Source organism: Odocoileus virginianus, chromosome X (assembly GCF_023699985.2).
Source record: "Odocoileus virginianus isolate 20LAN1187 ecotype Illinois chromosome X, Ovbor_1.2, whole genome shotgun sequence".
NCBI lineage: Eukaryota > Metazoa > Chordata > Mammalia > Artiodactyla > Cervidae > Odocoileus > Odocoileus virginianus.
In genome coordinates, this window is record NC_069708.1 from 2446004 (window position 1) to 2518092 (window position 72089).

Below are 72089 nucleotides of genomic sequence, written 5' to 3' on the forward strand. Positions count from 1 at the left end.
GAGGGGGAGAATTCCTTTGACTCGGTGGCAAGTGAACTTTGTAGGGCCTCTGCCACTAGCAGAGAATGCCAGTTTCGCTTTAACAGCTATAGATACAGCTACAGGTTTGCTGTTTGCCTGGCCATGTAAGGCTGCTGACTATCGCTGTACACTTAAGGCGCTTGACTGTCTGACAGCCATGTATGGCCATTCCCTAATTATAGCGAGTGACCAGGGTACCCATTTCACCAGAAAAGAAGTCCAGCACTGGGCACAGAGGCTGGGAATTCAATGGGTATTTCATGTCCCTTATCACTCACAGGCAGGGATCTGATTGAGCCATATAATGGTTTGTTAAAATAAGGCTTGCGGCTGTCTGTTGATTCCCCTCTCCTTGAGGGAGTGGACCCGACACACATGGGGGGTTTTACAGGTTCTCAATGAAAAACCACACAGGGGTGGAATCACCCTGGTGGAGGCTCTTCTGCATCATGCTGCTGCGCCAATACAACTGCAGGTGGTAACAACAGATATTCGCCTAAAGCCTGGCTATGGAACCCAAGGTAATATCCTGTTGCCAGCCCCAAAGGAGACTGCACAAGGACAGATGGTGGACTGGACTTGGCCACGGAAGATAAAAACACCCCACATGTGGTGGATAGCTTTCCTAGCCCCATGTGGGCAAGGGCTGCAACATGACTTTCAGGTTGTACCCTGGGTGACAAGCACCTGGTCCCCTCTTGTGCATGTCACCTGGCCAAGACCACAGGGAGCTGCCTCAGTGTTGAAAGGTGTATTTGTACTCTCCCTGAGGTCTCTCATGAGTTCTCCTCTTATGCTCCGTGTGGAGCCATAGGATGTGAGAAATCTATGATGTGCAATGCCTAACTGGAGACCCACTGCAAGAATGGTGGGCAGCCTGTCCAGTACCTGGCATTGGAGTTTGCTCTGTATTGGGTGTGTAGCCTGCACTCTAGTGGTTTGTTGTTGTAGCTTTCACTGTTGTTGTGGAATATGGGTACAAGCAGCAGCGGTGTGTGCCAGAAAGAAGCCACAGAGGGCCGAGCCTATGTAAACAGTGGGACAGAAGACCCTGAGGGGTGGGTTGTGGAGAAGCTAACTGACAACACAGAGTCAGTCAGGCTCTCCTGTCCCATTCTCTCACGGCCTCATACCTTACGTTCTGTCAACAACGATATTGCTGACCTTGGTAGCACTGGGCCTGCGCACCCACTTGGCCATGGGCCACTTTTGTCTGTCCTAGCATATCAGTAGTCTTAGAAGACTCCCTGCGGCGGCGGCTGCTGCCCAGAGAGAATAAACATGTCTGCAGTGCCCACAGCTCTTCAAGTCTTCTTCCATCTTCCCCGATCACGCCTTATCTACCCTGGGTTCAGTGAACAGTGTGAGCGGCAAGACAAGTACTTACCATGAACACAGGATTCCGAAAGTACTTTATATCCATGATTTTCTCCAACTCAAGACAATTTCTGTGAGGAGAGCATTATTATCCGCCATTGCTGGAATGAGAAAGCCGAGTCCGCAAGAATCACCAGGTTCCAGTGATTATAACCAGCCACCTGGGTTCTATCTTCTAAACCACACAGCTGCTGCTTCTTAACTTCAGGAATCCTGAGAAGCACCAGCTGAGAGTGACAGAGGTGAGTTTCAGCCCCTAGTTCAAACCACTTCGTATTTGGGGGACCTTTAGGAAGATGAGTCACCTGACTCTTCAGTCTCTCATCTGTAAAATGGGAAAAATAATGAATTTAAAAATTAGGGTGGAATGAAAAAGATTTATATATATAAATATATTAAAAATATATATTGGAATCACTTTGCTGTACACAGGAAACTAACACAATATTGTAAATCAACTATATTTCAATGAAAAACATTTTTTTAACTTAGGGAGGATGCAAAGGTTAAATGATTAAGTGCCTACTACATGCTGATTAATATTATTAATTTCCAGAAATGTACAGTACAAATACAAAAATAATTTACCAAAATGGAGCAGGGGCCATCCTATGAAGGAATAAATGTAGGAACACAAGGAATCAGTACAGTTCTGTTAATCGAGACTATAAGCCTTCCAGAAGCCAAAACAACATACCATACCACTCTCTTTCACCCAGAACAGATCCTATATCAGTTTCTTAGTGAAAACAGGGTTTTCAGAGTGGAGGAATTCAACTGGGGCCTTAAGTAGAGGAAACTATGGCAAATAGCAGAGTCCATAAAATGAGAGTCACAGAAAAGCCTGAAGTAAATATCAAAGGTTGTTCCTTGTAGCAATCCTAACTGAAAGATAAAGGCCTAACACAAACTGTAATTCTGAGGCAGCAGTTGAACACAGAACTAAGCTAATGCCGCTAAGGTGTTTTGAATCTGTGAGCACTGCAGTCAATATCAATGTGCTCAGTCTCATCTGACTCTGCGACCCCATGGACTGTAGCCAGCCAGGCTCCTCTGTCCACGGGATTTTCCAGGCAAGAATACTGGAGTGGCTTGTCATTTCCTTCTCCAGGGGATCTTCCAAAACCAGAGATCAACCAGTCTCTAGCGTCTCCTGAAATGGCAGGCAGGTTCTTTACCACTATGCTACCTGGGTGATTCTTGTTTTTCAGTCACTCAGTTGTGACTTTTTGCGACCCCATGGAGTGCAGCACATCAGGCTTCCCTGTCCTTTACCATCTCCTGGAGCTTACTCAAACTCATGTCCATCAAGCAGGTGATGCCATCCAACCATCTCATCCTCTGTTTTCCCCTTCTCCACTTGCCTTCAATCTTTCCCAGCATCAAGGTCTTTTCCAATGGGTTAACTCTTCGAATCAGGTAGCCAAAGTATTGGAACTTCAGCTTCAGCATAAGTCCTTCCAAAGAATATTCAGGACTGATTTCCTTTAGGATTGACTGGTTTGATTTCCTCGAAGTCCAAGAAACTATTAAGAGTGTTCTCCAACACCACAGCTAAAAAGCATCAATTCTTCGGCACTCAGCCTTCTTGTGAGTCCAAGTCTCACATTCATACATGACTACTGGAAAAACTATAGGTTTGACTAGATGGACCTTTGTTGGCAAAGTAATGTCTCTGCTTTTTAATATGCTGTCTAGGTTTGTCATAGCTTTTCTTTTAATTTTAGGGATTCAGTCAACATCTGCAGTAATTTTGGAACCCAAGAATACAAAGTCAGTCACTGTTTTCATTGTTTCCTCATCTATTTGCTATGAAGTGATGGAAATAGATGCCATGATCTTCTTTTTTTGAATGTTGGGTTTTAAGCCAGATTTTTCAATCTCCTCTTTCCCCTTCATCAAGATGCTCTTTAGTTCCTCTTTGCTTTATGCCATAAGGGTGGTGTCATCTGCATATCTGAGGTTACTGATGTTTCTCCTGGCAATCTTGATTCCAGCTTGTGCTTCATCCAGCCCAGCATTTTGCATGATGTACTCTTGCATATAAGTTAAATAAGCAGGGTGACATATACAGCCTTGATGTACTCCCTTCACAATTTGGAACCAGCCTGCTGTTCCATGTCCGGTTCTAACTGTTGCTTCTAGACCTGCATACAGGTTTTGCAGGAGGCAGGTCAGGTGGTCTGGTATTCCCATCTCTTTCAGAATTTTCCACAGTTTGTTGTGATCCACACAGTCAAAGGCTTTAGGGTAGTCAATGAAATAGATGCTTTTCTGGAATTCTCTTGCTTTTCTATAACCCAACAGATATTGGAAATTTGATATCTGCTTCCTCTGCCTTTTCTAAATCCAGCTTGGACATCTGGAAGTTCTTGGTCCTGTTGAAGCCTAGTTTGGAGAATTTTGAACATTACTTTGTTAGTGTGTGAAATGAGAGCAATTGTGCACCTCCTGCATTGGTAGGTGGATTCTTTGCCATTGACCCCTAGGGAATTCCAAATCACCTCGAGGATTTGCTAAAACTCAGATTTCAGAGCTGCACACGCAACGTTTCTGACTCAGTTGTCTCCAGTGGGGCTATAGAATTTGCATTTTAACAAGTCCTGGGGGAGGAAGATCCCCTGGAGAAGGAAATGGCAACTGACTCCAGTATTCTTGCCTATGAAATCCCATGGACAGAGATGCCTGGCAGGCTACAGTCCATGGGGTCACAAAAGTCTTGGAAATGACTAGGTGACTAAACAACAATAACGAGGTGATTTGGATGTTTGCTCACGTGTGACACGAGTGTGTAAGACCTGCAATATCTCTGAGAAGTGGTAGGAGCGTGTGTGCTTCAGTCATGTCTGACTCTGTGCAACCCTATGGACTGTAGCCCACCACTCGTAGCAGCGGTAAATTAAAATTTCAGCGCCTGTAATTCTGGCCGTCTCCCTAGACAAAGAAAATTGCCCTAAAGAAGAGTCTGGTTCTAAGAAATAGGGCCGCCCATTTTGCCTACCAAGATGTTAGCCACAAAATACACGTCTCTAAGTTTACTGGTCAAAGGAGCCTGCCAAATGCACTTGTGATAGTAATCACTTTCCGATTAGAATGTTTGCCAATGATAATGATTTTTTCTATTACAGTTAAAATTCAGTCCTTCTTCCCTACACCGTAAGTGTGGAGTCACTTTCTTCCAAAGACCACAGTATAGAAAGGGGTAGAAAGAGCAACTTTACAATGAGGAAACAAAAATGGCATTTTACCTCTGTGGTCTTCTCCCCAAGGATACACAACCTCAGTCTATCCCTAAGATAAATGTCAAACACATCCCAAGTAAGGGACATTCTACAAAACACCTGAATAGTATTCCTCAAAACTGTCAAAGTCATGAAAGACAAGAAAAGTTTGAGAACCTATCATAGTCTAGAGGAGATATGACAACACAATGTAATGTGATAAACCTGGGTGGGATCTAGGAACAGAAAAAGGATATCAGATAAAGAAGAGCAAATGAATCTGAATAAAGAATGGACTTCAGTTAATACTAATATATGAATACTGGTTCACCCATTGTGAGCAAAGTACCACACCAAGGTAAGCTGTTACAAAAGGGAAAACTGGTGTGGAATATTTGAGAACCCTTTGTACTATCATAATAATTTTTATGAAATCTGAAACTATTCAAAAATTAAAAGTTCATTTAAAATTTCAATTTTTCTTCTTGATAATAAGCAGATATCCGGACCATTTTCACATCAAGTTTTCTAATTAATAATGGAAATAGAATCCTCTTCTGTGCTTGTGTGCATTAGTCACTAAGCCATGTCCAACTCTTTGCCACCCCACAGACTATAGCCGGCCAGGTTTCTGTCCATGGAATTCTCCAGGCAAAAACCTGGAGTGGATAGCCATTACTTTCTCCAGGGGATCATCCTGACCTAGAGATCAAACTAGGGTCTCCTGCATTGCACGCGGACTCTTTACCATCAGAGGCTCCAGGGAAGCCACGCCCCACTCCCCCCATAACTTCCGTGCGACCCCCACCCCCACCCAACCACTGCATGCTCCCCGCTCCTGTCCTGCACGCCTCGCAAACCAACCACACACTCCTGCAAAGTTAATCAATCTGGTCCCTTCAGCCAATGGCAAATGGGTGGCAGATAGGACTTCATTTGTTCGAATGAAATAAACAAAAGCAGGCTCAATTAGGGGTGGCATGGCCAATGACTGTGGGGTCGCCCCTGTAAAGAGGGTCAGGCATCCCCACGCCGTTCTTTACTGCTCCCAGCCCAGCCATTCCCGTTCCTGTTTCGGCAGAGCGCTGGCTGCAGTCTGCGAGGAAAGAAGATGGCGGCAGCTGACGGCGATGACTCGCTCAACCCCATCTCGATCCTCATAGACGAGCTCCAGAACGACGATATTCAGCTTCGCATCGACAGCATCAAGAAGCTGCCCATCATCGCCTTGGCCCTTGGAGTCGAAAAGACCCGCAATGAGCTTCTGCCCTTCATTATAGACATCGTATACGATGAGGACGAGGTCCTCTTTGCCCTGGCGGAGGAGCTGGGCACCTTCACGCCTCTGGTCGGAGGTCCCGAGTATGCTCACTGCCTGCTGCCACCCCTAGAGTTGCTGGCCATGGTGGATGAGGCCATAGTGCGGGACAAGGCGGTGGACTCCCTGCGGGCCATCTCGCATGAGCACTCACCCTCCCATCTCGAGGACCACTTTGTGCCACTTGTGAAGCGACTGGGGGGTGGTGAGTTGGTCACCTCCCGCATCTCAGCCTGCCGCCTTTTCTCCGTCTGCTACCCTGGCGTGTCCATTGCTGTCAAGGCGGAACTTCGAAAGTGCTTTCGGGACCTGTGCTCAGATGACGACCTCTTGGTGCGGTGTGCAGCAGCCTCCAACCTGGGGGATTTCACCAAGGTGCTTGAGATGGACCATATCAAGAGTGAGATCATCCCCATATTCTCCAACCTGGCCTGTGACGAGCAGGATTCGGTGCGGCTGCTAATGGTGGAAGTGTGTGTGAACATTGCCCAGCTCCTGCCCCAGGAGGCCCTGGAGGCCCTGGTGATGATCACTCTGTGCCAGGCTGCTGAGGACACATCCTGGCGCGTCCGTTACATGGTGGCCAACAAGTTCACAGAGCTCCAGACAGCAGTGGGGCCTGAGGTCACCAAGACGGACCTGGTCCCTGCCTTCCAGAACCTGATCAAAGACTGTGAGCCCGAGGTGAGGGCCGCCGCCTCCCTCAAGCTCAAAGAATTCTGTGAAAATCTCTCCGCTGACTATCGGGAGAATGTGATCCTGACCGAGATCTTGCCTTGCAGCAAGGAGCTGGTCTCGGACACCAACCAGCATGTCAGGTCAGCCCTGGCCTCCGTCATCATGGGCCTCTCCCACATCCTGGCCAAAGATAACACCATCAAGCACCTCATGCCCGTCTTCCTGGCTCTGCTGAAGGATGAGTGCCCAGATGTGCGGCTGAACATCATCTCCAACCTCGATTGCGTGAAAGAGGTGATCGGCATCCAGCAGCTGTCCCAGTTCCTGCTCCCCAGCATCATGGAGCTTGCGGGGGATGCCAAGTGGCGGGTGCGTCTGGCCGTCGTTGAGTACATGCCTCTGCTGGCTGGACAGTTTGGGCTGGAGTTCTTTGATGCTCAGTTCCACTCCTTGTGCATGTCCTGGCTTGTGGATCATGTCTATGCCATCCGCGAGGCGGCCACCAACAACCTGAAGAAGCTGGTGGAGCAGTTTGGGAAGGAGTGGGCCCTTGCCACTGTCATCCCCAGGGTCCTGACCCTGTCTGAGGAACCCAATTACCTGCACCGCATGACTGTGCTCTTCTGCATCAGTGTGCTGTCTAAGGTCTGTGGGCAGGACATCACCACCAAGCACATGCTGCCCACAGTGCTGTATATGGCTGAGGACCCTGTTGCCAATGTCCGCTTCAACGTGGCCAAGTCCCTACAGAAGATCGGGTCCATCCTGGACAACAGCACGCTGCAGACCAAGGTCAAGCCCATCCTGGAGAAGCTGACCCAGGACCAGGACATGGATGTCAAGTACTTCGCCCAGGAGGCTCTGACTGTCCTGTCTCTCGCCTGATGCTGGAAGAGGAGCCAACGCCAGCCTCTGGTATTCACCCTCCCCTCTCCCCCGAGTCCCTCCCTTGGGGGGACAGTGCCCTGGGCTCTCACTCCCTGTGCATGGTCTGATCCCAGGCCCCTCCCCCAGCACAGTTCCTGGCCCCAGCCTGGGAATCCAACTTCTCACCGTCCACTCCCACGGGGTTGGGGGTGCCCGAGGTGGGACAGGGCAGAGACCTTAGGAGCAAGGGTTGTTCCTGCTGCGCTGGGGGTAGATGCAGGCATCTCAGGTTGCAGGCTTCTGCTGCTATAACGGGGACCCCTGCCCCATCGATTTCTCCACCTCTCTTCCTTCCCCCTCAGTTGGTTGTTTGTGTCAGTTGTGCCATTTTTATTTTATTCCTTTTACCCCCTTTTCACAGAGAAATAAAGGTCTAGAAATTTTTAAAAAACAATGAAAATAGATTCATGGGAAAATACATGTTTCCGCCAAAAAAAAGGTAGCTCTTTCTACAAATCACAAGGATTCTTACTGTTTTATTAACACCTTCCAATCTTCGTAATTTGCATCATTATTGTCCTAAAAAATAAGTGAAAAGATTGTCATGTTTTCATATTTTTCTCCCTTCTCTTTAGCTGGACATGAATATTCACCTTTTTCCTATTTGAGTTATTGCCTGTTTTCCCACATCAGCTTAAGTGAATAATATTGTAAGCCTCAATTAATTGTATCTTGAATCTGCAGATTCAATTTCCTTATCCTGGACCCTTTTATTTAATGAACCTAAATAATTCTATTAAACATGAGGCATTCAGCTTCCCTCTAATTATCTGGAGAACTCTGGGAGAGAACTGGGGCCACTTTGTTCCAGCTAACCTTAGACTGAGGTGGAAAGTCATCCTCCAGCTCTTTTTGATACTTTGTGGAAGCAGCTATAAAAGGGAACCAAACACCCAAGAATTTCACAAACATTTGGCAAAGTAAAATGTGAGTGGGGAATTCTATAGAGTCTATTAAATAAGAATCAAAAATAGAAGCCTTTTCTGCAGTGCTTGGCTCCAAATTAATTAATCTTTTTTCCCCTGCACCATGGAGCTGAAGGGAATTTAGTTCCTGGACCAGGGATCGAACTGCCGCCCTCAGCAATGAAAGCTCAAAGTCTTATCCACTGGACTGCTGGGGAATTCCTCCAAATTAATATTTTTTTAAAAAAGATTGATGTAAGAAGTGTGTTGTAAAATTATGTTACGAAGCTGATTTAAAGCAGGGAAATACCACTCTTAAGTATAAATTGAAGATTTTTAACATGGCATAACTGGTAAAAAGTAAAAAAAAAAAAAAAAGGACCAGCTTAGGTGGTTTAGGCCAGAAGAGACAGAACTAGACCCATCAAATTAAACCAGTTGCTTCCTCTTACCCACAAAAAGGCATTACTAAGTAAGATTCAGAAGTTCAGGTCTTTATGGAGAGTAGCATAACTTTAGAGTTCTGGTAAGGTCTCTGAGTAGCTAAGCAGATGAGCACATTTTTAAAATTATACTCCAGTTGGAAAGACTATCAGACTGATTTAGGAGACCTGGCTCTACCACTGGTAATGGTAGCTCAGCTGGTAAAGAATCCACCTGGAATGCAGGAGCCCTCATTTTGATTCCTGGGTCTGGAAGATTCCCCTGGAGAAGGGATAGGCTACCCACTCTAGTATTCTTGGGATTCCTTGGTGGCTCAGACGGTAAAGAATCTGCCTGAAATTTGAGAGACCTGGGATCAATCCCTGGGTTGGGCAGATACCCTCGAGAAGGAAATGGATACCCTCTCCAGTATTCTTGCCTATGAAATCCCATAGACAGAGATGCCTGGCAGGCTACAGTCCATGGGGTCACAAAAGTCTTGGAGATGACTAGGTGACTAAACAACAATAACGAGGTGATTTGGATGTTTGCTCACGTGTGACACGAGTGTGTAAGACCTGCAATATCTCTGAGAAGTGGTAGGAGCGTGTGTGCTTCAGTCATGTCTGACTCTGTGCAACCCTATGGACTGTAGCCCACCACTCGTAGCAGCGGTAAATTAAAATTTCAGCGCCTGTAATTCTGGCCGTCTCCCTAGACAAAGAAAATTGCCCTAAAGAAGAGTCTGGTTCTAAGAAATAGGGCCGCCCATTTTGCCTACCAAGATGTTAGCCACAAAATACACGTCTCTAAGTTTACTGGTCAAAGGAGCCTGCCAAATGCACTTATGATAGTAATCACTTTCCGATTAGAATGTTTGCCAATGATAATGATTTTTTCTATTACAGTTAAAATTCAGTCCTTCTTCCCTACACCGTAAGTGTGGAGTCACTTTCTTCCAAAGACCACAGTATAGAAAGGGGTAGAAAGAGCAACTTTACAATGAGGAAACAAAAATGGCATTTTACCTCTGTGGTCTTCTCCCCAAGGATACACAACCTCAGTCTATCCCTAAGATAAATGTCAAACACATCCCAAGTAAGGGACATTCTACAAAACACCTGATTGAATAGTATTCCTCAAAACTGTCAAAGTCATGAAAGACAAGAAAAGTTTGAGAACCTATCATAGTCTAGAGGAGATATGACAACACAATGTAATGTGATAAACCTGGGTGGGATCTAGGAACAGAAAAAGGATATCAGATAAAGAAGAGCAAATGAATCTGAATAAAGAATGGACTTCAGTTAATACTAATATATGAATACTGGTTCACCCATTGTGAGCAAAGTACCACACCAAGGTAAGCTGTTACAAAAGGGAAAACTGGTGTGGAATATTTGAGAACCCTTTGTACTATCATAATAATTTTTATGAAATCTGAAACTATTCAAAAATTAAAAGTTCATTTAAAATTCCAATCTTTCTTCTTGATAATAAGCAGATATCCGGACCATTTTCACATCAAGTTTTCTAATTAATAATGGAAATAGAATCCTCTTCTCCTATGCGTCTGTGCATTTAGTCACTAAGTCGGGATCAACTCTGCCACCTTATGGACTGTGCCTGACACCCCAGAGGCCAGGCTCCTCTGTCCATGGAATTCTCTAGGCAAGAATACTGGAGTGGATGGCCATTCAATTCTCCAGGGGATCATCCTGACCTAGCGATGAAACCACGGTCTCCTGCAATGCAGGCGGACTCTTTACTACAGAGGCTCCAGGAAAGCCCCGCCCCACTCCCCCACAACCTCTGTGCGTCCCCAACCCCCACCCCACCATTGCGTGCTCCCCCCTCCCATCCTGCACTCCTCCCAACTCCGCCCCAGGCTCCTGCAAAGTTAATCTGGTCCCTTCCGCCAATGGCAAATGGGTGGTAGGTGGGACTTGGTTTGTTTGGACAAATGAAACGAAACACAGGCTCAGCACAGCGTAGCGTGGCCAATGACTGTGGGGTCGCCCCTGTAAAGAGGGTCAGGCATCCCCACGCCGTTCTTTACTGCTCCCAGCCCAGCCATTCCCGTTCCTGTTTCGGCAGAGCGCTGGCTGCAGTCTGCGAGGAAAGAAGATGGCGGCAGCTGACGGCGATGACTCGCTCAACCCCATCTCGATCCTCATAGACGAGCTCCAGAACGACGATGTTCAGCTTCGCATCGACAGCATCAAGAAGCTGCCCATCATCGCCTTGGCCCTTGGAGTCGAAAAGACCCGCAATGAGCTTCTGCCCTTCATTATAGACATCGTGTACGATGAGGACGAGGTCCTCTTTGCCCTGGCGGAGGAGCTGGGCACCTTCACGCCTCTGGTCGGAGGTCCCGAGTATGCTCACTGCCTGCTGCCACCCCTAGAGTTGCTGGCCATGGTGGATGAGGCCATAGTGCGGGACAAGGCGGTGGACTCCCTGCGGGCCATCTCGCATGAGCACTCACCCTCCCATCTCGAGGACCACTTTGTGCCACTTGTGAAGCGACTGGGGGGTGGTGAGTTGGTCACCTCCCGCATCTCAGCCTGCCGCCTTTTCTCCGTCTGCTACCCTGGCGTGTCCATTGCTGTCAAGGCGGAACTTCGAAAGTGCTTTCGGGACCTGTGCTCAGATGACGACCTCTTGGTGCGGTGTGCAGCAGCCTCCAACCTGGGGGATTTCACCAAGGTGCTTGAGATGGACCACATCAAGAGTGAGATCATCCCCATATTCTCCAACCTGGCCTGTGACGAGCAGGATTCGGTGCGGCTGCTAATGGTGGAAGTGTGTGTGAACATTGCCCAGCTCCTGCCCCAGGAGGCCCTGGAGGCCCTGGTGATGATCACTCTGTGCCAGGCTGCTGAGGACACATCCTGGCGCGTCCGTTACATGGTGGCCAACAAGTTCACAGAGCTCCAGACAGCAGTGGGGCCTGAGGTCACCAAGACGGACCTGGTCCCTGCCTTCCAGAACCTGATCAAAGACTGTGAGCCCGAGGTGAGGGCCGCCGCCTCCCTCAAGCTCAAAGAATTCTGTGAAAATCTCTCCGCTGACTATCGGGAGAATGTGATCCTGACCGAGATCTTGCCTTGCAGCAAGGAGCTGGTCTCGGACACCAACCAGCATGTCAGGTCAGCCCTGGCCTCCATCATCATGGGCCTCTCCCACATCCTGGCCAAAGATAACACCATCAAGCACCTCATGCCCGTCTTCCTGGCTCTGCTGAAGGATGAGTGCCCAGATGTGCGGCTGAACATCATCTCCAACCTCGATTGCGTGAAAGAGGTGATCGGCATCCAGCAGCTGTCCCAGTTCCTGCTCCCCAGCATCATGGAGCTTGCGGGGGATGCCACGTGGCGGGTGCGTCTGGCCGTCGTTGAGTACATGCCTCTGCTGGCTGGACAGTTTGGGCTGGAGTTCTTTGATGCTCAGTTCCACTCCTTGTGCATGTCCTGGCTTGTGGATCATGTCTATGCCATCCGCGAGGCGGCCACCAACAACCTGAAGAAGCTGGTGGAGCAGTTTGGGAAGGAGTGGGCCCTTGCCACTGTCATCCCCAGGGTCCTGACCCTGTCTGAGGAACCCAATTACCTGCACCGCATGACTGTGCTCTTCTGCATCAGTGTGCTGTCTAAGGTCTGTGGGCAGGACATCACCACCAAACACATGCTGCCCACAGTGCTGTATATGGCTGAGGACCCTGTTGCCAATGTCCGCTTCAACGTGGCCAAGTCCCTACAGAAGATCGGGTCCATCCTGGACAACAGCACGCTGCAGACCAAGGTCAAGCCCATCCTGGAGAAGCTGACCCAGGACCAGGACATGGATGTCAAGTACTTCGCCCAGGAGGCTCTGACTGTCCTGTCTCTCACCTGATGCTGGAAGAGGAGCCAACGCCAGCCTCTGGTATTCACCCTCCCCTCTCCCCCGAGTCCCTCCCTTGGGGGGACAGTGCCCTGGGCTCTCACTCCCTGTGCATGGTCTGATCCCAGGCCCCTCCCCCAGCACAGTTCCTGGCCCCAGCCTGGGAATCCAACTTCTCACCGTCCACTCCCACGGGGTTGGGGGTGCCCGAGGTGGGACAGGGCAGAGACCTTAGGAGCAAGGGTTGTTCCTGCTGCGCTGGGGGTAGATGCAGGCATCTCAGGTTGCAGGCTTCTGCTGCTATAACGGGGACCCCTGCCCCATCGATTTCTCCACCTCTCTTCCTTCCCCCTCAGTTGGTTGTTTGTGTCAGTTGTGCCATTTTTATTTTATTCCTTTTACCCCCTTTTCACAGAGAAATAAAGGTCTAGAAATTTTTAAAAAACAATGAAAATAGATTCATGGGAAAATACATGTTTCCGCCAAAAAAAAGGTAGCTCTTTCTACAAATCACAAGGATTCTTACTGTTTTAACACCTTCCAATCTTCGTAATTTGCATCATTATTGTCCTAAAAAATAAGTGAAAAGATTGTCATGTTTTCATATTTTTCTCCCTTCTCTTTAGCTGGACATGAATATTCACCTTTTTCCTATTTGAGTTATTGCCTGTTTTCCCACATCAGCTTAAGTGAATAATATTGTAAGCCTCAATTAATTGTATCTTGAATCTGTAGATTCAATTTCCTTATCCTGGACCCTTTTATTTAATGAACCTAAATAATTCTATTAAACATGAGGCATTCAGCTTCCCTCTAATTATCTGGAGAACCCTGGGAGAGAACTGGGGCCACTTTGTTCCAGCTAACCTTAGACTGAGGTGGAAAGTCATCCTCCAGCTCTTTTTGATACTTTGTGGAAGCAGCTATAAAAGGGAACCAAACACCCAAGAATTTCACAAACATTTGGCAAAGTAAAATGTGAGTGGGGAATTCTATAGAGTCTATTAAATAAGAATCAAAAATAGAAGCCTTTTCTGCAGTGCTTGGCTCCAAATTAATTAATCTTTTTTCCCCTGCACCATGGAGCTGAAGGGAATTTAGTTCCTGGACCAGGGATCGAACTGCCGCCCTCAGCAATGAAAGCTCAAAGTCTTATCCACTGGACTGCTGGGGAATTCCTCCAAATTAATATTTTTTTAAAAAAGATTGATGTAAGAAGTGTGTTGTAAAATTATGTTACGAAGCTGATTTAAAGCAGGGAAATACCACTCTTAAGTATAAATTGAAGATTTTTAACATGGCATAACTGGTAAAAAGTAAAAAAAAAAAAAAAGGACCAGCTTAGGTGGTTTAGGCCAGAAGAGACAGAACTAGACCCATCAAATTAAACCAGTTGCTTCCTCTTACCCACAAAAAGACATTACTAAGTAAGATTCAGAAGTTCAGGTCTTTATGGAGAGTAGCATAACTAGAGTTCTGGTAAGGTCTCTGAGTAGCTAAGCAGATGAGCACATTTTTAAAATTATACTCCAGTTGGAAAGACTATCAGACTGATTTAGGAGACCTGGCTCTACCACTGGTAATGGTAGCTCAGCTGGTAAAGAATCCACCTGGAATGCAGGAGCCCTCATTTTGATTCCTGGGTCTGGAAGATTCCCCTGGAGAAGGGATAGGCTACCCACTCGAGTATTCTTGGGATTCCTTGGTGGCTCAGACGGTAAAGAATCTGCCTGAAATTTGAGAGACCTGGGATCAATCCCTGGGTTGGGCAGATACCCTCGAGAAGGAAATGGATACCCTCTCCAGTATTCTTGCCTATGAAATCCCATAGACAGAGATGCCTGGCAGGCTACAGTCCATGGGGTCACAAAAGTCTTGGAGATGACTAGGTGACTAAACAACAATAACGAGGTGATTTGGATGTTTGCTCACGTGTGACACGAGTGTGTAAGACCTGCAATATCTCTGAGAAGTGGTAGGAGCGTGTGTGCTTCAGTCATGTCTGACTCTGTGCAACCCTATGGACTGTAGCCCACCACTCGTAGCAGCGGTAAATTAAAATTTCAGCGCCTGTAATTCTGGCCGTCTCCCTAGACAAAGAAAATTGCCCTAAAGAAGAGTCTGGTTCTAAGAAATAGGGCCGCCCATTTTGCCTACCAAGATGTTAGCCACAAAATACACGTCTCTAAGTTTACTGGTCAAAGGAGCCTGCCAAATGCACTTATGATAGTAATCACTTTCCGATTAGAATGTTTGCCAATGATAATGATTTTTTCTATTACAGTTAAAATTCAGTCCTTCTTCCCTACACCGTAAGTGTGGAGTCACTTTCTTCCAAAGACCACAGTATAGAAAGGGGTAGAAAGAGCAACTTTACAATGAGGAAACAAAAATGGCATTTTACCTCTGTGGTCTTCTCCCCAAGGATACACAACCTCAGTCTATCCCTAAGATAAATGTCAAACACATCCCAAGTAAGGGACATTCTACAAAACACCTGATTGAATAGTATTCCTCAAAACTGTCAAAGTCATGAAAGACAAGAAAAGTTTGAGAACCTATCATAGTCTAGAGGAGATATGACAACACAATGTAATGTGATAAACCTGGGTGGGATCTAGGAACAGAAAAAGGATATCAGATAAAGAAGAGCAAATGAATCTGAATAAAGAATGGACTTCAGTTAATACTAATATATGAATACTGGTTCACCCATTGTGAGCAAAGTACCACACCAAGGTAAGCTGTTACAAAAGGGAAAACTGGTGTGGAATATTTGAGAACCCTTTGTACTATCATAATAATTTTTATGAAATCTGAAACTATTCAAAAATTAAAAGTTCATTTAAAATTCCAATCTTTCTTCTTGATAATAAGCAGATATCCGGACCATTTTCACATCAAGTTTTCTAATTAATAATGGAAATAGAATCCTCTTCTCCTATGCGTCTGTGCATTTAGTCACTAAGTCGGGATCAACTCTGCCACCTTATGGACTGTGCCTGACACCCCAGAGGCCAGGCTCCTCTGTCCATGGAATTCTCTAGGCAAGAATACTGGAGTGGATGGCCATTCAATTCTCCAGGGGATCATCCTGACCTAGCGATGAAACCACGGTCTCCTGCAATGCAGGCGGACTCTTTACTACAGAGGCTCCAGGAAAGCCCCGCCCCACTCCCCCACAACCTCTGTGCGTCCCCAACCCCCACCCCACCATTGCGTGCTCCCCCCTCCCGTCCTGCACTCCTCCCAACTCCGCCCCAGGCTCCTGCAAAGTTAATCTGGTCCCTTCCGCCAATGGCAAATGGGTGGTAGGTGGGACTTGGTTTGTTTGGACAAATGAAACGAAACGCAGGCTCAGCACAGCGTAGCGTGGCCAATGACTGTGGGGTCGCCCCTGTAAAGAGGGTCAGGCATCCCCACGCCGTTCTTTACTGCTCCCAGCCCAGCCATTCCCGTTCCTGTTTCGGCAGAGCGCTGGCTGCAGTCTGCGAGGAAAGAAGATGGCGGCAGCTGACGGCGATGACTCGCTCAACCCGATCTCGATCCTCATAGACGAGCTCCAGAACGACGATGTTCAGCTTCGCATCGACAGCATCAAGAAGCTGCCCATCATCGCCTTGGCCCTTGGAGTCGAAAAGACCCGCAATGAGCTTCTGCCCTTCATTATAGACATCGTGCACGATGAGGATGAGGTCCTCTTTGCCCTGGCGGAGGAGCTGGGCACCTTCACGCCTCTGGTCGGAGGTCCCGAGTATGCTCACTGCCTGCTGCCACCCCTAGAGTTGCTGGCCATGGTGGATGAGGCCATAGTGCGGGACAAGGCGGTGGACTCCCTGCGGGCCATCTCGCATGAGCACTCACCCTCCCATCTCGAGGACCACTTTGTGCCACTTGTGAAGCGACTGGGGGGTGGTGAGTTGGTCACCTCCCGCATCTCAGCCTGCCGCCTTTTCTCCGTCTGCTACCCTGGCGTGTCCATTGCTGTCAAGGCGGAACTTCGAAAGTGCTTTCGGGACCTGTGCTCAGATGACGACCTCTTGGTGCGGTGTGCAGCAGCCTCCAACCTGGGGGATTTCACCAAGGTGCTTGAGATGGACCACATCAAGAGTGAGATCATCCCCATATTCTCCAACCTGGCCTGTGATGAGCAGGATTCGGTGCGGCTGCTAATGGTGGAAGTGTTCGTGAACATCGCCCAGCTCCTGCCCCATGAGGCCCTGGAGGCCCTGGTGATGATCACTCTGTGCCAGGCTGCTGAGGACACATCCTGGCGCGTCCGTTACATGGTGGCCAACAAGTTCACAGAGCTCCAGACAGCAGTGGGGCCTGAGGTCACCAAGACGGACCTGGTCCCTGCCTTCCAGAACCTGATCAAAGACTGTGAGCCCGAGGTGAGGGCCGCCGCCTCCCTCAAGCTCAAAGAATTCTGTGAAAATCTCTCCGCTGACTATCGGGAGAATGTGATCCTGACCGAGATCTTGCCTTGCAGCAAGGAGCTGGTCTCGGACACCAACCAGCATGTCAGGTCAGCCCTGGCCTCCGTCATCATGGGCCTCTCCCACATCCTGGCCAAAGATAACACCATTAAGCACCTCGTGCCCGTCTTCCTGGCTCTGCTGAAGGATGAGTGCCCAGATGTGCGGCTGAACATCATCTCCAACCTCGATTGCGTGAAAGAGGTGATCGGCATCCAGCAGCTGTCCCAGTTCCTGCTCCCCAGCATCATGGAGCTTGCGGGGGATGCCAAGTGGCGGGTGCGTCTGGCCGTCGTTGAGTACATGCCTCTGCTGGCTGGACAGCTTGGGCTGGAGTTCTTTGATGCTCAGTTCCACTCCTTGTGCATGTCCTGGCTTGTGGATCATGTCTATGCCATCCGCGAGGCGGCCACCAACAACCTGAAGAAGCTGGTGGAGCAGTTTGGGAAGGAGTGGGCCCTTGCCACTGTCATCCCCAGGGTCCTGACCCTGTCTGAGGAACCCAATTACCTGCACCGCATGACTGTGCTCTTCTGCATCAGTGTGCTGTCTAAGGTCTGTGGGCAGGACATCACCACCAAGCACATGCTGCCCACAGTGCTGTATATGGCTGAGGACCCTGTTGCCAATGTCCGCTTCAACGTGGCCAAGTCCCTACAGAAGATCGGGTCCATCCTGGACAACAGCACGCTGCAGACCAAGGTCAAGCCCATCCTGGAGAAGCTGACCCAGGACCAGGACATGGATGTCAAGTACTTCGCCCAGGAGGCTCTGACTGTCCTGTCTCTCGCCTGATGCTGGAAGAGGAGCCAACGCCAGCCTCTGGTATTCACCCTCCCCTCTCCCCCGAGTCCCTCCCTTGGGGCGACAGTGCCCTGAGCTCTCAATCCCTGAGCATGATCTGATCCCAGTCCCCTCCCCCAGCACAGTTCCTGGCCCCAGCCTGGGAATCCAACTTCTCACCGTCCACTCCCACGGGGTTGGGGGTGCCCGAGGTGGGACAGGGCAGAGACCTTAGGAGCAAGGGTTGTTCCTGCTGCGCTGGGGGTAGATGCAGGCATCTCAGGTTGCAGGCTTCTGCTGCTATAACGGGGACCCCTGCCCCATCGATTTCTCCACCTCTCTTCCTTCCCCCTCAGTTGGTTGTTTGTGTCAGTTGTGCCATTTTTATTTTATTCCTTTTACCCCCTTTTCACAGAGAAATAAAGGTCTAGAAATTTTTAAAAAACAATGAAAATAGATTCATGGGAAAATACATGTTTCCGCCAAAAAAAAGGTAGCTCTTTCTACAAATCACAAGGATTCTTACTGTTTTATTAACACCTTCCAATCTTCGTAATTTGCATCATTATTGTCCTAAAAAATAAGTGAAAAGATTGTCATGTTTTCATATTTTTCTCCCTTCTCTTTAGCTGGACATGAATATTCACCTTTTTCCTATTTGAGTTATTGCCTGTTTTCCCACATCAGCTTAAGTGAATAATATTGTAAGCCTCAATTAATTGTATCTTGAATCTGCAGATTCAATTTCCTTATCCTGGACCCTTTTATTTAATGAACCTAAATAATTCTATTAAACATGAGGCATTCAGCTTCCCTCTAATTATCTGGAGAACTCTGGGAGAGAACTGGGGCCACTTTGTTCCAGCTAACCTTAGACTGAGGTGGAAAGTCATCCTCCAGCTCTTTTTGATACTTTGTGGAAGCAGCTATAAAAGGGAACCAAACACCCAAGAATTTCACAAACATTTGGCAAAGTAAAATGTGAGTGGGGAATTCTATAGAGTCTATTAAATAAGAATCAAAAATAGAAGCCTTTTCTGCAGTGCTTGGCTCCAAATTAATTAATCTTTTTTCCCCTGCACCATGGAGCTGAAGGGAATTTAGTTCCTGGACCAGGGATCGAACTGCCGCCCTCAGCAATGAAAGCTCAAAGTCTTATCCACTGGACTGCTGGGGAATTCCTCCAAATTAATATTTTTTTAAAAAAGATTGATGTAAGAAGTGTGTTGTAAAATTATGTTACGAAGCTGATTTAAAGCAGGGAAATACCACTCTTAAGTATAAATTGAAGATTTTTAACATGGCATAACTGGTAAAAAGTAAAAAAAAAAAAAAAGGACCAGCTTAGGTGGTTTAGGCCAGAAGAGACAGAACTAGACCCATCAAATTAAACCAGTTGCTTCCTCTTACCCACAAAAAGACATTACTAAGTAAGATTCAGAAGTTCAGGTCTTTATGGAGAGTAGCATAACTAGAGTTCTGGTAAGGTCTCTGAGTAGCTAAGCAGATGAGCACATTTTTAAAATTATACTCCAGTTGGAAAGACTATCAGACTGATTTAGGAGACCTGGCTCTACCACTGGTAATGGTAGCTCAGCTGGTAAAGAATCCACCTGGAATGCAGGAGCCCTCATTTTGATTCCTGGGTCTGGAAGATTCCCCTGGAGAAGGGATAGGCTACCCACTCGAGTATTCTTGGGATTCCTTGGTGGCTCAGACGGTAAAGAATCTGCCTGAAATTTGAGAGACCTGGGATCAATCCCTGGGTTGGGCAGATACCCTCGAGAAGGAAATGGATACCCTCTCCAGTATTCTTGCCTATGAAATCCCATAGACAGAGATGCCTGGCAGGCTACAGTCCATGGGGTCACAAAAGTCTTGGAGATGACTAGGTGACTAAACAACAATAACGAGGTGATTTGGATGTTTGCTCACGTGTGACACGAGTGTGTAAGACCTGCAATATCTCTGAGAAGTGGTAGGAGCGTGTGTGCTTCAGTCATGTCTGACTCTGTGCAACCCTATGGACTGTAGCCCACCACTCGTAGCAGCGGTAAATTAAAATTTCAGCGCCTGTAATTCTGGCCGTCTCCCTAGACAAAGAAAATTGCCCTAAAGAAGAGTCTGGTTCTAAGAAATAGGGCCGCCCATTTTGCCTACCAAGATGTTAGCCACAAAATACACGTCTCTAAGTTTACTGGTCAAAGGAGCCTGCCAAATGCACTTATGATAGTAATCACTTTCCGATTAGAATGTTTGCCAATGATAATGATTTTTTCTATTACAGTTAAAATTCAGTCCTTCTTCCCTACACCGTAAGTGTGGAGTCACTTTCTTCCAAAGACCACAGTATAGAAAGGGGTAGAAAGAGCAACTTTACAATGAGGAAACAAAAATGGCATTTTACCTCTGTGGTCTTCTCCCCAAGGATACACAACCTCAGTCTATCCCTAAGATAAATGTCAAACACATCCCAAGTAAGGGACATTCTACAAAACACCTGATTGAATAGTATTCCTCAAAACTGTCAAAGTCATGAAAGACAAGAAAAGTTTGAGAACCTATCATAGTCTAGAGGAGATATGACAACACAATGTAATGTGATAAACCTGGGTGGGATCTAGGAACAGAAAAAGGATATCAGATAAAGAAGAGCAAATGAATCTGAATAAAGAATGGACTTCAGTTAATACTAATATATGAATACTGGTTCACCCATTGTGAGCAAAGTACCACACCAAGGTAAGCTGTTACAAAAGGGAAAACTGGTGTGGAATATTTGAGAACCCTTTGTACTATCATAATAATTTTTATGAAATCTGAAACTATTCAAAAATTAAAAGTTCATTTAAAATTCCAATCTTTCTTCTTGATAATAAGCAGATATCCGGACCATTTTCACATCAAGTTTTCTAATTAATAATGGAAATAGAATCCTCTTCTCCTATGCGTCTGTGCATTTAGTCACTAAGTCGGGATCAACTCTGCCACCTTATGGACTGTGCCTGACACCCCAGAGGCCAGGCTCCTCTGTCCATGGAATTCTCTAGGCAAGAATACTGGAGTGGATGGCCATTCAATTCTCCAGGGGATCATCCTGACCTAGCGATGAAACCACGGTCTCCTGCAATGCAGGCGGACTCTTTACTACAGAGGCTCCAGGAAAGCCCCGCCCCACTCCCCCACAACCTCTGTGCGTCCCCAACCCCCACCCCACCATTGCGTGCTCCCCCCTCCCGTCCTGCATTCCTCCCAACTCCGCCCCAGGCTCCTGCAAAGTTAATCTGGTCCCTTCCGCCAATGGCAAATGGGTGGTAGGTGGGACTTGGTTTGTTTGGACAAATGAAACGAAACGCAGGCTCAGCACAGCGTAGCGTGGCCAATGACTGTGGGGTCACCCCTGTAAAGAGGGTCAGGCATCCCCACGCCGTTCTTTACTGCTCCCAGCCCAGCCATTCCCGTTCCTGTTTCGGCAGAGCGCTGGCTGCAGTCTGCGAGGAAAGAAGATGGCGGCAGCTGACGACGATGACTCGCTCAACCCCATCTTGATCCTCGTAGACGGGCTCCAGAACGACGATGTTCAGCTTCGCATCGACAGCATCAAGAAGCTGCCCATCATCGCCTTGGCCCTTGGAGTCGAAAACACCCGCAATGAGCTTCTGCCCTTCATTATAGACATCGCGAACAATGAGGACGAGGTCCTCTTTGCCCTGGCGGAGGAGCTGGGCACCTTCACGCCTCTGGTCGGAGGTCCCGAGTATGCTCACTGCCTGCTGCCACCCCTAGAGGTGCTGGCCATGGTGGATGAGGCCACAGTGCGGGACAAGGCGGTGGACTCCCTGCGGGTCATCTCGCATGAGCACTCACCCTCCCATCTCGAGGACCACTTTGTGCCACTTGTGAAGCGACTGGGGGGTGGTGAGTTGGTCACCTCCCGCATCTCAGCCTGCCGCCTTTTCTCCGTCTGCTACCCTGGCGTGTCCATTGCTGTCAAGGCGGAACTTCGAAAGTGCTTTCGGGACCTGTGCTCAGATGACAACCTCTTGGTGCGGTGTGCAGCAGCCTCCAACCTGGGGGATTTCGCCAAGGTGCTTGAGTTGGACGACATCGAGAGCGAGATCATCCCCATATTCTCCAACCTGGCCTGTGACGAGCAGGATTCGGTGCGGCTGCTAATGGTGGAAGTGTGCGTGAACATCGGCCAGCTCCTGCCCCAGGAGGCCCTGGAGGCCCTGGTGATGATCACTCTGTGCCAGGCTGCTGAGGACACATCCTGGCACGTCCGTTACATGGTGGCCAACAAGTTCACAGAGCTCCAGACAGCAGTGGGGCCTGAGGTCACCAAGACGGACCTGGTCCCTGCCTTCCAGAACCTGATCAAAGACTGTGAGCCCAAGGTGAGGGCCGCCGCCTCCCTCAAGCTCAAAGAATTCTGTGAAAATCTCTCCGCTGACTATCGGGAGAATGTGATCCTGACCGAGATCTTGCCTTGCAGCAAGGAGCTGGTCTCGGACACCAACCAGCATGTCAGGTCAGCCCTGGCCTCTGTCATCATGGGCCTCTCCCACATCCTGGCCAAAGATAACACCATTAAGCACCTCGTGCCCGTCTTCCTGGCTCTGCTGAAGGATGAGTGCCCAGATGTGCGGCTGAACATCATCTCCAACCTCAATTGCGTGAAAGAGGTGATCGGCATCCAGCAGCTGTCCCAGTTCCTGCTCCCCAGCATCATGGAGCTTGCGGGGGATGCCAAGTGGCGGGTGCGTCTGGCCGTCGTTGAGTACATGCCTCTGCTGGCTGGACAGCTTGGGCTGGAGTTCTTTGATGCTCAGCTCCACTCCTTGTGCGTGTCCTGGCTTGTGGATCATGTCTATGCCATCCGCGAGGCGGCCACCAACAACCTGAAGAAGCTGGTGGAGCAGTTTGGGAAGGAGTGGGCCCTTGCCACTGTCATCCCCAGGGTCCTGACCCTGTCTGAGGAACCCAATTACCTGCACCGCATGACTGTGCTCTTCTGCATCAGTGTGCTGTCTAAGGTCTGTGGGCAGGACATCACCACCAAGCACATGCTGCCCACAGTGCTGTATATGGCTGAGGACCCTGTTGCCAATGTCCGCTTCAGCGTGGCCAAGTCCCTACAGAAGATCGGGTCCATCCTGGACAACAGCACGCTGCAGACCAAGGTCAAGCCCATCCTGGAGAAGCTGACCCAGGACCAGGACATAGATGTCAAGTACTTCGCCCAGGAGGCTCTGACTGTCCTGTCTCTCGCCTGATGCTGGAAGAGGAGCCAACGCCAGCCTCTGGTATTCACCCTCCCCTCTCCCCCGAGTCCCTCCCTTGGGGGGACAGTGCCCTGGGCTCTCACTCCCTGTGCATGGTCTGATCCCAGGCCCCTCCCCCAGCACAGTTCCTGGCCCCAGCCTGGGAATCCAACTTCTCATCGTCTACTCCCACGGGGTTGGGGGTGCCTGAGGTGGGACAGGGCAGAGACCTTAGGAGCAAGGGTTGTTCCTGCTGCGCTGGGGATAGATGCGGGCATCTCAGGTTGCAGGCTTCTGCTGCTATAACGGGGACCCCTGCCCCATCGATTTCTCCACCTCTCTTCCTTCCCCCTCAGTTGGTTGTTTGTGTCAGTTGTGCCATTTTTATTTTATTCCTTTTACCCCCTTTTCACAGAGAAATAAAGGTCTAGAAATTTTTAAAAAACAATGAAAATAGATTCATGGGAAAAATATGTTTCCGCCAAAAAAAAAGGTAGCTCTTTCTACTCATGGTTCCCTCCAGAGTGTTTTTGATCTCATTTATTTCACTATTAATTTTTAATTGATTTTTTTTTTATTTTTCTAGGTCCTTGTTAAACATTTCTTGCATCGTCTCAATCTTTGTCTCCAGGCTATTTATTTTTAACTCCATTTTGTTTTCAAGATTTTGGATCATTTTTATTATCATTATTCTAAATTCTTTTTCAGGTAGATTCCCTATTTCCTCCTCTTTTGTTTGACTTGGTGGGCTTTTTTCATGTTCCTTTAGCTGTTGGGTATTTCTCTGCCTTTTCATCTTGTTTAGATTGCTGTGTCTGGAGTGGGCTTTCTGTATTCTTGTGGTCTGAGGTTCCTTTTTATTGTGGAGGTTTCACTCAGTGGGTGGGGTTGGACAATTGGTTTGTCAAGGTTTCCTGGTTAGGGAAGCTTGTGTCAGCGTTCTGGTGCGTGGAATTGGATTTCTTCTCTCTGGAGTGCAATGGAGTGTCCAATAATGAGTTTTGCGATGGGTCTATGTGTTAGGTGTGACTTTGGACAGCCTGTATGTTGACACTCAGGTCTATGTTCCTGCGTTGCTAAAGAATTTGCGTGGTATGTTTTGTAATGGAGCTTATTGGCTACTTTGGGTGGAGGTTGGTTTTGGTGTAGATATGGAGGCTTTTGGAAGGTCTCTTATTCCTTAATGTTCCCGTGTAGTCAGGTGTTTTCTGGGTTTTATCAGGGATTTGGCTTAAGGTCTCCTGCCTCTGGATTTTTAGTTTTTTATTTGTTCAATAGTTCAAGGACTTCTCCAACTATACCGCATGTTAATTAAACTGCTAGGGGGTTTTTTTAATGGTGGAAAGATTCGTCCACCGTGAGAGGACAACCAGAGAGGTTCACAGAGTTTCATGAAGAATAGGAGGGAAGGAGGAGATAAGAGGTGAGCGGAGGAGAAAACGGGGACTCAAGAGGAGAGACAGATCTACGTCAGTTATTGTTCCCAAAGTGTTCTCCGTAGCCCAGACCACCCACAAACGATTCACAGAGTTTGGAGTTGGGAAGAGAAGGGGAAAGGAGGAAATAGAGGTGTTCTGAGGTAGAAACAGAGGAGTCAAAAAGTGGGAGAGTAGTACCACACTCCTGAATAGAAATGGGATACAGAATATTGGATTCTTTAAATGTCCAAAATTTTATATTCACATACCTACTGAAAAAAAACAAAGATTAAAAATCTAGTGTAGAAGGTTAGACTCTTTGAAATAACAAATTATTTAAAAACAAAAAACACACAAAAAATTTAGAAATCTATATGAAAGTTAAGTTTTAAAAATAGGGTTTTCTCTCTCTCTCTCTCTTTTTTTTTTTTTGGCAAGGTTATAGTGAATGAAAATGAAAAATTAAGGATTAATGGAGGCGTATTAGAGGACTTTAAAAGGAAATAGGAGAGAAAAAAAAAAGAAAAAAAAATTTAAAAAATTATTATTTTCCTAATTAAAAAATCGTAAAAAATATATGATAAATGAAAAGTTGAGGAGTAATGGGGGATAAGTAATTAGGGGAATTTTAAAAGAAAATAAAAGAGAAAAAATGAAAAATAAATTTTTAAAAAAGGAAATAAAAATTTTTTTTTAATTAAAAAAATATATATACATATATATCTAGGAATTTCTCTGGAGTTGTTGCGGTCAGCGTAGGTTCAGTTCAATTTCAGATAGCTCCTCTTTCCAGCTTACACTTCTCGGTATCTATTGGCCCCTTCCGATGAAGTCGGGTTCCCTTCAGGGTTTTAATCCTGTTGCACCCGGGTTCCTTTCTGAAGCGGTTCCCTTTGTTTATTTGGCTTCTGTTTTGCCGTCTCTTCGGTGTCTAATTTTCTGCCCATGACACAGGCGGGGTGGAGGTGATCTCTTATTTAGGTTCTCTAGTTCAGTTTAGTCATGCTACGGGGGAGGGCGGGGCGCTGCAGACTGATACGCTTCCGTGCTGGATAGCCGCTCACCGTGTTCCGGCCACACTGGGTTTTCCCGCTCACGGGTTTCAGTGTTTTCCCCATCTACACTGCTCAGGCTCCCGGCTGCTCTATATGGTAGCGGGCCATGCATTGAGTGTGGTTCCAGTTTTCGGGGTACTCCACAAAAGTGCGGATTCAATCTGTGCCTGGTTTTGTGCTTCCCGGCCTGAGTGGTTCAGGGCAGCCGGAGGCTGGGCGTACTCTCCCGGGTGCAGCACGCCTTTTCCTCCGCGGCAAGCGGCTCAGGCAGCCAGAGGCTTGGGCGCAATCTCCCGGGTACGGCGTGCTTTTTCCCCTCCGCGGCCCCATCGCGCTACCGCCAGTCAGGGTCTCAGGAAGTCTTTAGATAGGCACACCGGGGGCCTGTTTGGCGAGTGTGGAGGGGGTGGCTTCTCTCAGGGCTGAGTTTGCCTTTTTCCCCTACCCCGTCTCCTACCTCCAACGGGGATGGGACGGCCTCTTCTCTGGAGTTTCTCAGTCCCTTTGTTTTGTGAAACTGCCGGCAGTGTGTTCGGGTCCGGTTTATTTTGACCCTTGCTATCCCACAGTTTTAAAAAGCTCCCTCTGGATTGCTCTCAGGGTCTTCGGGATGGGCCTTACCTAAGCAATGCCGCTTGGTCCTCTTATGTTCTTCCCCCGCTTGTTGCTGGCAGGTACGGCGGTCTGGGGTACTTTCTGCTGGGAGTTGCTTTTAGGCACGTAATCTGGGCCTTGTTTAATTTTTCCTCCCAGTTAGATTGCCAAAAACTTCCCCCAGTCCCGCCAGTGCGAGGGTTTCCTGGTGATGGAAACTTCTTCTTTAGACTCCCTTCCCGGGAGGTATCTCCATCCCGTAGCTCTTTTGACTCCATTTTTATCTTTTATATTTTGTCCTACCTCCCTATGAAGCAAATGGGCTGCTTTTCTGGGCGCTGATGTCCTCTGCTAAGCGATCAGAAGTTGTTTTGTGAAATTTTGCTCAGCGTTCAAATGTTTTTCGATGATATTTGTAGGGGAGAAGTGAGTCTCCCCGTCCTATTCCTCCACCACTCTTGGCTCCTCCCAGAGGTAAAATATGCTCTTTCTACAAATCACAAGGATTTCTTACTGTTTTAACCACCTTCCAATCTTCGTAATTTGCATCATTATTATCCTAAAAAAATTAAGTGGAAAAGATTGTCATGTTTTCATATTTTTTCTTCACTTCTCTTTAGCTGGACAGTGATTATTCACCTTTTTCCTATTTGATGAGTTATTGCCTGTTTTTCCCACATCACGCTTAAGTGAATAATATTGTAAGCCTCAATTAATTGTATCTTGAATCTGCAGATTCCCCCCCCAAAAATTTTTTATTTTCCTTATCCTGGACCCTTTTATTTAATGACCTAAATAATTCTATTAAACAATGGGCATTCAGCTCTTCCCTCTAATTATCTGGAGAAATCTGGATGAGATACTGGGGCCACTTTGTTCCCGCTAAACCTAAGACTGAGGTGGAAAGTCATCCTACCAGCTTTTTTTGATACTTTGTGGAAGCAGCTATTAAAAGGGAACCAAGCAACCAAGAATTTCACAAACATTTGGCAAAGTAATGTGAGTGGGGAATTTATATACGAGTCTATTAATAAGAATCAAAAAATCAGAAAGCCTTTTCTTGCAGTGCTTTGGCTCCAAATTAATTAATCTTTTTTCCACTGCACCATGGTGCTTGAAGGGTATTTAGTTCCTGGACCAGGGGTCGAACTGCCGCCCTCAGCAATGAAAATGCTCAAAGTCAATCCACTGGACTGCTGGGAATTCTCCAAAATATATTTTTTTAAAAAAAGATTCATGTAAGAAGTGTGTTGTAAAGTTATGTTACGAGCTGATTTAATAAAGCAGGGAAATACCACTTCTTAGGTATAAATTCGAAGATTTTTTAACATGGCATAAACTGGTAAAAAGTAAGAAAAAAAAGGTCCGCATAGGTGGTTTAGGCCAGAGGAGGACAGAAACTAGACCCATCAAATTAAACCAGTTGACTTCTCTTACCCACAAAAGACATTATAAGTAAGATTCAGAAAGATTCAGGTCTTTATGGAGAGTAGCATAAATTTAGAGTTCCATGGTAATGGTCTATGAGTAGCTAAGCAGATGAGGCACATTTTAAAAGTTATACTCAGTTTGGGAAAGACTATCAGACTGATTTAGGGACCTGGCTGTACCACTGGTAATGGTAGCTCAAAAAAAAAGCTGGTAAAGAATCACACCTGGGAATGCAGGAGCCTCATTTTGATTCCTGGGTCTGGAAGATTCCCCTGGAGAAGGGACTGGCTGCCCACTCTAGTATTCTTGAGATTCCCTGGTGGCTCAGACGGTAAAGAATCCACTTGAAATGTGGGAGACCTGGGTTCGATCCCTGGGTTGGGTAGTTCCCCTGGAGAAAGAAATGGCAACACACTCCATTTTTCTTGCCTGGAGGATCCCCATGGACAGTGGAACTGGCAGGCCACAGTCCATGGGGTCACAAAGAGTCAGACACAACTGAGCGACTAAGCACAGCACCTGATGAACAGGGGTTTGTTTTCTCCTTCATAAAAAAGTAATCATCACACATTTGAACAGGAGCTCATAGTTCCCAATAGACTTTTTGTATACTGTGTCATTTCATCCTGACAAAAAAACAATACAATTTATAAGGCAGGTATTTTCTTACTTTCACAGATGAGGAAACAGAGTTTAATGAATTTATGCCATGAGTTGGGTCACACAATGAGAAAGTGGAAAGCAGGAACTCGACCTCAGGTTTTCTGACTTCAGTTCTCTGCTCTTCACACATCACCACAAAGCTATCTAAAGATGCCTTTTGCTCTAAATTTCCATTACCCTTTGACTAAAATATGGCTTTGAAATTTCAGTGCATAATCTCCAGCTAACTAAATATGAATGTTCCTACATCTCCACTTCCCAAAAGTCAATATGTTTTTCCATTTTAAAATGAGAAAAAAGATTGGAGATTTTTAAAAACATAAGAATCAATCATAATTTTAGCATCTTTTATAGATTTAAAGGGCTTTGTCTTGCTTTAAAAAAAATCGAAGCAGTTCTTCAGAGGAGCATAGGGATTCTTAATAAAGCTGCAGTCTATACTTGGACCAATATATTATCGCAAAACAACATGAGTCACAGGGTCCATGAGCTTGTTTTGTTCCTCGGTCTAAATTGTGGTAGGTGATAAATAACACATTCCCTCAAAGGTTAAAGTAATGAAGAGCAAATCAGTAGGTTTTTTTCCATAAATCATGTTTTAAAACTACAGTTAGACAATATTCCCCCACTTTTGGCGTTTCAAACTATGAAATGAGAATCTAAGTGTTAAAATTAGATTACGAGGACGTGAAGTAAGTATTTGGTAAAATTCTGGCACTGCCAATTCTCTGTGTAAGTATCAATTACACAAGTAATGATTTCAAATTATGTTGAGGAGTAATCCAAAAAAAAATTCTAAATATTACCTCAGAAGTTAGAGAGGCAGACTGGTCTTTAAAATGCTAGATTTTTTTTGAGATCTCAGTCTTTTGTTTGTTTGTTTTCCATTTATTTTTATTAGTTGGAGGCTAATTACTTTACAATATTGTAGTGGTTTTTGCCATACATTGACATGAATCAGCCATGGATTTACATGTAATTCCCCATCCTGATCCCCCCGCCATGCCCCCCCCCAAAAAAAGACTGTGATCTCAAATCATAGGTCCTTTTTACCAGGACTGATGTTAATGTTAGATGTTATGAGTACATATATTTAATTAAAAACATAGCTTGACTTCCAAAGTTTTCTAGGCCTTAACCTGATGCTTGATGTTCAGATATTACTGTTCCAAAACAAATAGAAAACCAAGACTAGCCTCCTTGGAAAAAATATTCACCTTTCCAAATAGATTGGCTAGATATTTAATTCTTTAAATAATTAAATTCGCTGTCTATTTCATAGATTTTTTTATAACAAATGAGATAATTCATTATAGTGAAAGAAGAATATTAATTTGGGTTCTGTTTTGGTATAATCCCATGGTTCATAAGAATAAACAGCTAGGGACTGATTTTATTTAGGAAAAGAAAAACAGATTAATTAGATAACCATATCAAATAGTAGAAAAGTAAAAAGGATAAATTTTACTGGATTTACTGGATTACTGAAATATGCAATTAACTATTCTCATATTTCAAGTGGAAACAAAACATGGGATAACAATAAATATCTAGATTATAATGACCTTAGGAAGAAAAAAAAATACTAGATTTATCTTTATCTTCAAGAGATATCCACACTTCTATGCTGATCGCAGCATCGTAAGCCATAGTCCAGATATGGTAACAACTCAAGTGTCTATCAACACTTGATGAATGGATAATGAAAATGTGGTACATATATGGAATATTATTTATTCTGTAAAAAGAAGGAAATTCTGTCATTTGCAACAACACAGATGAAAGTGGAAGACATTATGGTTAGTGATATAAGCCAGACAGAGAAAAATACTGCATTATCTCACTCATATGTGGAATCTAAAAAGTGAACTCATAAAAGTAGAAAGTAGGATGGTGGTGGCCAGGAGCTGGTGGTGTGAAGGGTGGGAGGGAATGGGGGCTATTGGTCAAAGGGTACATAATTTCAGTTATGCAGGATGAATATGTTCTGGAGATCTAATGTACTGTATGGTAAGTATAGTTAAAAATATAGTATTGCATACTTGAAATTTGCTACGAGAATAGATCTTAAGTTTTCTTAATGAACACAAATGGTAACTATGTGCGTTGATGGATATGTTAATTACCTTGATGGTGGTGACCATTGCACAGTGTATACGTACATCAAAACATCATGTTGTAACTTTAAATATATATAATTTTTAGTTGTCAAATATACTTCATTAAAGCTAGGGAAAATAATTATATTTCTCCTAAAATAGCTACAAACTTGGAAAACCAAAATTATTTCACTAGTCATACAGAACACACACACATATGTACAACTGCCTCTGTTTTTGAATCCTATTAAAAGTACAGGAGAAAGAGAACATACAAATAAATCTATATTAGCACTAGAAAGTTGAGGAAGGTATCATCAGAGAACCAGAGCAGTAAGGAAAGACTTAAAGCAAGTCAAACTGACAGAAAATCTCAACACTATTAAAGAAATTGTAAACTTATCAGGACAAAAGGTAGGAACATGCAAGGAAATGTGTATTTTCTCAGAAACCTGAAATAATCCCCAAACTAGAGCCATGGAGGCTTGGAAAAGGAAGGGGCAGTAAGTAAACAGGTGATTAAAGGAATAGAAAGGAGTTGGACTGATCCCCTAACCACAGAACCATGACTGTGGCATTTGCTACAGACTCTAAAGTATTCTCACCTGGAAAATGACATGGACAGAGGAACCTGGTGTGCTGCAGTCCAGAGGGTGGCAAGGAGTCAGACATGACTGAGTGAGCACACACTGAAGAATTTAGAACAACTCTGTATATAAGACTAGAGTTTTGACAAATACCGTCAGAATGCCCCTTGTGGTAAGAGAAGGAGGACACTGCCATGAGTCATGTAAGGCCATTATGAGGGAACAGAAGACCCTGCACCCAAGAAACAAGCTCTCCATACACCCTAAATGAAAGGACACCCCTACAACATATAGACCACCATCCAACCACCCAATATATACAAACTCTAAACTCAACCATAAATAACCCCCAAACCCTATACAAATAACCCTCCACTATTGCTACCCACCTACACCTCAAATATTCTATACCTCATTCTCAGCATCTTCAGAAACCCCACTCCATCACCTCCAATCAACAACTCAAACTACCACATAATACACTCGCTCCCATCACCCCATATCAACCAACCTGTCAGTAATACTCCCAACATAACGTTTACCACCTCTTCACGTTACCACTGTCCCAAACCACTACCCCCACCCACACCACACTACATTTCACCACCCACCCCCCCCCCCCCCCCATCCCTCCCCAACCCCCCCAACCCCACCCACTCCTCCCAACCCACCCCCATTCCCCTCCAATACCTACCCCTTCCACCACACCCTGCCCCACAACCATACTATACACCCCCCCATCAATCCCTGTATACACAACACACTCGTATAACCATCCCCTATCACTAGCCTACACAAATTACCTGTCCTAACTCCAAGATAACCCCCCCACCCCACATCGACTCTCCGACCCCCACCCTCTCCTCTTCCTTTGTCTACCCCCTATCCCTGTGTGTGTTAAACCAAAAACCAACCAAAAATAACCTACTTCAGTGTACACCAGTGTGTCCTGTGCTCTAATCACTATACAACACCTCACTGTACCCCTCGCTACCATAGTAATCCCCCACGCTTCTCACCCACTGTCACCATCTCCCACCCTCATCCTCCCCCCCAAACCCACCCCTCACCCCAACTGTAACCCCACTTTCTCTACATACCTATTAATTCTGAGATACATCTCACCTCATCTATTAAATCCCCCTAATATGATCTGTCTCATCTCATCCTCCTGTTCCCTTATAATCATCGATATCTCTACATCTAAATCCCACATAATAATGAATATACCCCAAACCCCACCTCACCAGTTAACATAGACCCCCCCCCCATAGACATATACCCAACCTCTCACCACTAGAGAGTCAAAACCCATCTACCCACCTACCCCCCCCCCCCCCCCCCCCCCCCCCCCCCCCCACCAAACTCCTACACTACCTACTCAATATCCTTCATTCCTCATCTCCCAATGTGCTCCCCATCCACATCCTACATCACACACCGTTCACCCCATGCTATACACAAAACCAGAACTACTGTCACACCTCATAACTTAACTCAAAACGAGTCAACATACAACCCAATCCACCCCCTACTCCCAACATGCCACACACTATCACACGATACGAAAAACTACTTTCCGTGCTCACTCCACATACTTTACCACACACACCCCCAAAACAAATACTATACAGATACTCGATGAACCTCCTAACACACTTACCCTCACAACGATATGGAATGTGGGACACTCTAGCCTTATACTATAGTAACTCCTTCATACAGACATACCCACCACCTTACTCCCCTAAAATCTTGGAGTACTTCTCCGTGACCTCCGTTGAGTCCATTTCCCCCCATGAAATCTATTCGCAACTTGTGCCATAGCGTACACTTTACCCTCTAATAATCACTACTTAAACATGATACCGTTACAGCTAGACCCCATCTGTCTCAACTCAATGTCGATAATAAATGATACAGTAACACACAATGTACCTCCTCTACACTATCCTCGTGAAATACAACACTTATGAATACATCACTAGCACCTCCTAAACATGCCAGCAAATCATCACTGTACAAAGTACTAAACTACGATTACTGTACACCAGTTCTATACTTCACTTCCAATCACGACCACATGTCTCCATACATGTCACTCTAGTCACATAATATTCACCATGTGACCAAAATCCACAAAGTCAATATATCCTGAGTACATCCTAACCACCTCTCTCATTCGTCCTTAACATGATCATAACTACTCTCCTCTGCAATCTACACGATACATACCTGAGAGCTCCCACACTATGCTGTCCCTCACGCAAACCTCACACAACACACCACCACGCAAACCGCCCCCACCCCAAAAACTTCAAGTCTAAACTCGCCTCCTCCTCATATCTACTCCACCCCCCCACCCCAACACCCCCCCCCCACCCCCACCCCCCTCCCCCCCTGACTGTACCATAAGTCCTCCACATAAATCATCTCTAATAAACCAACGTAAACTTTCAAACAGTGTTCCACCTCCCGAGCTGCCGAAGTGTCAATAATCTACTAAAAGAAGATAGATAGGGTAGAATGTCAATCCCCCGATCCTACCTATGTACCCCCACTCGCCCAACCACAACCCCTCTAGATGGCTCACTATCGCAGTGAGCCTCCTATCATGTTGAACCAAGTGCACCCTTGGATAAGTCTCTTAGATCTAAAGAGAAAACGTGTAGATATGACTCTACTTCTTATACTCAGTTATCTATGAATTTGATCTTAATGATCAGTACCCTTTGAGAGAGAGAACTAACTTAGTCAATCATAAGTGAACTACCACGTAACGAGAGGGAGAACTAGTGTGTACAGTGACTTCATGTGTGAATCACTCTATGTCATAATAATTTGAAATACTGTCGAGAAGGTTACCGAGGAGAACAATAGGACACCTGATAGACATTCTGAGCGAGCATGAGAAGGAACACTTTTCCAAGACATTCCAGACAACCTCCCACCAAGAATCGCAAGAAAACCGCAGAAGCCCCATGTCATACTAATCATGTTATCATGATGAATTCATTTCTAAAATATATGCTATTTTGTCTAGCTCATGCAGTAGAACAAAGAGTTGTAGCATGAAGATCTTCTTGATTAGCACAGTGCGTACATTAGAACTCATGCGCCAAGACCAAGATCTCATGTGCCCGGTCAGCGGCGAGATACAAGTGTCCAGTACACACGCCTCGCTCACAGAACTTCCACTCGCGCTATGCACTGTTTTATGTGACAAATAATCACGAAGTAGTGTTGTAGTGACAGACAGATCTAAAACTGAGCTCGCTTAGATCCTAACACCAAATAAGCCTTAGCCATGATCTGTTGCATCTATGAAAGAAAGGAGAATTGGAGTCGTGTGCTCGCTGATCTGTGTTACCTTCCTGGGTCACATGTCCTAGACCATAATATACGATATTGCCCTATTCCCCCCCCTTTTCTCCGAATACCCCATTTCATACACCCTGCACTGTCAAAACATTGTCACTAAAGTAATATTAGAAGAGAGAGAATCCCCAACCACAACACCCTTTTCACAACCCCCCCTTTCAATTCCCAATACACACAATCCTAACGTACCCAACCCGAATTTCAGCTTCTATAGTGTTCTATCACAGTAACCTAATACTACGTCTCTCCCGCACATTGCTCATTCGCCCCCTCGCAATAAATACTCATACCCCCCCCCATAGACCCAAATAAAAATCCCCATGCATCTCACTTTATGTAATGATTCTTTGTATGTCGCATCACAGTCACCACTATAAAACCTTGAACACTCAATTGTAGTGTTCCAGAATCTTTGTAGCAGAACTGTCTGCTCTTGTGTCATCATAATGCTATGAGCACTAATTAAATCGAAAGCAACATACACATTTGGACATATGCTCGTCTACCTGCCAACTTGCGCACCTCCTAGACATGTAATATACGAAATCTACAGAAAAAAGTAAATATGTTGATCTAATAGAAGTACCAAATGATATGCCATAGATGCATTTGGCTGCAAACTACCTAGAAAGAGATAACCCCAACCCACTGGTAACTTGTCTACCTCTTAATACATGGGAGGATGTCGATGCACGACGTATGTTGCGTGTCTTCCCTCTTTCCATGATTTATGTAGATCTTGCTTACGTCGCAGACTTTCGAGGTAATCAGACAAGAAAATTGGTCCACAAGCGTTTGTCTCCGTTCTAGTCCCATTACATGCAACGCTCGCCGCTGTTTTCTTAATTCACCTCCTTACATCCATAACCCCCAACCTTCTTCACCGCCGCCGAGACCATCAGTCCCCTACCCCTCACCCACACACCCCCCACCCCCCACACCCCCCCCCCCCCCCCCCCCCCACCCTCCCTTCACCCCCTTCCCCTTCCCCTATACACCCCTATCTTTACTTTTTGTACCATCTGCAAGGCAAGGTTTCGGCCGGCCCTTCATAGGTGGCGCTAAGTAGTACAGAGCCCGCCTCTGCCCAATGCTAGGAGATGCAAAACAGAGATAAGGTTCAATCCCTGGGTTGGGAGATCCCCTGGAGAATGGGTAATGGCAACCACTCCAGTATTCTTGCCTGGAGAATCCCATGGACAGAGGAGCCTGGTGGGCCACGGTCCACAGGGTCACACATAGTCGGACACGACTGAAGTGAATGAGCATGCATGCACAAGCAAAGTAATGACATATATTGGAAAAGTGTTTTTATGCCCAAATACTTCTTATTTAAAAATAACCAGTGTATGGGGTGGGGAGAGTTTGGGGGAGAATGGATACATGTATATGTATGGCTGAGTCACTTCGCTGTTTAACTGAAACTATCACAACATTGTTAATCAGCTATACCCCAATACAAATAAAAAGGTATAAGAAAATGAAAGATAATCGGTGCTATTGGAGAATGCCAAATGGGAAGATTCCAGAAGCCAAGTTTTTCTCATTTTGAAGAAAGGTGTCTTTTTTTCCTCTCTAAATTTCTGACTTTCTTAAATAATGTCACACATAAGATGTGTCACAGTTCTCCCTAGAAGTGTAAGATATAGCTAGAAGTAGTCCATTCAAAGGGAGAAAAGAGCACAACATGAGAAAAGAGACAAAGAAGAGACTTTGAAAATTAAGTCTACAAACTACAGGTTGCCTGGAAAGAGTAGGAGGGTCTCCTCTATGAGCTCAGCGTGGGTCTGTTTAAAGCTAATTCAAAACCCTTCCAAATGAGCTTATTAGATTCTAATTTGGTGGCTCAGAACCTAATAAGAATTCAGATCAAACTGTTCTTCTTTCTCAAAGAGAAAGCATTGTCAAAGAGCCAAAATTGGAGTGGGTGTTGGAGGAATTGAGTTATACAGCTTTCACATTATGATTCACCTCTCCACCAGCGAACCCTCCTCCATCTCAGTAGCATCTGTCAGACATTTTTATTCAAATTCCTTTCCACTAAGGGCAATCAGAAGCTGAAGAGATGCTCCTACAGAAGTGACCTCCACAAAAATAAAAGTCAATAATGTGGCCAGCTGACAGAGGATGTCAGAAGTGCAAACTGACGATGACAAAGAAAAAGGCAAAACTGTGTAAGGCAGGAAAAAAAAACAGTCACAGGCCAGGATGAAAAATTAGGGCAATTATCTGGATAAGTCCTCCTCAAAACGTGCTACCTGATGATTGACATAAATATGTTTTCGTCACTGGTCTCCATTTTCACAATAGATGGGACAGTGGAACTGCAGTAACAGCTTTCTATTTAAGTTTAAAGGGATTATACCTGCTTTGCTCCTGCTTTACACTTTATATCTGTTGCAAAGGAATGCTTTATAAATATAATGCTAACAGCTTGGCTTAGAATGAAAATAATAATATTTGTCTGGATTATCCAGATATCAGTTCCAATTCTTCACTTCAGTTAGACTTCTAGAATTGGGTTAACTGGAGTGACTGATTTAGAAGCAACTTATAGATCACTCTAAGTGAGCTAGGACTGGTACTGATTTACCATTTCATCTGAATTTAAAGTTTACACACATACACAGGCAATCACAAGCACACAAACTCGCACCCTCACCACGGAAACACACAAACGCATAGTCCCCTGTTTAACAGAATTTTGGGAAAGGTTATTCATATTTAGCAATGTTTAAAATTCTTTCCAAGATAACTACAATATTGGCAAATTATAATCCTACTTAACAAAAATGAGGAAGGAGAAGGAAACCACTATTTGTTGAGCACCTATTTTGCACCATGTTTTACAGTGCACATTACTTTCTTCATTTCATTAAATCTTTATATAACCCTTGTCAGGAAGGCATTGTGAGATGAGAATCCTGAGGAGGCTTAGAAAGGTCTAGTACTCCTTGCCCAAAGTCAAACATTTAAGAAAAGGCAGGCCCAAGAGACTAAACTAAGATTCATCTTGTTCTGAAATCAGACCCACTGACACTCCACAAATTTAGACTTTATGTACCACGAGGCTGCTACATAGGAGTCAGTCACTTAGTGAGTAAGGAAACCTACTGAGTAAGGAAACCTGACAGGGCAATCCAGAAAGGGAGCTCTACCTTTGTCAAATATTGTATTTTCTCTTTTCATTCTCCATAACAGGCCTATTTAGACATTTCCACCACCAAGAATAAGATTTGAGTGCAGAAAGAGACCTTAGAAAGCACCTTGGCCAAATGCCTTCCTGTGTCCTTCCCTACATTAGTCAGCTATTTGCTGATGCAGCTGAAGCCCCAATATTTCTCTCTCCATTCCCAGCTACAGGTCACAGCACACAGAAATTCAGACAATGGCAAGGGATGAAGTCAACAAGACATAATAAAGATGAACACCGATCAAAATACCAGTCATGATCTGTTTCTTTTTTCACTAGCATTTTATCCAGAGAAGAAAACTAACAGTGCTCTTAATTACACCCACAAACTTAATTACAAACACCAAAATAAATTTTAGTCAAAATTGCAGATACATAATAAAATACTCCAAGGAAGTTTATAATGCCATTTTGCCACTATCCCTTATATGCAATAATGAAAAAAGAAATTTGAAAAAAGAAAGTGAAAGAAATTTCACTTCCTCCCACCAATTTTTAAATTAACAGGTGATACTTCTGTCCTGAGTTCTAATTTCAATTCTCTGTACTTGATCCAAATATATTTAAACTAGAAAAGGAAGCAGCCCTTCTCTAACTTGTGGTTAACTAACTAGCTTCACAAACAAGTGGGGAATTGTCCTTTTTGTCAAATACTGTGTAAACTCTTTTAGCTATAATTCATAAAACAATGTACCAAGATTGGCATTATGGTACATTAAATGCAGACTCAGCTTCGTAGTCCTCTTTTCATTGTCAAGTGAGAAACTGTGAAGATAAATGAAGGGAATTTCAAGATCTAGAATGTGATACCAGCTGGTGCATGGAGGAAATAAATTCTATCAGGCTACCTGAAGTCTCCTGCTGCTGCCTGGAGCTGGGCAGTCTGCAAGGTTGTAAGAGGACCCAGTTTGTCCTTGTCTCTCTCACAGTGTAAGTGGTCAGGGTGGGGGTGGAGGAATGAGCTCTTTAACTCTGTTTAAAGAAAGAAAAAATAAATACATAAGCTGAAGGATACTTTATAGCAAAGCTAATAAATTGGATTTTAGAGACTGAGGTGGAATTTTGATGATTGATTTTAGCTATTATAGTTTAATAGATAGGAAGGCTGACATCCTGTGATGGCTAGTTTCTAAAAACAGAGGTGCATTTTTAAAACCAGACTTGTGCTTTTAACCCTCTGGATCTTGGTTGACAAAAGTCACAGTTCAACAAGATGTAAAATCAGTATTTCAGAAGTTTGAATGAACTACTTACCATTCTATGGAGCATTGTAATTCATTTTACATATTTTCAGTAGTGTCTCCAAAGTTCATTTGTGTGAGAAACATGTAATAACTACCTACTCTGTAGTGAATTCTGTGCTAAATGCTGGAGATAGTTTTAAATAAGATAAACACTCTCCTTCAGGGGCCTCCAATTTCTATAATGTAATGGTGCTGAAAACCAAACCACAAATATCCATCTGCCCTTTTACAAAATCATCTGGTGACAACAGAAAAATATGTAATGATTATACTAGCCCCTAAACTTCAAGAATGGTGTGAGATAGAGCTACTGTTTAATCAAGGATTAAATGAGTAAGATTTTTCAGTCTGGAAGGACAATGTCAGGGAGAGGTTATAATTAAAAGGTATAAAGTTGGGAATAATATGTATAATTTAAATTTAATCATGGTCATCCTGAAAGATCCAACTTTCCCTCTTAAAGATCTGGTCCATTTTCATGCCCTCAACCATAACCTCTCTCTTGGCAACTCTGAGGTAACCTCATTCTCTGTCCTATGCTGGAAAGTTCTACTAAGATATCTATTACTTGTTTGTTTTAATGTATTTATTTTAACTGGAGGATAATTACAATGTTGTGATGGTTTCTGCCATACATCAACATGAATCAGCCATGGGTATTCATGTGTCCCCCATCCTGAACCCCCTTCCACCTCTCTCCTCACCTGATCTCTCTGGGTTGTTCCAGAGCACTGGCTTTGGGTGCCCTGCTTCGTGCATCGATCTTGCACTGGTCCTATATTTGACATACGGTAATGTACATGTTTCAGTGCTGTTCTCCCAAATCATCCCACCCTCACCTTCTCCCACTGAGTCTGAAAGTCTGTTCTTTATATCTGTGTCTCCTTTGCTTTCCTGCATGTAGGATCATCATTGCTGTCTTTCTAAATTCCATAATATAGGTGTTAATATACAGTATTTGTCGTTCTCATTCTGACTTACTTCACTCTGTATAATAGGCTCCTCATTAGAACTGATTCAAATGTGTTCATTTTTATAGCTGAGTAATATTCCATTGTGTATATGTACCACGACTTCCTTACCTATTCATCTGCCAATGGACATCTAGGTTGCTTCCATGTCCTAGCTATTGTAGAGTGCTGCAATGAACATTGGGGTACATGTGTGTCTTTCAGTTCTGCTTTCCTTGGGGTATATGCCCAGCAGTAGAATTGCTGGGTTGTATGGCAGTTTTATTCCCAGTTGTTTAAAGGAATCTCCACACTGTTTTCCACAGAGGCTGTACCAGTTTGCATTCCCACCAACAGTGTAAGAGGGTTTCCTTTTCTCCACACCCTCTCCAGCATTTATTGTTTGTAGACTTTGTGATGATGGCCATTCTGACCAGTATGAGGTGATACCTCATTGTAGTTTTGACTTGCATTTCTCTGATAATGAGTGATGTTGAGCATCCTTTTCATGTGTTTATTAGGCATCTGTATGTCTTCTTTGGAGAAATGTCTGTTTAGGTCTTTTGTCCACTTTTGTATTGGGTTGTTTGTTTTTCTGGTATTGAGTTGCATGAGGTGCTTGTATATTTTTGAGATTATAAGGTTTTTAAAAAAATCAGCACCTCAGTCCTGGAATCAGCCTCCTCTCTTGCCTTCTCCATTTTTGTTATTAAGGGCGCTCTTAAATTCACTCAAATGAAAAAATTTGATATCATCTTTGACTCCATCTCCTTCTTGCACAATTAAATATATCACTAAGCTCTCTCAGGTGTCCTCCAAACCACCTTAACTTTTCCTTCCCACCCCACCACTCCAGTTCAAGTACATACAACATCATAGTTACACTGTGCTAACAACATAGTTACCACTTCATAATCTCCTTCTTGGTTCCTGGGTCTTCAGTGTCACAACTCTCCAAGCAGTCTGCACACCAAATTGGCCTCAACAAATACTTGCTAAATAAATATATGCCAAGCTAATTTCCTAAACCATCACTTCTCATCTTCTCCAGACCACCTTTGACAATTTATTCACTAACTTCAAACAACTGGAACTCCTTAGTCAAGCATTGAAGATCTTCTTTAAACATATGACCAAGATACTTTTCATGAATCTTCCCTCCTGACTCCTGCACATGGACTTACATCTCCAATTAAACTCATCCCTTCACTATCCACCCCCAAATACCCATCACTTTTCAGGGTCTTCTTGAATCTTTTCCATCTTTTAAGATGCAATAATTCTCATCTGAAGTTTACTATGTAGACCTTTTATTGTTAGAAATCTATAATATCACCTTCTAAATTCCAGTGTAACCTATTAGGTTGAAGCATATGAAATTGTCACTTTTTAATATTTTACCCAAAAAATAGAAGTTTCAATATAATAAGTGGTGTATCTTTCTGCTCCAGAGTTCCTAGGATATGCCATCCATAATGGATATTCAAAGCTATTTTATCCAGTTTTCTTTACCATCCTCATTTATAAGCTGGGTGAGGAAGTGGGTAGCTAAGAATTTACTAGTACAGAGGTGGCAGTTTCTTTCCAGCTTGATGGTCCTTCAAGACTCATCTTCACTTTGACTTAGCAGTCACATTAGCATGTCTACCCTGAAAAGACCATTTCCAGCTTCACTTAGAATAGCCTCGCCCATGGAGATAGGATGCTTCAGTCATATCCCTCTGGTAAAATTAATAGGTTCCATGTTGATTTCCTATTGGCTGGCTGCTATACAACAGAAACTTACTTCCTGGCTGTTCTGGAGGCTAGAAGTCCAAAAATGAGGTGTCATCAGAGCCATGCTTTCTCTGAGACTTTGGCTAGAATTCTTTTCCTGGATCGTCCTTGCTTCTGGTAGTCTTTATCAAGCCTTGGCGATCCTTGACTTGTAGCAGCAGCACTTCAGTCTTCTGTCTCCACTGTCACATAGCATCTCCACTCATGTCATTTTCTGTCGTCTCTTCTCCTCTTCTTGTAAGGACACCAGTCATATCAGATTAAGGACTCATCCTACTCTAGTGTGACCTCATTTTAACTAATCACATCTGCAGTGATCCCATTTCCAAATAAGATCACATTCTGAGATGTGCTGGGAGTTAAGTATTCAGTGTATCTTTTTGTATATTTTGGAGGGGGAAAAAGGTCAACCTATAGGAGGTTCATTCTTCAAAGCTGTAGTTTATCTGAAATGTATACTTTTATAGGACTTACCTTTAAATGACTGAAAATTTTAAAATTATATAAATTGAAAAGTGAAAACTGAAAGTGAAGTTGCTCAGTTGTGTCCGACTCTTTGCGACCCCATGGACTGTAGCCTACCAGGCTCCTCAGTCCATGGAATTTTCCAGGCAAGAATACTAGAGTGGGTTGCCGTTTCCTTCTCCATACATATAAATTGAAGTACACGTTTAAAGTCAGCAAGCATGCTGGCAGTATGCAGTAGCCTTCTGAACTATTATAAACTTATTCCAGTCCATAATCTTATGCATAGAATCAGTTACAATGTCCTCTTGTAACTTCCACAGTGAGGAATTCAACCCAGGCTTAAGAGGCTCCAGACTCTCATTTACTACCTGGCATGACTGTTTTTGCAACCTCTTTTCTGAATTCATGAGTTTTTACTCTCCTGTGACTGTTATTATCCGTCCTCTACAAATAAATGGAGAAAAGACATCATTTTACATTTTAACCTTCCTGCGCACTTCTGTTTCTATTTAATTCCCCTGATGTTTCCAAGCACATTCTAACTGAACTCTCCACTATCTGTCTGCACAGATTTCACTCTGGGGCCCTCTTGTCTGCTGTCTGCCTGTCATTCGTCTATCCTATTCTCCTTTAGCACCTTAGCCAACACACTAGACTGTTTCTACAATCCCTTTACACTATATACTGGAAAGAATGTTATCCAATGGAGAGAAAACTGTTGATACTCATAAAGAGAAGACTGCTGTCACACAAACTCAACCCAGAAAATTAATGTACTGAAATAGAAACTACAGGCACAAATATATTAACCACAGCATTAAATATCATAATTTTTAATCAATCATTTAAATAAAATTACACAGAGTAGAGGAACAGATACTTGTTTTCTTATTTTAATTTTATATACATTTTAAATATAAATATATAATCATTGCAGATATAACTAGTTAAGATGAAGTCATACTAGAGTAGGGTGTGTCCTTAATCTGATATATATTTTATAACAATCCAATAGAATATCAAGTAGCTATTAAAAATAATTATGAAGGTGTTTAACAACAGTGAACATGTGTATATAATATTAATAAAAATCTATCATGAAAATGTTTCTCTGATTTTAGTATAGATATGAAAATATTGTAAGAAGAGAATAGTGATACTAATTGATTCTAGAAGTGGTAGAAACATGTTTAAATGTGTGGTGAATTTTAAAGCTAGCTAATAGAAGAGCATAAATAGCATGTGCAATTATCAAACCTACTAGAGAGAAAAACTGAAAGGAATTTCAGTAAGTAAAGCAAAAGGCTAAAAAATAAAAGAGAAATCATGGTTAAGAGAAAATATGAAATAAATCAGATGGCAAGAATGCATCCTACATATCCAGAATAACAGTAAATGTAAAAGTGGTTAAATAACTATATTGAGAGAGAGAGTCTCAGAGGAAAAACACAAAATAAATTCTAGACCAGTTGTTTACAACAGACATTCTTTTTCTTATTTCACTGAAGTACAGTTGATTTACAATGGATTAATTTCCGCTCTACAGCAAAGTGACTCACTTATACATATAAATATATTCTTTTCCATTCCAGTCTTTCACAGGATATTGAAGACAGTTCCCTGTGCTATACAACAGGACCTTGTTGTTTATCCATCTATATATAATAGTTCACATCTTCTGATTCCAAATTCCTAATCCTTCCTTCTGCCTTCCTTCTCCCCCATTGACAATCAAGGTCTCTTCTCTGTGAGCCTGTTTCTGTTTTATAGATGTGTTTATTTGAGTCATATTTTAGATTCCACATATAAGTGATAAGTGATATCATATGTTATCTGTTTACTTCTGACTGACTTCACTTAGGATGATAATCTCTAGGTCTATACATGATACTGCAAATGGCATTATTTCATTCTTCTGAATGGCTGAATAGTATCCTATTTTCTATGTGAACCACATCTTCTTTATGCATTCATCTGTCAGTGGACATTTAGCTTGTTTCTATGTCTTGACTATTGTAACTAGTACCACTATGAACATAAGGGTGCATGTATCTTTTTGAATTATAGTTTTGTCTGGATACATGGATAGGAGTGGGATTGCTAGATCATATGGTAATTCTAGTTTTAGTTTTTTGAGGAACCTCCACACTGTTTTCCATAATGGCTGCACTAATTTATAGTCTCGCCAATAGTGTAAGAGAGTTCTCTTTTCCCCATACTCTCTCCAACATTTATTATTTATACACTTTTTAATGATGGCCATTCTGACCAATGTGAGGTGGTACCTCATTGTAGTTTTGATTTGCATTTCTCTAATATTTAGCGATGATAAGCATCTTTTCATGTGCTTATCAGCCATTTGTATGTCTTCTCTGAGAAATGTCTATTTAGGTCTTCTGCTCATTTTTCGATGGGGTTGTTTGCTTTTTGTCATTGAGTTGTATAAGCTGTTTCTATATTTTAGAAATTAAGACCTTGTTGATCGCATCATTTGGAAATATTTTCTCCCAATCTGTAGGTTGTCTTTTCGTTTTGCTATGGTTTCCTTTGCTGTGGAGAAGCTTGTAAGTTTGATTAGGTCCCATATGTTTCTTTTTGCTTTTATTTCTATCGCCTTGGGAGACTGACCTAAGAAAACATTGGGAATGACAGGGAATGTTTTGCCCATGTTCTCTTCTAGGAGCTTTATGGTGTCATGTCTTATGTTTAAGACATTTTGAGTTTATTTTTGTATATGGTAAGAGGGTATGTTCTAACTTCACTGATTCACATATAGCTGTTCAGCTTTCCCAGCACTACTTGCTGAAGAGATTGTCTCAAAAGGTATTCTTAAAATGAAAAATAATTCTTTAAAATACAAGGATGTAAAGCAATATCCAAGCTAGATGAAAAGTGGAGTAGATTTCAAGGTGAACATTAAAATGCACAAAAACTTTGTATTCCTTTTTATATTGACTAATGATATAATACAGCATGGAGATAAAATTATCACAAACTTTTTGTGCATGTAACAAAATGGCTTCAAAATAAATGGTAACTACTTACAAAATGAATAAACAATAAAAGGATAAATTTTGAGTCATGAATTGCAGTGGAACACTGTAATCACTTTTTGAAGAAGTTCAGTTTATAAATTAAGTCAGAAGAGTAAGATGACTGACAACTGAATGCCATATCCTAAATATCTTGTATACCATCTTTTTAAATATCCATAAAAATATTTACTAATGACCATGTTAAGCCATATGAAAATTTTCAAAAAAAATTAAAAAGAACATTTGGACCAAATTCTCTGAAAAGAGTGGAAAAAAAATTTTAATTCTGAAAACTTTGAGTAACCTTCTATGAATTTCAACAAATTTATAGATTCTTTCCAACCAAAAAAAGCAATTTTACTACATGCTACTTTACTAAAAGTTAAATGGAAAAAATCTTAAGATGCATTGAAAAACTGTATTTTAAAATCCTCTAGATATGACTGATAATCAGAGTACTACATCTCAAGACCTTGCATTGAGGGCTAAGTGATACCCAAAGAAAAATTTATTGCATTAAAAGTGTTTATTAGAAAAACATAGGCCTCCCTGGTGGCTCAGTGGTAAAGAATCTGCCTGCCAACTCAGGAGACCATGAGTTCAATCCCTGATCCAGGAGGATCCTACATGTCATGTCATGGAGTAACTAAGCCCTTGTGCCACAACTGTTGAGCCTGTGCTCTAGAGCCCACAAACGGCAACTACTGAAGCCCACATGCCCTAGAGCCCATGGTCCCCAACAAGAGAAGTCACTGCAATGAGACGCCCATGCACTGCAACTAGAGAGCAGCCCCCACTTACCACAACTAGAGAAAAGCCCAGGTAGCAATGAAGACCCAGTACAGCCAAAAATAAATAAAAATTATATTAAGAAAAGAAAACCAAAAACTTTCATATGCATGGAGTTGACCTGAATAACACTGCCAAACAGCTTGACCTGACTTTTATAGGACACTTCATGAAACAACAGCAGAATAAACATTTTTGTCAAATACACATGGAACATTCACCAAGATAAGCTATCTTCTAGGTTGTAAAACAAATCTTAACAAATTTTAAAAGACTGAAATAATACAAAATATATTCTCTGAAAATAATGTGCTGTGCATAGTTGCTCAGTTGTGTCCGACTCTTTGCGATCCCATGGACTGTAGCCTGCCAGGCTCCTCTGGCCATGGGGATTCTCCAGGCAAGAATGCTGGAGTGGATTCTCCAGGCAAGAATGCCCTGCTCCAGGGGATCTTCCCGACACAGGGATCAAACCCAGGTCTCCTGCATTGCAGGCAGATTCTTTACTGTCTGAGGTACCATAGGATTAAACAATTTTATAGAAGACAGAGCATGTGCCTCCTATTAATTTCTAAAAAAAAAAGCAAAAACAAAATAAGCAAAACAATTAAATCCATGACAGTTATATAGTTTTTTTTAAATAGTTATATATTCCAATGACACAAACAGAAGAGCAGACTGAAACACAATTCTGGAACCTGAAAAAGCAAATGAACAAGTGGTTACCTATGTAATAGAATTGAGAAAGCTGAATCCTATGCAAGCAATAGAGAACACCAAGGAATAACTTGATTTATACCACAGATCCTCCAAAATGCTTCAAAATGTGTTGTTCCAGCTATCTCTGAAGTAGAGTGATGAAATAGCTAAGACAAGAAGATAAAATCAACATCTGGTGAGGGAGAAAAAAATCTCCCTTTTCATTTCATGCAGCCAAGTAAGCTCCCTTTCCTATCCAGAAGACAGGAGTTTATTCTCTGGAGGGGAAAAAAAAAATACAGGTTCTGTAGACTGCAGGATACTATGCACAGTTAAGAGAAGGACACCACACTAAAAGTGTGGTATGTTGTGAAAGTCTGCATGCTGAATGTTAAGACTTTCTTCCTCTCTTGGCTCTCAAAATATGGCAACCAGGATTATACACCACTACCACCCCTCCTTCCCCACCCAGCAGGGAAGTGAAGGAGTATTTTTCTAGGAACTCTGACCACTAAGAAAAAATATACTCAATAGAATGACACTGTGGAGTTTCTCTACAGAAAGGTCCAGCCGGAAGCTATACTCAACAAGTCTCAGCTATCTGCAAAGAAATACCCTGATGAGCATTTTAGTGCTAGACTGTTATGCCCTAGACATTAGAAGACCTCTAAATATCTCTGTCTCTCTCTCTCTGTCTCTCTCTCTCTGTCTCTCTCTCTCTGTCTCTCTCTCTCTCTCTCTCACACACACACACACACACACACACACACACACACACACACAGGGGTGGGGGGAAAGCAAAGCAAAAGTTGGAATGGATAGATTATACAAGGGAAAGAAGGATGCTACAGAAGAAACATTTCAAGAATTAAAAAGAGCTCTTGGAAACAAAAGTTAAATGATAGCTGGACACTTCCAAGAGGTCTAACACCCCAATAAGAGAAGAGACAAAATGGAGAGGAAGAAATCATCAAAACCATTATCCAAAAATACTTCCCACAACTGAAAGACCTGAGTTTCCAGATTGAAAGGATCCACCAGTAGATAAAAATAGATCCTTTTCATGTCACATCATCAGGAAATTTTAGAACACTGAGTAGAGAGGATCCTCAAAGATTTCAGAGAGAGCAAGAGAAAAATAGGTTCTCATAAAATATCAGAATGACATCAGACTTCTCAGTGGCATCATTGGAAATCTGAAGACAAGGAGGCATTTTATTTTAAAATTCTGAAGAAAAAATTATCTCCAACCAACACCTGTATAGCCAGCTAATTTATCATTATAAAGATAATTTCTAAAAAGTCACCTTCTATGAACTCTTCTCTCTAGGGAAATCATTAAGAGAGGTGCTCTATCATAATGAGGTAGTAAACCAAGAGGACAGGAAGACATGGGATCCAGAAAACCAGGAGCCAAAGCAAGAGAGGAGAAAGGAATTCTCAGGAGGCCAGTCAAGTAAGATACTGAGATGACAATAGGAATAGCTTAGAGCCCAGCTCGGTAAGGCAAGAACTGTTCTGAAGGCTACCACAGTGATCTCTTCCAGAAGATGACACTGAATGAACACTTGACAAACATGAATATACTGGGAGGAATTTGGGGTTGATTTAGGGATAAGAATATAGAAAATGAAGCAAACATAGAAAGATAATAGCTCCAAGGCAAATTAAAAAGTTTTCTAGAAAGGAAAGTTAAACTGAGTAATCAACTGTGAATAACACTTCCTTGGTTCTCAACACTCCACAGACATTAGAACCATCTAAGGAGCTTTTAAAACTTCAGATACCCAAACCACATCTGGACAATTAAATCAATAATAGGCATCAGTATTTATGTTTTAAGCTCCCCAAGTGATTTAAATGGGCAGCCAATATGAAAACCACCGATTTAGTCATAATAATGCAAACCCGAAATATTCATGTAAGCAAAACAAGAACAAATCAGGAGCCTGGGAATATGGTTGGAAAATGGAGGGGAGGGGTGATAAAGATTAGGAGTAGGTGGGCAGAAAATTAATTCTTCCTTATATACAAAGGGAAGTCAGTTGATAAAGCTTGAAATTGAGACATCAAGAAGTAGCCACAAACACACACTATATAGAGATACAGAGATAATATCAAATGAATCTTCTAAAACACGAGAGTAAGAATATTTCTTACCTATATTATGTAAGAATATTATGTAAGAATATTTCTTACGAGCAGGGGGACTCCATGTTTCTTATAACATGCCTTATAGACCTGCTTGATTCTTTAAACTATGTGCATATGTGACTTTGACAAAAATGAAAAACAAGTTTTAGAAATAAAAGCTAAAATAATAATGTAGAAAATAACCACAAAAAGAAAAAAAAAGTCTAGTTTTTTCAAAAAGTTAATTCAGTAGCAAAAACATAGCTAAGAAAAAGATAACACACATACACACTTGGATTCTGAAATGAAAATGTAACGAGATAGAGATAATACTAAATAAAATTATTAAAAAATATATGTATCACTTTGTACTTAATAAACTTGAAAGCAAGATGACCTGAATGATTTTCTAAACTATGTAAGTTAGTTACCGAAATAGGCTTGAGATAAAAAACATCAAGACACTGATAATCATGAAAGAAATTTAAAAACCTACCATGACAGAAGTCACCAGGCAGAAAAGGTTTCACAAAGGAAATATTCCTGTACTTTGTACAGTTCCCGATCATAGGAAAATAAGAAAATCTTCTCAAATTATACTGTAAGCTTAATTTAACCTCATTACCATATCAGACCAATGGAGAGAGTAACGTGGAAACATACATTACCATATGTAAAATAGATAGCCATTGGGAATTTGCTGTATGGCTCAGAGAACCCAAACCAGGGCTCAATAACAACCTAGAGGGTGGGGTGGGGAGGGAGGTGGGAGGGATGTTCGAGAGGGAGGGGACATAGGTAATCTATGGCTGATTCATGCCGATGTTTGGTAGAAACCAACATAATTCTGTAAAGCAATTCTCCTTCAATTAAAAATAAATAAATAAAAAAACATAAGACTGCTATAAGTATCAATGAAAATTTTAAGTAAATATTTGCAAACTGAGTCTGTGATTAAAATAATATATTATTATCATCAAGTAAGAAAAACAATTTCTATCCTTTTGGCCCATCAGATAAGCAAAATATTAAAAGATTTATTATAGTCAGTGTTGGCAGTGGTATGTGGAAATGGTACTCTCTTGCACTACTGCTGGGAGCATAAACTTTATAGTATTTTAAATGAGAAGTTGACAGTTTCAATCTAATCTAAATTTAATTAAGCAGAAGATAGATTTCACCCAACAATTCCACTTCTAAATATCTATTCTAGAAAAGAATACATATATTCAAGGATACTCACTTCAATATTATTTATAAGAATAGAAAATCAGACAATCTAAATGTCCATCAATAGAGGAGTGGTTAACTATCTTATGCTCCATATATATTTTGAAATACTATGTAGCAGTTTTTAAAATGAGACAGATTTCAAAGGAAAAATATGTCAAAACCATATTAAGTGAAGAAAATGTGTTGCCCCATTGGTATAGCTTAAAATTTTGTGTTTGTATGTGTGTATATGTATATTAAATTATTTAAAGAATTAATTGGATGCATATTAAGCCTTTAAGAATGGTTAAGTGAAGTGAAGTGAAAGTCACTCAGTCCTGTCCAACTCTTTGCATCCCCATGGATTATACAGTCCATGGAATTCTCCAGGCCAGAATACTGGAGTGGGTGGCCTTTCCCTTCTCCAGGGCATCTTCCCAACCCAGGGATCGAATCCAGGTCTCCCACATTGCAGGCAGATTCTTTACCAGCTAAGCCAAGAATGATTAAGGATGACCTAATAAGGATTATGAGACTTAAGAGGAGAAGAGTAAGTAAAGAGTGACTTCCATTTTTCACTCTATATATTTCTGCGTTTGAATTTTTCCAATGAAAATATATTCATGTAACTGTGTGATTAAAATGTAAATATTGGGACTTCCATGGTAGTCCAGTGGTTAGGACTCCACGCTTCCACTTCAGGGAGCACAGGTTCAATTCCTGGTTGGGAAGTAGGATCCCACAGGCTATGCACGGTGTGGCCAAAAAAAAATTTTTTTTTTAATATAAAGAGCACATATGCATGTGGAAAGATCCTGAAAAGAAAGAAGAAAAAAATTTTAATGTAAATAACTGTACATTTTGATTTAAGATGGTATGATCCTGAGCATTTAAAAAAATATTCTAAGGTTTTTACATGGAGCTGGGTTGTATGGCTGCTCCAACTCAATGAGATGGTTTAAAAACTACCAAACATGGCAAGAAGATTTTGGAAACAAAAGTCTGAAGTGACTAACAAGCTAATCTCCCATTTCAAAATATGTCACTGTTTCACTACTTAGAAAAAAGATAAATATGTCCTTGGAATATTTCAAATTTCAATTTAACTATTTCCTCACTCACAAATTTAAAAATCCAATGAGACACTTACCTGATGTAAAAATGCTACTGGGTCCAAGCAAGACTTGCCAGAGTAGATAAGAGGGATTCTTTTTGTTAACCAAACAAGCAACTTACTACATGATTAAAGAGAATATGCAATTGGTCCCAAACTGTTTCCCATTTCTCCTGATGGTAAACAAATCCTGTGACATACATAGAAATTTTAGAAATCAAATAACTGAGTGTGATATAAAATGTTTCACCTTTGAGGTAGCCTTGAAGAGTAATCAGTTTGATAGAATCAAATCCTGACTTTACTAGGCTCAAAAATCCAACCTTCATATACTAATTTAAGTATCTAAGATATAATTTCTGTCTTGTGGTCCTAAAAATAAGTAGTTAAATATGAAATTTTTTGGCATAGCTTTGTAATAGAGACATCTCTGTTTTTATCTTGTTTGCAACTTGGGGATATTATTTCCCTTAATTTTTCTGTTTCCTTTAGAGGTAGGATAATCAGGTCATGATTTACTTTAATGAAATTCAGAGAACAGAATTTCCACATAAAACACTGTCAACCTACCTCTACACACTTAAACTTAAGGATCCTTGTTGCTCACCAGAAATATTACTTGGCTACTCCATGATAACAAATTAGACAGCAGAAGCACTTAGAGCTTTACATTAATGCTTTGCACTTTGCAGACTCCAGGGGCCTGTTTAAAGTACTGTGGAACTACTATATATAAAATATGAAACTAACAAGAACCTACTATACAGCACAGGGAACTGTACTCCACACTCTGTAATGACAAATTATGGGAAAAGAATATTAAAAGGGTGAATATATGTGTATATGTGTATATATATAACTGATTTACTTTGCTAAGCCTCTGAAATAAGTCAGCAACATCTTCTGCCTACTCAAATTTGCAACTTTGCTCAACATTGACTTCTATGGGACCTGTGCTTCTTGAGAGCCACATGACTGACTTTCTTCTCTCCTGATGCTCTTTCAGAATACCATGCTGCATCCTGACTCAACAGCTCTGTACCACGGGAACTGAGATTTGTACCCCAGTGCCTGCCCTGAACATCGGGTAATTCAACTGAGAAGTGTCTCTAAAATCCTGCTGAAATGACTCCTGGGTCTACCCATGGAATGGCTTCTGCAACTCATATATCACAAGTGTTCCTCACTTTTAAAGCAGAAAGGGGAAAAAAAAAAAAAGAAAAGTAGTGAATTGACTTTTCCCCAGGTCCCTTCCCTGACTTTGAGAGAGCTATTTGGGTGAGATAGAATTCTACTAATCAAGCTGTTCAAAGACAGCCACTAAATTATTGCTTGATTCCTATCATATACCAGCATTATGCTAAAAATTCTATATTCATTATTGCAAATGCTTACAACAGTGTAAGGTAGCACTGCCCCCCACTCCTTACCAGGTGGAAAAATTTAAGATTAAACAATGTTCTCAAGTTGACAAACCAGCAAGGAACAGAGCTAGAATGTAAACCCTTGTTTGTTTTACTTCAGAGTATCTATAAGGGCTCTTCAAAAAATGGTAGATTCCTTTCTCACTCTATCACATTTCCCGTCACTACACCATTACCTATAAATTAACAGACTACTTCAAAATGTTTTTTTTAATGTTCAAGTTCCCAAAGTAATGTACACCTTGATCAACAAAAACCAGCCCATGAATCTGTATACATATTCCTTTTGTCTGAATGATAGTAACAGCTAGCACTTACCGTTTATGTTTGCCACCGTTTAGCGTATGTTTATTAACTCATTCAGGCCTGTGAACTAGGTGATGGTAACATCCCTATTTCACAGTTGAAGAAGCAAGCACAGAGAGCCTAAGTAAATGGCCCAAGACCATACCAGCAGACCCATGATGAGAATCTAGGCAGTCTGGCTGCAGAGCCCAAGCTCTTGGCATCATGTTTTACTGCCTCTCAACAATTAGAATAATTGTGTAAGTTCTCCACTTAACTTTGCATGTATAAATAACTTCAGGATCTAGTCAGTTCCTTTGATATCTGAAGCTACCAAAACCATTTACCGAAAAACAAGGAGTAACATGTTGCTTGTGCATCATACTCTCTGATTACTCATCACACTTTAGTGTCTGGCTCTTTTTCAACTTAAAGCTGGAAGACATAAAATTCTTCAAGTTACTGTAGAGGTCACACTTGTCTGAAAAGGGTATATTTCAGGATAAAGTTAGAATCTTTTTCCAAGAAAATCATCTCTCCTCCCATAACAACAAATACTGTTTTACTCCATTTGGGTAGCATTCTTTAGATTCTGGCAGGAATGTAGTATTCCAAAATCAGGGTTTATCACCTAAAGCCTGCAGTAAAGTTATTTTTTTTTTTTGAGCTGGGGAAAAGCCTGCAGTAAAGTTATTTTTTTTTTTTTGAGCTGGGGAAGTATACTTTATTTCAGTGACAAGTATTTTAATAAAAATTAAGAGGCATGGTTGGGTTCATATGTAATAGTTTTTAATACAACATAGTTTTATTTCTTCCATATATATGTGTATATGTAGGTAGAATAAAGTAAAACAACTGAGTGTCTTTTTAATGTTCATCAAAAGTGCTCACTCTTATATACTACATGTTGAACAATCCCATATGTTATAACTTTCTGGTGAGAATAACAATAATCAATAAAGCATTTAATTTCTAAAAATTCAGGCTTGTTTTGCTTTTCTATTGAATGAGTCAGTGTCTGGCACATGTAAAGTAAAATGAAGAAAATGAGCTTATAAATCACAGTAATCTCCCAGATAATCACTACTTATTTAGTGAAGGGACAATGTGCTCACTACATGAGGCATTCTTATAAAAGACACCAAGCTGCAATTAACGATCTATAGATCTCATTTGCTCTGAATTAGTAAGTGCTCTGATTCTAATAAATTCTCGATACCTAAGGACCTTATTCTGATTATTTTTATCTCATGTTTCTTGCCCACAGAGAAAGGAAAAGGAAAACGATTTCTCCTTAAATCCCAGCTGAGTGCATTCTTTTCCCTCTATTTCTCATATCTAACTCAGAAATGTATTCCAGCCAAAATACTGCCAGAATACATTTCATTTTTAAAAAAGATTACAGTATTATTTCTTCCAAGTCTTGTAAATAAAACATTTAGCTACTTCAGGAATGCCATGATAATGTTCAAAATAAACTTAGCTAATGAAAAAAAGTGCTGGAGAAGACTCTTGAGAGTCCCTTGGACAGCAAGGAGATCAAACCAATCATAAAGGAAATCAGCTCTGAATATTCATTGGAAGGACTGATGCTGAAGCTGAAGCTCAAATACTTCGGCCACCTGATGGGAAGAACCAACTCATTGTTGGCTCGAAGGCAAAGGGAGAAGAGGGTGGCAGAGGATGAGATTGTTAGACAGTATCACCAACTCAATGGATATGAATTAGAGCAAACTCTGGGAGATAGTAAAGGACAGAGAAGCTTGGCATGCTGCAGTCCGTGGGGTCGTGAAGAGTTGGACATGACTTAGTGACTGAAAAACAATGGAAAAAATCCTAAAGTACCTTCCGAATTACATGGGAAAAAATAAATTGATTTAGCTTTATTTTAAAATATTTAAATTATGCTATGAAACATATATTCTAATATTTGAAGTCAAATTATTACCTATATGCTAAATGTTATACATAAATCAGAATTTGATTCCCCAAAAGATACCATTGCCTGGGTAGAACATATAATACTAATAGCTTCATCATTGCTTTTCTTATAACAAAATAAATATAATTTCACATTCCTGGCAGGCATTAAGGATTAATAAATGCAAAGAGGAAAAATCACCAAGGACTCAGGTTTGAGATACAGAAGAATGAATCTAAAACAAATTTCAGAATCTGAACATTAAGTGAAATCCGAAGAAATTCTAACCCACTGTTAATGGTTTTTGTTTCAGTCAAGGGCCCAGAGATGAGGCACTCAGATTAGAATAAGGCAAATCAAGTTTAACAGGTAAATTTTTAAAAAAAGACTTTATAAAGATTGGGCAGGATGGAGTTCCCATCCTGAGAGCATCCCTTCTTATCTTAAGCAAGGCTGAGAGAATCTTATGGCTGAACTAAGGCATAGGTCACTTAGTTACATAGTGTTAAAGGGAGTGTCTTTGAGCAAAGAACAAAGCAAGGACATTCTAGGAACAAATGGACTCTCATCTCAAGTAAGCCGGCAGAGCAGAGGTGTCACTTTGAGAGGTGCCCCAAAGACTCAGCTCTTGAGGAAGTTTCTAGGTATGTAGATGTGCTCAGTGATAAGGGCCTCTAATCTACCAGGTTCCAGCACACAGCTGTGGAAACTAAGGAAAGAGAAATCAGAACACAGGAAGGTAACTCAGTTGCAGTCTGATAAGTGTCTATGGAATCCAAGAAGACAGAAGGGCCACAATCAGACATCTGAGCTGTGCTAAAGGGCAGACATCCCATTCATGCCACATTAAGAAAACAGATGTGAAGATCAGACCTCAAATGTCAGGAAGGCTGGTATGGAAAAATCCTTCCTCCAGGACCTGTGACATATTCAGAATTCTTTGTAGAGTTCTGAAGGCAGTGGATCACTGATGGCACTTCTGTTACCATAACCTCTCAGTTGCATTAGAAATGCATCTGCCAAGCAAATCAAAAGAATGTATTTTTCCATGATTTTGGTGAGAAGTGAACTCACATTACAGTAAAAATTTCAATCTCAAACAAAAAATGTATTTCTTCCCTGCCTTCTCAAGCAAAACAGTAGTGATAACTGTTGTCTTCATGATGAGATGTCGTCATACTGAAATCAACTTGGGTGAGAAGCTATAAAACACAAGGCAGTTTCCTATCTCTTTGAGGATCTCTCTTCTCCATCTAATATGAAACATAAATGGTCACCTATTGCTGCTGCTATTTTGTCCTGTCTCTATCATCCTTCCATTCACCTTCCAATTTAGACTTTTCATTTGCTGTCTTCAGAGAAAGACACATAAATTTGTTAAGAATTATAAATTTAAATACATTATCTGAATGTCATATGTTACATGTTTATGGTACTTTTTTGCATCTGTTTTCATTGTTTCCTCATTTAAGGATTTTAAAATTTCTTACCACCAGCACCATGCTCTGTAAAGATTTTGATGTAACATACAAGAATCCATACAGCAAAGTAAGACAAGAAATAAAATTGAGAAAGAAAGAAACACAGTAATGAGATCAGGTAAAATATAAATTAGAATTGATAGATAAATTCCAGGGAGCAATTCAGGATGCATATCAGCCACCCATGGGAAACTTCACTATAGTGTAGAGCACAGAGAAGGCAATTTGTACTTGAACTCACTGGAGGCTAAAGAAAAAGAGGACTCTGGTCTTTTACCTGATTTATAATGCCCAGAATATTTACCTACTGCCCTCTAATTTGGGGTCACTGAGAGTACCAGAAATCTGACCTCTGTTCTATATTAGGATCATAGGCTGAGCTGAAAATGACTGAAGATAATTTAACCCAAAGAGTACTAGAGGGAGGGATCATGGGAGTTTTCAGTCCGACAGAGAATAGAAGAGCCAGCTCTAGAACCCTGACATCTGGAGTTCAGTGAAGTTTTCAATCAGCAACTTTGCCACCTCTCCCTATTGTAGAACAGGATACCAAAAATCTAAGAATCTTCTGTTTGGGCTCTCTAAATTGAAACAGGGCTTCCCTGGTAGCTCAGATGGTAAAGCATCTGCCTGCAATGCAGGAGACCTGGGTTCAATCCCTGGGTTGGGAAGATCCCTTGGAGGATAGGGGATTGCCCTAGGTTCATACTTAAGAGAAAGTGTAAAGTGAGGAGGTGAGCATCATATGTATATTTACTAGAGCCTTCTTAGAATCAAAAGGGAGACAAAAGAGTTCCCAAGTCAGGTAAATACAAACTATTTTCATATACCAGTTCCTACTCTATTTAGTAGTGCATCCATCGCTCTCCAGCTTCTCCAATGAATTCATTTTTCTGGTTAGAAGGAATTATCAGAGATTGGTGAGACAAAAATTCCTAGAACACACATGGAGCTAGGAATCACTAGTATTTCCAACAACCAAAGTAAACAGAGTTCAGAGAATAAAAGGATCACTCAGTAGAGAAATCAGGACTATTTCCTAAAAGTCAGACTAAATCAGCATCTTCTGTTGCTTTTTTTGTATTTTTTAAAATTAATTTATTTTTTAATTGAAGGGTAATTGCTTTACAGAACTTTGTTGTTTTCTGTCAAACATCAACATGAATCAGCCATAGGTATCACTAAATCGTGTCTGACTCTTTGTGACCCCATAGACTGTAGCCCACTAGGCTTCTCTGTCCATGGGATTTCCCAGGCAAGAATACTGGAGTGGGTTGCCATTTCCTCCTCCTGGGGATCTTCCTGACCCAGGGATTGAACCCACATCTCCAACTTGGCAGGTGGATTCTTTACCACTGATCTACCAGAGAATCCCAATTGGCATCTATATCTGCCTTTTAAAAACTTTAAAAACAAGCTCTGGAATGACAAAACTGATCCACAAGTGAGCTAACTGTGGAACAAAGCCCAACACTATCTAAAGGAATACAACTAACTCCAACACTTAGTGTAAACTTCACACTGTCCAGCAGCCAATAAAAAACGACTAGACCTATGAAGAAGCAGGAAAACTTGATGTATAACCATGAAAAAAATCAATTGATATGTAGAGATCAAGATATGACAGAGAAGAAGGAATTAACAATTATATTAAAAACACAATGGAAAATATATTTGAGATGTTCCAATTTTCTAAGAAAAACATGAACATAATGAGGAGAGAACAGAAAATATAAAGTCAAGTGAAAGTTTTAGGAATGAACAACATAGTATGTGAAATTCACTGAACACAGCAGATTGGATACTACAGAAAAAAATATGAAACTTGAAGACATTAGCAATATAAACTAACCAAACTGAAGCACAGGCAGAAAAAATCTGGAAAAAAATGAATAGAAACACAACAACCTATGGAACAATATTAAGTGGTCTGATGTACTTATTGGAGTCACAGAAAGAGAACAGATGGAAGAATAGAAAAATTATTTGAAAAAATAATGGTTGAAAAATTTCCAAATCACAGAAACTATAAGCTCCCAGAACCAAGAATATCAATGAATCCCAAGGAGAATAAACAAAAAGAAAACCAGAGAGAGGCATATCATAATCAAATTGCTTACAAGAGAAAATATTAAATGCAGCCAGAGGAAGGTGGAGAAAAGGTGCTTTACGTACAGAGGAACAAGACTAAGAATCATTGCAGAATTCTTGTTAGAAACCATTAATGCCTAAAGACAATGAAATGACATCTTTAAAATATTCAAAGAAAAAACTGTAACTTAAGAATCCCAGTGAAAATATCTTTCAAAAATGAAAATGAAGGAAACTTCTGGTTTCAGCTCCAATATGTAAAGAACTTAGAAGATGTCACACCTGTCCTTACAACAAAAATACGCTGAACAAACTGAAAAATCAAGATTTTCCTTGGAGCCATCAGAGAATTGAGGTCACAGGGCAAACATCATCTTGAAATCTGGAGAGACAGATGCATCCAGAGAAGCATAGCCAAGGTTCCCTGACCTGGAGCAGAAGTTGTGGGAGCATAAGATACTAGGAACACTAAATGGGAGGGTTGAGCAGTTGCTAGAGACTGAACGTGCACAAGTGTGAGAGTAAGACATTTCTGAGGGTCACTTCTTGGGGGGCCCCACCTTCTCAAGGAAACTGACCGGGTTCTCACAGTGAAGATCTAAGAAACACTCATGACTCTGGCAAGGGAAAGGGAAGAGTAATCACTAAGAAACATGCCTTCTCCATGATGAAGTTCCGCTATCCAGAGGAAGAGACTTTTCCAGAGCTTTATTACAACTGGAGGAAGGGAATTTCTCCCACTCCAGTCACTTATCTAGCATTCCTGTCTCACTGAAGACAGAATTTTTTTAATAAAAGCTATACCTCTTGGATTAAGAATCTGCCTGCCGGGCAGGGGACACGGGTTCGATCCCTGGTCCAGGAAGATCCCACGTGCTGTGGAGCACCTAAGCCCTGCACTGCAACTACTGAGCCTGTGTTTTAGAGCTCGGGAGCCGCAAGTACTGAGCCCATATGCTGAAACTACTGAAGCCTGCTCCTAGAGGAGATGCTCTACAACAAGAGAAGCCACCACAGTGAGGAGCCCACACACCACAATGAACAGAAGTCCCTGCTCGCCACAATTGGAGAAAGCCCACACACAGCAACAAAGACCCAGTGCAGCCATAAATAAATAAATACATAATTTTTTTTAAAAGCTGTACTGCTGGATAGATAAATGTGGAATACCTATGCAGAGGAATACTACTCAGCAACAAAAAGGAATAAATTACTGACAAATGCAACAACAAAACAGATAAATCTTAAAAACTTTACGCTGTGCAAAAGAATCTCAATATAAAAGAGTATATACTGTATAATTTCATTTATCTGAAATTCATTTGTTTTAAAAGGAAAATCTGACTTAAAGTGATAGAAAGCAGATTAAGTGGTTGTTTCTGGGCACAGATAGATACAGAATCGACTAGGAAAAGCTCAAGAAAACATTCTTGAGTTATGGCAATGTTCTAAATCTCTTGTAGTAGTGGATACATGGGTGTATATATTTGTCAAAACTCATCAAAAATGAACACTTAAAATAGGTGTATTTGGGTGCCAAATCTTTTTTTAAAATTTTGAAATTTTTCTAGTCTACATGGTAAGCATATTTCATCTTGCTCCTTCTTAAACAGAACTAAGAATGTCCCCTTCACCAATACTCACCAGACTGATCCCTAGACTTGAAACCAGCAACTCTGTCATCCCATATTCTCCTCTTCTGAAAAGAAAAACAATAGGAATTACACTAATCTTTTGTCATCCCTTGCATTTACTGCCCTTAAATTATTTTTTTATTTACCACCATAAATTCGTATTTATTGAAGATTCATAGAAAGCTTTCCAACTCCTCTTTTTCTCATGTCATATGAATACACTTAGTACTTGCCATAATGTTATTTTAAATAAGTTAATAGATTAGTTAAATGAAGAAATATTACAATTTCTTTATTTTTAAAAACTGATCTTGAATTACACATAAGAAAGACAGCTGAGACACTGTTCTTTGTCATATCTTAAAAATATATTGTTTACCTCCAAGTTCTTGTGAAATAACCTGGCCCTCATCTTCCAAACCTCTACCACAGAAACTTGCTCAATAATACCTTCCTTCCTGTCTCTAATTAAAAAGAAAATAAACCCTTGCTCATAAAGCCGCCTTCTTCCCCTATGAAATCCAAAACTCTTTCCTAATGTATCCCCTGATGAATTAGGACAGTGACACAAAATGTCCCTTAGCTAAAGAAGCAGTTTTCTCCAGTTGTCACTACATTGATCACTGTTCCCTTTTGTTCACTGACTAGCTGTTTAGATGAATACATGTCACATCGGGGTCCAGGTGCATCTGATGCTTTTCTACTGCTCAGTTTGCACATGTTACTTCTTAATGAAGATGGTGATGAACACAATCAACATAGTCATCCTACATCCTAAATGTAGCCACGTGCTATGTGCTCTCGAGTCAATCTTGACTTACCATTAGCTAAATAGAGATATTAATTTATAAATGCTGATAATCAGCCTTACTACAGAACTGTGTACAGTGTCTCTACAGAACACAATATACATCTAGAGCCTAAGAAAAGAAATTAAAGTAACCATTTATTCAGTCTGCCAAGGGACTATGGAACCTTATAATTATCTGGCTTTAGATAGAAGAGATAGATTGCAATTGGATACACACGAGGGCACAGGTTTATGCCTCAGATGACAGACGACAGAGAAAAAGCTCCAGAGTGCAAGCTTTCTACCAGACCTTTTTAATTTATTTTCCCCAAACGCATCAAATTTTAATGCTGCCTCTCTGACCCAGTATGTTAGCTTTTTTATGAACTTATGATTAACTAGTTCCAAAGTAGCAGGAGCTAAATTTTCTTCCATTTAAAACTAAATTTTACTCATAGAAGTTATAACCCCTAAATACTGGGTGAAAGAGAACAAATGAGGAATGAAAAGTATTTTAAAAAGACAAATGAGAACAGAAAATTTAGTCTTGCACTATAATTACCAGAGCATCTGGAATTCTATAAGCCAAATCTAGTCAGGTCCGACCCTGGGCAATTCAACCTAAAGGCCAGGGTTCAAGAATCAGCCATATCAACTACAGCCCAGCAGCTTGGTCCCCCAAATGAAGATGATCTCTTTCAGACCATACAGAAATTCATAGCCTTGGATGGAATGGAAACAGGGCTTATAACATGGATATCCCTTTTATTCAAAGACTGTAAGATGTAACACTGTATTCAGGTGCCTAAATTATTATGTGGGCAGGATCTGGACTTCCAAATATATGGCCAGGATGTGAGTTTGGTTTGGGGCTCTCCCAGAATGAAAAACACGGCAAGGTTAAGTTTTCAAACATATGGCAGAGACCTCTGGTCAGGTAGCCTCAGTCACTGTGAACACTCTTCCTATTCATGATCCTCACTTTGGCTACTGAGAGAATAATTTGGAAAAAAAGATTTGCTAAAGTTGATGACTATATACTGATTAAAAAACTTCCCCTGTGAATATTGGTTAAGGAGCAACTCAAAGGGTGCAATATGACACTGGTAAAAGAACAAAAGCCCCAGAAAAATTCACCCTTCTCCAAATTTTTATTGATACCTTTGAAGTACATTTTGTAGTAATAAATTCATTTTTAAACCAAGCTCAGTCCACTCACTCTCATCAATACCATTACAACTCATATCTCAACACTTTACCTTAAAAAAAAAGTCCTTGCACAAGTTAGTAAAAGTTTTAGATTATTTAAGTTGTCTCTCAATAATGGAATGACCTCACAATAAATCTAAAGCAGGAACTCTGTGCTTCTTGAATGTCTAACAAACTTTGGTTTTTCTCTTGTAAAACTTTAGCTCATTTTCTCGCATGCTCTACAGGGGAGCTAGGCATGTTGAATGTTCCACAAAAGTAGATTATCCTATATTCTTTTACATGATACCATTTGCTATCATCTCTATCTTCTTAGAATTTAAGCACTTGTCCTCAGTACTGATTAATCTAGACCTTTATTATTTTCAGATAAATAAATAAATATATATATATATATATATATATATATATATATATATATATATGATTATATATGCTGGTGAGTTTCTGGAGGGAGGGAGAACGACCTCGGATATATGTCTTTGCAGCTCTCACTGCACCTAAAAGAGCACTGAAGAGTGTTAATTGGTAGTTCTCTCCCACGTAAGCCTGGAATTTGGCAATAGTGACAGAAGGGTCATACTCAAATCCCAGATATGGCAAGTCAGGATCCAAGAAATGAAGTGTAATTCCATCAACAATTACTGAGCACTTACTATTTATCAGGCAGAAGAACACAAAGATAAATAAAACATGGCTTCTGTCCTCAAGGATCTCACCATTTGAAAGAAAAAAGTCAATTCAGTTCAGTCGCTCAGTCATGTCCGACTCTTTGTGACCCCATGAACTGCAGCACGCCAGGCCTCCCTGTCCATCACCAATTCCCGGAGTCTATCTAAACCCATGTCCATCGAGTCGGTGATGCCATCCAGCCATCTCATCCTCTGTCGTCCCCTTCTCCTTCTGCCCCCAAATCCTTCCTAGCATTAGGGTCTTTTCCAGTGAGTCAACTCTTCGCATGAGGTAGCCAAAGTATTGGAGTTTCAGCTTCAACATCAGTCCTTCCAATGAACACCCAGGACTGGTCTCCTTTAGGATGGACTAGTTGGATCTTCTTGCAGTCCAAGGGTCTCTCAAGAGTCTTCTGGGGTAAGCAATTAGATACCATAAGGTAGTGTTATAAAGACAATGCTGTGGAGCTGGCATCATTATCAGCACCATCACCATCATCACCACCACCACTTACTGAGTACTTACTATGTACCAGGCTCTATTCTAAGGACTTCAAAAGTGTAACTTTAAATTACACGCCTGTAACAGCTCTATTAATCCAGGGAAAGATCAAGCCATGTGCTGGAGGTCACACAGCTGATAAGTGGTAAAGATGGCTTCAGACCACAGCAGTTTGACTCCAGGAGTACAAACTCATAACCATTAGGCAATAACATTTCTCAAAACTTCCAGGAGAGTACCATAAAGTCTGTTACTGGATTAGTATGCAATGTCCTATGGAAGGATTTTCAGGGAAGATGATATTTATTCTGGTTAATCCAGGAACAAAATTTGAGTTGACTTTGTGGTCATCTTTTTAAATTCAAGCAAATTTAATTATTTTTTTATTTTGGAATTTTTTAGATAATAAAGAGAGTTCTCATATCCCTCACCCACTTTGTTGTTGTTGTTGTAGTTGTTGTTTTTAGTCACTAAGTCATGTCTGACTCCTTGTGACCCCATGGACTATAGCCCACCAGGCTCCTCTGTCCATGGGATTTTCCAGCAAGAATCCTGGAGTTGGGTGCCATTTCCTACTTCAGGGGATCTTCCAGATCCAGGGCTTGAACCTGCGCCTCCTAAATTAGCAGGTGGATTCTTTACCACTGAGCCACCAGGGAAGCCCATAGGGAAAGAACTGGATTAAAAATCTGGACTTCTCAAACTTGTGACCAAACTTGCATGAGTCTACATGAAATCAGGTATAAAGTAGTACTGATAATTTACCTTTGTCTTAGAGTTATTATTGTAATCAAATACTATGCTTCATAATTCACGTATTTTGAGATGAAAGTTACAGGCCTTATTCTCATAAAGCCCATTATATATCTATTCCTTATATTATATATACCTAATTTTTCATCCATTATTAGGATGAAATCTGAATCTCCAATAAGAATCCCTGCCCTAAACCAGTGGTCTGTAAGTGTTAAGTATGATCATACTAGAGGTGGCACCATTTCACGGAACTAAGTTTCCAGCGAAACAAAGCAAAATAGGGATAAATCCAATATGAGAAGGCTATTTCTTCTCACTGAAGGCCTGACACTATAGAGAACCACAGAAAGATGCGAGTCCGTCAGGGGTCAACTTCACACATTCACCTAGCTCATCTGATGCCTGATTTGCAAGCCCATGTCAAGGCGCAGGCACTTGGGTGGAACTGGGCAAGTAGGGAGCATATCATAGACCTAAAGGCCCCAGCTTTCTTGGTTTCAGCATTTGAGGAAGTATAGTTGATGCTGAGGCAACCACTGTAGCATGATTTAAGCCCACGTTATTTATAGAAAAAGATCTGTAGGCAGAAATTAGTTTCTGAAAGATAAAGATATTTATTTTAATTTTTTACTTAGATGACTGTAGTGTTGAATAAAACTGTTCTTTTTCAAATTATTTAAAACAAATTAATGCTTATAATTCTTCAGTCTCTGCCCACAGATGACATGCATATTAAGACTTTATCTGCTAAAGCGAATGAGTAAATTGCATTTAAATACCAACATTATAGGTCTATTTGTTCTAAAATCTTCCTCCCAAAGATTCCTCCACCCTCTCGCCTCCCTCTTCCAAGCCCAGAAGGTCACTCATTCTTACTGTAGTGCAGAATCATACTTTTGCTTTAGATGTTACTGTTAGTCATCGCATTAGTCATTTTCAGCTTCCTTGAAGCAATACTAAAACCTTCTTTGCCAACTCCATTACCTGCTATGACTAGAGCTGAAATCATCCTTCTCCACTCTCCACTGCCAAACTCTCAGCCCAATGACTTCAAGGATGTGTGTGTGAATGGGGTATGCCCAGAGGAAAGAAAATGGCAGATAGAAACAAGTCACACAGTATATTATTGCATCTCTGCTGAGCATAATCCCTCATCAGGAAGAAATTTCTTTCCTCTGCACAATTTTCTCGGTGGTTAAGCCACTTTTTTGCAAAATTAAAAAAGAGTTACCAAAAAAAAAGAAAAAAAAAAACAAGAGGTTCATAGAGCAGCAAGGGATAGGTATTGTGGCCCATAGTAGCCTTTATTTTTTAAGAAGAAAAAATCATCTCTGTACCTCTCCTTCCTATGACCCCAGAGCAATATGATTGTTTCAGGGGATATAATTTTACATTTCAATATCTTCCCAACACATGATGGAAAAAACTGCAAAACTGGAGCCTGAAACCAGAAAGCCATGCAGAGCTGTGTGTGTGTTTTGGAGGGAAGGGGGAGCGATGAACAGAAAGGAAGCAGAAATCCATTGTGCTGTCCTGGTCTGCAGCCAAACCACCCTGCTTACTCCTGCTCCGGGTGCCTCAGGGAGTTTGTTTTTCAAGCTTTTTATGGCAAAAAAAAATGTATTGGGAAATGGAGAAAAAATATTGTCTTCAAAGTGATATTATTTAGTCCTGTCCCTGTAATCTATGACATAAAAGATGAAGGCATGCAATTGACTTTTTCAGAAAAATCTTACATGAATGAGATTTTTGTATGTAATTGCTGTATCCTCTAAAGATCAAACAACCTCAATTCTTTGATGTTAAAATCTGGAGTTAGTGTTTAATTTTTTTCCCCAACAATCAAGTAGGGGTTTCTTGTCCCCACTTGGCACATTTGGAAGTATAAGAAATGACCATTTCTGCAGGCATCTCAGGAATAAGTGTCTTGGCGTCACATGCTTCATTAGCCCCTGACAGGACAGTGGAGTGCTGGGGTGGAACGCAGAGGGTAGCACTGAGCAGATGCATTAGAAAAGGTCATGTCTCAATCTGCTGACTCCCTGAAAGTTGGGGAGCTTCTTTTTAGGAATCTCCTCAGTCTTAGAAAGCTGAAAGCTTTAAGAAAGTCAGCTTGCCCTTCTGTATGTCAGACTATTTTCTTTTCATGGAAGAGTGAATGAAAAAATGTCATAGCTTAGCCATTAATGCTCTGCAAATAACTGTTATCAAAACATAATAAAATTTTAAAGTTAATCATTTGACTTGGTTATGGTCTTTCCAATGGTGGTCTCTTTTGAAAGATGAAAGACTGATTAGATAGATAGATTTTTAAACCTATATAATAGATGATTCAAGTATCATATATAATAAATGTATACAATATGCAAACATCTATGTCTAACATAATATATAACATTCATATATGCATGTATTATTAATTTCAAGCATATAGCAAGAGTTTGACCTCTAGTTTTCTCAAACTTAATGAAAATGAAGATTATTTATAGTGAGAACAAATATATATATTGTTAGGAACCCAGTTTATATTCCTGTGATCATGGTATTATATTAGGAGTAAGGAATGGCAGCTTTGGGTTTAAATAAATAAAAACAGGATAAGAATAAATGATACTTACTGACAAAAAAAGGAAATTCATTGGTTTATTGTTAAACAACTTTTTGGTAGTCTAGCAGATGCTCCATTTCTAAGTGGGTTGATCCCTTCCACAGCCAAATAACACTTTGATATTTTATCAATAAGGATGCTGGATGTCAAAGCTCCAAATACCCAGTATGTCCCTTTAACTTTTTGCACTAAAATACTCATGAGTATATCAAGTCCAATTAGACAAATAATTATATATGGTGCTTCAAGCAGTTCTAATTCATGACAATACTTTCAGGAATGTATCAAACCTCAAGGCAGTGACAGAGAATGAGTCATTAACTTTTCACTAAAAAAGATTCATCCATTTACCATTTATTATACACCTAAGACATGCCAGACATAGTGACAGGTGAAAAATGTGAACACTAGGTCTGAACTCTGTCCTTGTATGTTTTGCTTGAACATAATTATTTCTTATGGGTTCAACTGAGGACTTGAAGCTGTGTAAACTCAGGAAAAGTACAAAGTCTCTACTGCTTTTCATTACTTACAGCAATAAAATTTCATAACCATAAATGTTTATTTGTATTTATGAAGAATGGTTAAAATACTGGAATCCCCTTTTAATAATTCAAGAGGGTGAATCTTCATCAGCATCTCTGTCTTTGTTTTTCTCAAATTGTTGTTGTTCAGTTGCTAAGTCATGTCCCACTATATTTGCGATCCTATGGACTGTAGCCCACCAGGCTCCTCGGTCCATGGAATTTCCAGGCAAGAATACTGGAGAGGGTTGCCATTTCTTCTCCAGGGTATCTTCCCAACCCGGGGATCGAACCCACATCTCCTGCATCTCCTGAATTGGCAGGCTGATTTTTTTTTAACCACTGAGCCACCTAAGAAGCCATATAGCTGTGGTATTTCTGTTTAACTCCTCCTCTCTTTTAATCCCTAAAGTTACCAGGAGCTTGGCTATTCACCTTGTGAAATTTTACATTACTGGAGGTAGATACAAATCCAGCAACCACAGAAACCCCAGCTTTCAATCCCAGAACTGAGGAGATGACAGCAGTAGAGGTAAGAATAAGGGAATTTTCTATCTTATTTCTCTAGCCAAGTTCAGAAAGTGCGATTGGATTGCCTTCTTTCCATAAATGAGAGCCAAGGGCGCCAGCCAACTTCTTCAAAGGTATTTTAAAAGGAGCATTTGTTCAGTCTCTGCATCCCCTCAGAAGTATCTTAAAGCCAAAGAAGGAGCCATAAGAAAATATAAAAACTTAGGTTCACCTGTTCTGGCAGAAGACTCCATTACGAATGGCTGCATTTTTACTCTTAAGCATCTATCTCAAATAATAGATCTGAAAAATCTAAACTCTGAAACATTCTCTAAAAAGTCACAAAGAACTGCTGAAACAGTGACATTTTACTATAAATTATTTTCTACTATTCAGCTTAGCATCTTCTTAGAGATACAAGAATTTTAGCCACCAGTCTCAACGTCAGATTCACTCATTTAACAGCAGTTAATTCTGGACTTTTGCTTGATATGTTATTAAGAATTTGTTTCTATCAATTCTTTTTTTCCCCCAATCCATTTTTTTTACATTTTTGTCACACTTCTCACATTTACTCCTATTATGTCTTCCCTCTGATAATCACTATAAGCAAGATACACATATATGTATGTGTGTGTGTATATTTATGTGTATATATATATGTAATAACTTGGCTGTTCAAAATACAGAAAGACTAGATTTTAGGCTTACAGAAATATCAAACACATAAAGTGTTCTCTGTAGGGAAGTTTGGGTTGTGGCTTGGAAGTTTGATGGGGAACTGTTCTCAAATAAAATATAGGTTTGATCACCAGATTGAACTGATAATAAAATAAATGAACATGAGATAAATAGGCTACTGGTATCCTCAGATACCTTGGTTTACTCATGTGATGAAGACCTCACAAGTCATAAAGGCATAAGTGTGCATGAGAACATTTCAGTTTGGCAAATTCCACTCTCCATTTTTTGGGTGGGGTGGGGATCAGCACTAAACCTTTTTGACATGCCTGAAGAGAAGGATTGAAGTCGAGTTCATTATCTCTTTAGTGCGGAAGTCTGGGAAATGAAGCGCCTAGACCAGGGAGACTCAATCCAGCCAGCATTCCTTTTTGTTTTTCAAGCTGCCCTGACAATAATGTGGCAGGGTGAAAAGATCACGAACACTTTATACACATTGTGCTAATTACTGCAAGTACTTAAAGTTGTAATTAGCTTATTATACTGCAGAGATCCTAACATGGCATGTCTTTCAAAAGAATTTCTCTCCAGATCATTAGTGGGAAAGCTAACAACATCTGCTTCAAATAAAATCAACCAATTAGCACAGGCAACTCCACATAGTTTGCAATCAGAGAATTATATTGTGCCAAGTGCTAATTTCAATGTGAATGCTATCTCCTTCTCATATCCCACGCTTTTCTGCCAGCACAGCTGGTGTTTAACACCACTGACTTCAGTGAAGTCTCCCAAAACTTATGTTAATTTGAAATAACCTAATCAGAAGTGTGCAATACAGACTGAGGTTGATCTCAGCTTAATTAAAACTGACCTTGTCATTTCACTGCCTGTAAAACACCATTATCTCACCATTTATCGTTCAACTACCACAAATATTCCATTTATGCAAAAAGCCAGAAAGATGAGTTCCAAACCACTAGAGCTGTTTCCAGAAGTACTGCTAGTGCTGGAGTTTAATGGAAGGAGAGGTCTGACTCTAAGTACTGGGCGACAATAAAGGTAATTCAGAAGACTCAAAATAACTTGTCAGCCCTACCCGTGAAGGCTGCTTCTGCCCACTTCCGTTGGCTCGAATGGCACATTCACTCCGGAGACTGACAGGCATTAGCAGATGTGAAGGCTTTCATTTTAAAATTAATATCTCACCCAGTACCTTTCAGCATGCTGAATCGTTCAATCAATAAGCATGACATGGCAGGTGTGATGTGTACAAGGCACTAAATTCTTCTGCCAAAGGTACTAGAAAACATCTGCTCACATGCGTGTGTGTGCATGTCAATGGATGAACTGCTGAGAAAAATGATTGCAAGTGGAATATGTAATATGCTTGCATTCACCAAGATAGAATTAAAAACAAAGATCATATTTTTATGTGGTATACCTGTCATCAAATACACTGTGTTTAACCTGCCTTAAGTCTAGAAGCCTGTGCTTTTATATGGACATGGTCGACTGTCTATTAAATTAAGTAACCACCATTCTGGTTTTCTGCACATTAACATGGTTTAAAACATATCTCCAGATTCTCCTTCTAGGTGTGCTTTATTTTCATACTATCTTAGTCCTTAAAGTATTCAAGGCCTTGGTACTAACACTGAAAAGCTTACCTCTGAAATAATTCCAAAGACTGACACCAGGAAGACTTTTTCTTTGTCCACAGACCACATGCTTAGCCATAACTCAACACATTTGCTGATGCTTTTATTCCAGCCAAGCAAGCCACTGCCTTGCGCTTGTTCTACCCACCCAGCCAAACCCAGTCTGATCCCCAGAGCTCATGATGACTTCACCCCATAACACTTATTTGCTAAGCCAACACTTCTGATACAATCAGATACTGGCTATCTTGATTATTTAATGTTTTATTTCAGCCAACTTATGGAGGGATAGTCTCATTTCATTTGTAAGGAGACCCTCTGGTCTTGTGGAACAGGGGACATGGTGTCAAAATATTTGAATTCTTGGGCTTCCCTGGTGGCTCAGTGGTAAAGAATCCACCTGCCATTGCAGGAGACACAGGTTTGATCCCTGGTCCAGGAAGATCCTAAATGCCACAGAGCAACTAAGCCTGTGTGCCAGAATGACTGAGCCTGTGTACCCTTGAACCCATGCTCCGCAACAAGAGAAGCCACCACAATGAGAAGCCTGTACACCACAACAGAAGGGTAGCCCCTGCTCAGCACAACCAGAGAAAAGACTGCACTGCAACAAAGACCCAATGTAGCCATAAATAAATAAACAAACACATTTTTAAAAAATTTGAATTCCTAACTTGACTCTGTTAACTCTATGACATTGGACAAGTGCGACCTTGAGGAATACACTAAATTGTGCAAGGCCTAGTATAAATTATTTTACAAAGTTCATTTTAAGGGTTAAAAGAGATATTACAGTAGATGTGACTGAGTCTAAGAGTCCAACAGATGTCTACTGAGGGAGGTTTAAGGGAGGTAACCAAACATTTGGTGAAATACTGGTTGGAAAAATGTTACGGCCAGCAGGAAAGAAATTTACAAATGAGGAAATAGGAACTGCTGTGTTATAATATTCATATGACTAACCTATGTGCAAACCAGACAGGTTATTTATATTCAAGTCACTATTTTTAAAAGTAAAACAAATTATATTCTGTCACAAAACCACAAACAAAATCCATTTTTATTTGATTTCAAGTGGAGGTGCCTCACTCTCTGAACTCAGGAGGTTAGGGCCCTGTGAGGAAATGTTGGTATAATTGGCGGACACGAACACTTTGCTGCTAAGTGCTACCTTGCCTGAAGGAGATGAAGAGCTTCTGATTCCTTCCCAAGAAAAGCTGAAATAACTTATGCCATGAAAATTGTTTAGACAGTGTTGTACCACTCACATGGTCTCTCTTATGATCTTACAATTTGATGGTGAGATACTACAATTCCAGATTTATGACTGTTACATGATTTCAGTCACTCATATATGAAAATTTTGCTCTTTCCTACCTATATGATCTTGGGCCGGTTACTTCACTTCTTAAAGTTTCAGTCTTTTCCTCTGTAAAATGGTAATACAAGTATCTACCATTTTGGTTGGAGAGTATATCATACGAAGATAGCTCATGCCAAATATTTAGTGCTTTGTCTGGCACTTATTAAGTTGTTGTTTAATCACTATGTCTGACTCTCTGTGACCCTATGGCCTGTAGCCCACCAGGCTCCTCTGTCCATAGAATTCTCCAGGCAAGAATACTGGAGTGGGTTGCCATTTCCTTCTCCCGGGGATCTTCCCAACCCAGGGATCAAACCCATGTATCCTGCATCTCCTGCGTTGGCAGGTGGATTCTTCACCACTAAGCCACCTGGGAAGCCCACTTGGTAAGGACCCTGTAACTAACAGCTGGGCTTCCCTGGTCGCTCAGACAGTAAAGAATCCACTTGGTAATCTTATCTATTCCTATCCCTGCTGCTACAGAAAGGAATAATTTGTACTTCCTAGGATTCTCTTGAGCACTGCTCCTTTTCAGAAACCTGATGTCACCTTCCCTTATGGGTCCTACTCCCCAGACTAAATTCTTCACCCTCTCTTTGGTTTCACAGACAAAGGTGACAAAGGTCACTATTTGTATTGTACCATTTAGTAGAGTGTACAGGAATAATCTGCTTTGGTCATCATTTTCTTGGCAAATTTTTTCGCTCCTCAAGTGCAGGAATTTTTACCTTATTAACATTTTGGCCCCAGTGTTGATCAAGTTCTGCACATAGGAGGAATCCAAAAAGTATTTGATTAAACGAATGAATGAATAAATATACTGATATGGTATATAAAGACATAAACACACACACAAAAAA

General features: G+C 41.6%; 4 pseudogenes; all 4 read left to right on the top strand.

Moving 5' to 3' along the window:
- Nucleotides 1–5709: 5709 nt before the first annotated feature.
- Nucleotides 5710–7500, top strand: LOC139033132 (serine/threonine-protein phosphatase 2A 65 kDa regulatory subunit A alpha isoform pseudogene; annotated as a pseudogene).
- Nucleotides 7501–10997: 3497 nt separating this feature from the next.
- LOC139033133 (serine/threonine-protein phosphatase 2A 65 kDa regulatory subunit A alpha isoform pseudogene) lies at nucleotides 10998–14163 on the top strand (annotated as a pseudogene).
- A 1874-nt stretch (nucleotides 14164–16037) lies between these two features.
- LOC139033123 (serine/threonine-protein phosphatase 2A 65 kDa regulatory subunit A alpha isoform pseudogene) lies at nucleotides 16038–18052 on the top strand (annotated as a pseudogene).
- A 3427-nt stretch (nucleotides 18053–21479) lies between these two features.
- On the top strand, nucleotides 21480–53775 carry LOC110127940 (serine/threonine-protein phosphatase 2A 65 kDa regulatory subunit A alpha isoform pseudogene; annotated as a pseudogene).
- Nucleotides 53776–72089: the final 18314 nt, after the last annotated feature.